The sequence below is a fragment of the Elephas maximus genome, chromosome 3 (genome assembly GCF_024166365.1).
Source record: "Elephas maximus indicus isolate mEleMax1 chromosome 3, mEleMax1 primary haplotype, whole genome shotgun sequence".
Classification (NCBI taxonomy): domain Eukaryota; kingdom Metazoa; phylum Chordata; class Mammalia; order Proboscidea; family Elephantidae; genus Elephas; species Elephas maximus.
In genome coordinates this window covers 127,304,289-127,376,377 of record NC_064821.1, presented here as the reverse complement: position 1 = coordinate 127,376,377, position 72,089 = coordinate 127,304,289, and the positions used below count along the sequence as shown (strand labels likewise).

Here is a 72,089-nt window from a genome sequence, read left to right as displayed (position 1 = left end):
AAAGATAGAAAGAAAATAGAAATAACGGAAAACAAAAGAGTTCAGTCAGAATAACAGCCAACAATCAGATTTGTTGTTTTAACTTGAAAACCTATCAGATCTCCCTAAGTCTTTTTGCTGAGGGTATATTATTCTATTTTCCGAACCTCTTTACTTTCCTGTGTATCTTTGCAGACAAAACTTTGTAGGTTAAATTGAATTTAGCATGGTTCTACCAACTCCTAAAGACTCTAGCATGGCATCCTAATTCCTAGGCAACACCCTAAACTCCAGCTCTTTTCTGACTTCTTAGGCTATGTCACAAATTACTTTTTTATGTCTTAATCCCTTAAGCCTTTATTCTTTAGAGTAAATATGTCATTAATTCTTTGAGTTGGAATTGACTCAACAGCAGTGGGTTTGGTTTTGGGTTTATATCATTAATTAGAAACCCTGGTGGTATAGTGGTTAAGTACTATGGCTGCTAACCAAAAGGACAGCAGTTTGAACCCACCGGAAGCTCCTTGAGGAACTCTATTGGGCAGTTTTACTCTGTCCTATAGGGTTGCTATGAGTGGGAATCAACTCGATGGCAATAGGTTTGGGTTTTTTTGGTTTTTTATATAGTTAATTAATATAGACACTTCTTAGGATCATACCATCCTTAGTTTAATCAGAACTTAAATAAAAGTAGTAAAGGTATTTGTTTTAGATCTCCACACTGCATTTTTTTAAGAGACGCCACGTTTCCAAACTCTTCTCTTTCCTATGTTCTTACTCTTTAGTTACTTAGTTTGCTATTGCTTCTCTCAGCTCAGCCATTACTGTAGTGGAAATGAATCATTGCTCTATATATGATCCTATTGTAGTTGGTCATTGACCAGTAGTTTTCCTGCAGCTGCTGCCGTTACCACTACCACCATAGGGGATCCCATTATAGAAGAGCTTCCTTTCCTAACTACAATTCTTTTGGTCAAATCAGTGAACTACATCTGTTTATTTAGTCTTTTTTAAAAAAAGTATAATAATTTTCACTTGCTGCATAACAAATTACCACAAACTTAGGCACTTAAAATACACAAAGTTATTATGTTGGAATTCTCATGGTTCAGGAGCCCAGACACAGCTTAGCTGGGTATTCTGCTCCAGATCTCACCAGGGTGTAATTAAGGCACTGGCCAGGTTTCAGGGGCAGGGGGTGGCGGGCATTTTATCTGAGGCTTGGTGTACTCTTCCAACTAATTAATTCTCTTGGCAGAATTAATTTCCTTTTGTCTATAGAAATCATGAAGGCTCTATCCTCAAGGCCAGCAGGAAAATTTCCCTGACTTCAGGAAGGGCCCAGTTCCTTTTAGGGATTCATATGATTGGTGAGTTTCACCCAGGATAAAGTCTGTTTTAACTAATTTAAAGACAAGTTCTTTTGGACCTGATTATGGGAGTGATATTCTTATGAGAGAAGATTATAAAATCTTTTTATGGGAGAAGATTATAATAGGTGTGTATACCAATGAGTGGAAATCTTAGAGGCCACCTTAGAAATTTGCCTACTAGAAAAGGCATCCTTCATTTTCACATCATACCCTCTATGTAAGCAGCTGAAATAAAAAGATAAATGAAATTTTATCTTTACCCTTAGAGAGTTTACTGTAATATTAAAGACATATATGTAAAGAGATTAAATAAAGGCACTCTAATGTTATGATAAAAATAATCATATAATGCAAAAAATCAGTAGAGGAGGTATGCTAAGCCAGTTTAGGGGAGGAGAAGAAAATAAGGGGCATGCCTTAAAGAGGTGACCATGTCTTTGAGATTTGAACCTCCCTGGGATGAGTAAAAGCGGGCTAGGTGAAAAAGCAGGGGAAGGATAAAAAAGCAGATGTAGAAAGGAAAAAAAAAAAAAAAAGAGAATGATCATAGGCATAGAGGAATGTATCAACATGTACTATCTAAGGAAATGCTGGCAATTTGGAATGTTGGTAGAGTTTAAAGTTAGAGGCAGATAACAGAAACAGTTAAAATATACAGGGGCCTTACACTGAGAATATTGACAGCCTTTATATAGTTATAAGAAATTAATCTATTGTTAATGGGAAGCTACTTGAGATTTGCAGCAGGAAATGACTATTATATTTGAGTTCTAAATGTATAATCTTGATGGCCACGTGAGAGATGGCTTGATGAAATAAAAGTGGAATACATGTTAATAAGCTATTGCTATTATTCAGGTCAGAGATTCTGGGGAAATGAGGTAGGACAAAAGTATTAGAGATAGGAAGAGGAGGAAGAGTTGTAATATATTGAGGAGGTAAAATTGGGTAAGACTTGGCAATAAATTAGATATTAATGCTATCACTGAGGAGTCAGTTCAGACAAATTCCTAGTTTCTCATCTTGGCAACAGGTATGCTAAAATTAGTAGGAAGTGAAGGAAAAGGATCTAGTGTCTGGGATTAAGAAAGAAGTGATTAGTACAGTATGAGAAAGTTAATTCTGAAGTTTACTGTGCAATGGCTAATTGAAAATCTCCAACCAACAGTTTTATATATAGGTCTGAAGAATCAGAAAGTTCAAGAATCTAGACTTTAATGTCAGTAGCATATAAATTGGAATACCTGAATGGTGCAAATGGCTAAGCATTCAACTACTAGCCAAAAGTTTCATGGTTCAAATATACCCAGAGGTACCTCAGAAGAAAATCCTGGCAATCTGCTTCCAAAAAGTCATAGTGTTGAAAACCCTGTGGAGTAGTGTACACGGGGTCACCATGAGTGAGAATCAACTTGATAGCAAGTAACAAAAACAACAGTGTAAAAATATCAGATAATCACATTAAAATGTCCATCAAGAATATATCAAACCAAACGCATTGCTATCGAGTAAATTCCGACTCATAATGACCCTACAGGACTGAGTAGAACTGCCCCATAGTGTTTCCAAGGAGAGGCTGGTTGATTCCAACTGCCAACCTCTTGATTAGCACTGAAGCATATATGAAGTAATGAAAACAATGAGCCAACAATTAAACCATGGTTAACCCGAGTGTCTGCAAACATGTGATAAATAAAATGTGGTATATCCATGCAGTGGAACACAAAAGGATACATATTATATTACTCCAGCAATAAAAAATTCAAAAAAAACAAAACAAATCTATAGTGATGGAAAGTAGATAAACACCTATCTGCGGAAGGGATTAGAGGGAATCATGGGCTGCAAAGGAGCACACAAAATTTACGGGAATAATGAGAAAATGCCCTATATCATGATTTTATACCTGAAATGGGGGCAATTTATCATGTAAATTAAACATCAATAAAATTGTTATAAAAAATTAAATGAAAAAGAAATAGCGATTCAAGTACATAATTTTACTAAGTTAACCAACAAAAGAGCTTTAAAACAATAATAAAGCTTTCAAAGCCAGGATCAGGAGAAAAGAATATGGAGAGTGGTGTAAGTGAGCAAATTCTCATTTTGCAAAGCACATATGAAAATTAACCAATTAAGCAATAAACATAAGTGTGTTCTTAGAAGGAAATACCAAAAAAAAATTAAAAGCAGAAATATTTGGAAAAATGTTGCTCTAAAGAGTAAGACTGGAGTATTTAATGCAATGGTATACTAAATGTGCACTATTACTTGCTTGTTTTTAGTGGACTCTTTATTATCATTTAGTTTTGTCTTCCAGAAAAATCTATTACATAGTTTTACAAAGGCATTCCTCCCCACTAATGAATAAGACTTCCAGTTCAAGTGCATGCCTTTCCTTGCTATCTTGCTTAAGAGTAGGCTCTGGGCATTTGCCCACACCTCTTGTGTCTTGTTTTTGATAAGGAGTGTTAATCCCGGATATTCAGGGAACTGAACAACAATCCCCAAATAACCTTCATCATTTTCCCAAGAGGCCTTATAGGGTGTTTTTATGCAAATAGAATTCCATGTAGCCTTTTCTGAGTAATCTTGTGTTTACTAATAAGAGTTGTATCCCTTTCCACTCTCAAGGTACAAAATTAGAGCCCCATTCAATAGAGTAAACCATGGAAATTCCCAGGTGACACAGCAAAAAAGCAAGAGTCACATGTCGGAAGCAAAAGCAATGGTTGAGCCTGTAGATAGAAGAGCAGAGTTGAAACGAGGATTTGATTTAACCAACAGTCAGGAAAATTTAGACTCGGAAAGGAACCTGTTGAATAATCTGATTAAACTGTGTTTATATGGCCCTAAACATAGTTTTTCAATTGTTAAACATCTGTAAAAAAAAAAAAAAAATCTGTAGATACTAGAAATTTGCTCTATGCTTCAATGTGTATCCTTGTCTGAATTTCACAATACGATTTAAATTTCCAAATACTAAGAAAGGAATGGTTTGGATTATTTTATTAAGATTAACAAATAGTTATTTTTCTTTACCACGTTGACATGTAATAACCCCTGAGATTATTCCAAAACACCTAGTACTATTGTCAGGCTTGCCAAAATACCAACAGTGAATCTGTCTGAAACTAAAAGTGGAGGAAAAAAAAAAAAAAAAACAACTTATCTTAGTTTCCTAGGGCTGCTGTAACAAAATATCACAATGTGGGTAGCTTTAAAGCACAGAAATTTATTTTCTTATAATTCTGGAGTCTGTAAGTCCAAATTTAAGGTATTGTCCATGTTGATTCCTTCTTAAAGCTTTGAGAGAGAAACAATTCCATGCTTCTCTCCTAGTTTCTGGTGGCTGCTGGCAATTCTTGGTGTTCATTTGCTGCTTGTACATATATCTTCCTCCTTTGTGTGAATTTGTTTCCAAGTCTGTTTTCTTTTATAAAACATCACTCAGAAGGAATTAGGATTTGAACCTACCTACAAGAAAGATGATCCAACCAAATGTGGAAATTATTGAACAATATCATTAATATCACATGAGAGCAAAATTTTGCTGAAGGTTATTCAAAAACAGCTGAAACAGTATATGGACAGGGAACTACCAAAAAGTCAAGCTGGATTTAGAACAGGACATGGAACCAGAGATATCACTGCTGATAGCAGATGGATCCTGGCTGAAAGCAGAGAATTTCAGAGAAGTGTTTTCCTGTGTTTTAGTGACTATGCTAAGGCATTCGACTGTGTGGATCATAACAAATTATAGATAACATTGTGGAGAATGGGAATTCTGGAACACTTAATTGTGCTCATGAGGAATCTGTACGTGGATCAAGAAGCAGTCATTTGAACAGAGCAAGGGGATACTGCGTGGTTTAAAGTCAAGAAAGATGTGTGTCAGTGTTGTGTCCTTTCACCGTACCTATTCAATCTGTATGCAGAGCAAATAATCTGAGAAGCTGGGCATCAGGACTGGAGGAAGACTCAATAACAGCCTGTGATATGCAGATGACGCAACCTTGCTTGCTGAAAGTGAAAAGGACTTGAAGCTCTTACTGATGAAGTACTTATTAATGAAGATCAAAGACCAAAGCCTTCAGTATGGATTACACCTCAACATAAAGAAAACAAAAATCCTCACAACTGGACAAATAAGCAACATTATGAAAAATGGAGAAAAGATTAAGGTTGTCAAAGATTTCTTTTTACTTGAATCCACAATCAACACCCACGGAAGCAGCAGTCAAGAAATCAAAAGACACATTGCATTGAACGAATCTGCTGCAAAAGACCTCCTTAAAGTGTTGAAAAGCAAAGATGTCACCTTGAGGACTAAGGTGTGCCTGGCCCAAGCCAAAGTGTTTTCAATAGACTCTTATGCATGAGGAAGAAGAATTGATGCCTTTGAATTGTGGCATTGGCGAAGAATGTTGACTATACTATGGACTGCCAAAAGAATGAAAAAAATCTGTCTTGGAAGAAGTACAACCAGAATGCTCCTGAGAAGCAAGGATGGCGGGACTACATCTCACATGCTTTGGACATGTTATCAGGAAGAATCAATTCCTGGAGAAGAACATCATGCTTGGTAGAGTAGAGGGTCAGCGAAAGAGAGGAAGACACTCAAGGAGATGGATTGACACAATGGCTGCAACAATGGGCTCAAGCATAGTAATAATCGTGAGGATAGCATAGGACTGGGCAGTGTTAAGTTCTGTTGTGCATAGGATTGCTATGAGTCAGAACCGACTTGACATCACCTAAGAACAACTCCAATATGGAAGCCCTGGTGGTGTTGTGGTTGTGTTACAGCTGCTAACCAAAAGGTTGCAGTTCAAGTCCATCAGGTACTCCTTGGAAACTCTATGGGGAAGTTTTATTCTGTCCTATAAGGTCGCTATGGGTCGGAATGGACTCCACGGCAACGGGTTTGATTTTTTTACTCCAGTGTGATCTCTTTTAATAGCTAACAAACAAAACAACTCTCTTTCTAAACAAGGTTACGTACACAGGAAATGGGTTAGGCTCTCATATCTTTTGGAGGAACACAATTCAATCCATAACAAAGCTCTAGGGATGTAAACACACAGTAATTAAAAAAAAAAAAAAAAACATTGATTTTAACCCTTAAAAGTTTTAAATATTTTATCCATTGAAAATAAACTATTTCTGGAATCATTCCTATAAGCTAATTAAAACAAATAGACAAACTGATCAGATTAGAAAACATAACCTCTAAATTCCAACAGAATGATTAATTATGTCTAAGAGTGAATTAATAAAGAGACATTTGATTTTCAATTTTTGTTGCTGATAGCCTCTAAAATGATATTAATTAAAAACCTCAGAGAAAGAGTCTTCTTTGTTCTGAGTGGTAGCTATGAAGAGTGCCCTTAGCTAATGTTTAGATTTACTGCTGAGAAAGATGAAAAGGTGTTGACCATTTTTTAAAACTCTCCTTTCAATTAGTCTTTTTAAAAATCTTTGCTCACCAAGGTCTAGTCAAGCACCTAACTCAAAGTAGGTCTAATGATACAATAAATGCCTGATGAATTATTGAATGTATAAATGGGATCAAGTACTTTCAATTTTCTACTTGAGAATCTCTCATACCTGAATTACCCCTTAAAATAATTTAAACATTATCAATATTCATACTAGTTTTTATAGAGCTTAGAACAACATGAAATATAAAGAACTTAAAAAAAAAAAAAAAAACTGTCCTTGCCTGAAAAAATCAATGGAGCAAAAGTTTCCAACTTCAAAATCCAAGGACATCAAGTCAACCTATTAATCTATACAAATAACCTTTTTATCCTTGCTATAAAATGAATGTAGTAATAATATTAATGCCCAAAATGCATTTTAAACAGTTATGCTCTGTGTTTTCACTAGAATCCCAAATATCCAGATAATCTCAATGCGAGGTGATGACTGATTATTTTACTTTGAACTTGCCGTGATAGGCTTTTTTATTAAAGCCGCTGAAACAGATTTAATATGTGGAGGTTAGGAAAGGGGGAATTGTGAAGTCTTCAGTTTATGAATTACTAATTCTTTTAATGGAAGAATCAGCAAATTTTTATCAGAAGTCTTATAAGAACTAAATCACAAGGGGCAAGGTTTTCATTATCTTCTTTTGGAATGCTACACAATTAAGAAATGATTTATAAATTTTACTGTATAAACTTTGAGTACATTTTTTAAAAATCTGGGTAAAAGGTGAATCAGTTCGCTGATAAAAACTTGAACTTTTGCATATGTGATATATTTTAAATTAAAGCTTAGATTTATCTACTGCATGGTTTCTGTATAGAAATATAAATTTATAGATTTCTTAAATCTTGTTAAATTAATATTGCTGTGAAAATATTTTTTCTCTGGTTGTATTTAAATATGTCAATTTCATATAAATACCCATCCTGTTTTCATTCTAAATAGCAAGACTGAGAAATACTACATTTAATGGATCAACAAATTTTTAAAATGGTCATTATTGTGAAGAAATCTGGCACAATATAAATAAAATAAGATACCTACATATTAGGTAAAATGATATGGACTATGATTAAATATCACCTTTAGTTTTATAGGCAAATAGCCTGCAAATGGGAGGTAGACATGTTCATAAATGCAACCACTAAATATACAAATATGGTTAGGAAAAACATATTGTGTAGTAAGGAATTCGGTTTCACCTAAAGAGATGTATGGTTTTTGCATCAGCTCCTGGGGAATAATCTCAAAACCCTTAGAATTTCCCAAGTTTTTCATGGTGAGCCACGCAGACCATGCATAGTAGTTTATGCTAGCAAAGTGGCTCATGGTGAACCCCTAGATAATTTATGCTAATGGGATGACTCAGTATGGGGGCTGACCACATCAGAAAGACTAGCTTTGTGATTAGAGATGTGGGACTTTTAGCCATTTGATATCAGCCTGACCCTGGGGAGGGGAAGAAGTCTGGAGAGTGTATTCAACCCCATGGGCAATGATTCAATCGATCATGCCTATGCAATGAAACCCCAATCAAAATGTTGGAAACCAAAGCTTGGCTGAGCTTCCTGGGTAGGCAATACTCTGTGTACGTATTTCCACTCTGACATGGGGAGGGAGAGGAGTGCATTCCTGAGGACACAGAAACTACATTTGGAATGTTCCCAGTCCCAGACTTCATCCTACGTGTCTCTCCCTGTGGCAGATTTTAATATATCCTTTCCTTATTATGAACATGACTGTGTGTATAATAGCTTCCAGTGAGTTGTGTTGATGTTTCTAGCAAATTATCAAGCCAAAGGATGGTTGTACGGACCCTAAAATTTGTAGCAGATGGTTTGAAGTGACAGTGGCTCTGTGACCCTTGGACTTCCTCTGGTGTCTGAAGTGAAGATAGTCTTAGGAGGAACTGTACCCTCAAACTTTGCAGTGTGGCAAACTGATTGTGTGTATTCAAGAACTTTCCATTAAAATTTTCTGAGTTTAAAGGCAATTATGAGCCCAATAGTCAGAATGGGCCACATAAATCAGAGACTACATCAGCCTGAGACCAGAAGCACTAGATGGTGTCTGGCTACAACCGATGACTGCCACAACAAGGAGCACAACAGAGAATCCCTGAGGGAGCAGGAGAGCTGTGGGATGCAGACCTCAAATTCTCTTAAAAAGACCAGACTTAATGGTCTGACTGAGACTAGAAGGACTCCGGAGGTCAGGGTCCCCAGACCTTCTGTTAGCCCAAGACAGGAACCATTCCCAAAGGTAATTCTTCAGACAGGGATTGGACTGGACTATAAGACAGAAAATGATACTCGAGAGGAGTGAACTCTTTGAATCTAGTAGACACATGAGACTATGTGTGCAGCTCCTGTCTGGAGGGGAGATGTGAAGGCCAGTGGGGACAGAAGCTAGCTGAATGGACATGGAGATAGAGGGTGGAGAGAAGGAGTATGATGTCTCATTAGGGGGAGAGCAACTAGGAGTATATAAGGTGTATATAAGATTTTGTATGAGAGACAGACTTGATTTTTAAACTTGCAATTAAAGCACAATAAAAATATTAAAAAAAAAAATTTTCTTAGTTTTAGCCATACATAGATAATGGAAACTGTGACAGAGTTTATAAATTGAGATTCTTATTTAATACGAAAAAATGTTATGATAAGCTTATACAATAAGTTCATTGTAATGAGACAGTTGTACAAAAAGATCATTGATTGAGGACCTAAGTGCTTAACAAAAGGATACTTCTCTGCAAGTTTCCTCAGTGGTATTTCTAGATGTATGCTATATGTTGAATATATTTCATGAATGATCACACCTAAGAATGATCCTTTTAAGACTCCCTATTCATAACTGTAGTGGAAGATATAGTCTTTAGGCAGCGATTTTTTAATACAATATTCTTTATTCTGGTTGGATCAGAGATGGGCAACTAATGTACAGCTAGCCAATTTATAAACTGGACAATGACTTGAAGTTAGTTTAAGTTGAAAAGATGAGCAAGGTCTATTATCTAAGCCAGTGAAAATAAGATATTCATAAAGCAGTTGTTAGGGTGAGCTGAAGTTGAAAGCCTGTAACATAGAGATAAACTTAGCAGCCATAATAGATCATGTGAAAGTTTCATGTATAAGAAATTTTAAAATTAAGAAGGTTGGAATAGATTGAAAAGAGAAATATACCATAAAAAGTAATGGATTCACTGGGAATGTAAAATGGTACAACCACTTTGGAAATCGATTTGGTACTTCCTTAAAAAGCTAGAAATAGAACTACCATACAATCCAGCAATCCCTATCCAGCAATTCCACTCTTTGGAATATATCCTAGAGAAATAAGAGCCTTTACATGAACAGGTATATGCACACCCATGTTTATTACAACACTGTTTACAATAACAAAAAGATGGAAGAAACCAAGGTGCCCATCAACGGATGAATGGATAAATAAATTATGGTATATTCACACAATGGAATACTATGCATCGGTAAAGAACAGTGAGGAATCTGTGAGACATTTCATAACATGGAGGAACCTAGAAGGCATTATGCTGAGTGAAAGTAATCAGTTGCAAAAGGACAAATATTGTATAAGACCACTATTATAAGAACTTGAGAAACAGTTTAAACTGAGAAGATTTGTGGTTACGAGCGGGGGGAGGGAGGGAGAGTGGGAGAGGTGCATTCACTAATTAGATAGTAGATAAGAACTACTTTAGGTGAAGGGAAAGACAGCACACAATTGGACTAAACCAAAAGCAAAGAAGTTTCCTGAATAAACTGAATGCTTTGAAGGCCAGTGTAGCAGGGGCATGGGTCTGGGGACCATGGTTTCAGGGTTTTTGTGTGAGAGGCTGACTTGATTTGTAAACTTTCACTTAAAACATAATAAAAATTATTAAAAAAAAAAATAATGGATTCAAATTGACTAAACTTTTTTTCTTTTTTTTTTTTCTTTAACCAGCTTAGTATCTCTTCCCCATTCTTATGGAAAGGTGTACTGGTGTCACAGTGGTTAAGCACTCAGCTGCTAACTGAAAGGTTGGTGGTTCAAACCAACCAGCCTATCTATAGATGTGGCTGTCTGCTTCCAGAAAGATTACAGCCTTTGAAACCCTATAGGGCAGTTCTTCTCTGTCTTACAGGATCACTGTAAGACAGAATCAAATTGATGGCAATGGGTTTTTATTCTTATGGAAAAAGCATAAGAATTTGGAAATTGCTCCTCTCATATTACAGGTAATTCAAGTAGGAATTTCCATCTTATTACCTTGACCACTCACAAACCCAAAATGAATGTATGACCTAAGCTATGTGCTTGTTGTTGGATTGAGTTGATCCACTGAGTGAAGAGCAGAACTGTTCCACAGAGCTTTCAAGGGTGTGACCTTTTGGGAGCAGATTGCCAGGACTGTTTTCCAAGGCATCTCTGGGAAGGTTTGAACTATCAACCTTTCAGCTAGTAGTCGAGCACTTACCATTTGCATCACCCAGGGACTTCTACCCAAGCCATATCAATAGATAAAATTCTAGTAACTAAACTCTCAGACAAGACACCCAGGGACAGAACCCAACTGAAGCTGAGTCTTTCAAATGGCATAATTCTACTGAGCTAGTTCAAGAGAACGCATAATATATGTACACTATTCCTTTATATATTCTGATGCCTATGTGTTTTTTTTTTTCAGTTCCTCCTTCAATTCTGTGAGTTATGCAATTTATTTCCAATAAACTGCTCCTATTGCATAAGTTTTCACAAATTTTATTTAAATTAGCTGGAGTTTGTTTCTGGTTGTTACCAAATAACCGTAATGGACGTAAAAATCAGTAGTAAGAATAAGTTCTGAGCAACATAATCTTAGAAATGGAGGGTATTTGGAATTACTTATTTGGTTGAGATGAACCAGAAGGCTGAAATTTTGGTTGCTATCTTCTTGCTTCCTATGTTCACCTGAAACCATATGTCTGCTAAAAATTAAGCTTCTGATACCAATTTCTATATTAGTGTCATGGATTGAATTATGTCCCCCAAAAATGTGTGTATCAACTTGGTTAGGCCATGATTCCCAGTATTCTGTGGTTGTCCTCCATTTTGTGACTGTAATTTTATCTTAAAGAGGATTACGGTGGGATTGTAACTCCTTTAGCAGGTCACATCCCTGATCCAATGTAAAGGGAGTTTCCCTGGAGTGTGACCTGTACTGTCTTTTATCTTACAAGAGATAAAAGGAAAGGTAAGCCAGCAGAGAGTTGGGGACGTCATAGCACCAAGAAAGAAGCACCAGGAGCAGAGTGTATCCTTTGGACCAGGGGTTCCTGTGCAGAGAGGCTCCTAGTCCAGGGGAACATTGATGAGAAAGGCAACAGGAGGAGAAAGCCTTTCTCTGGAGTTCACACCCTGAATTTGGACTTTTAGCCTACTTTACAGTGAGAAAATAAACTTCTCTTTGTTAAAGCCATCCAACCACTTGTGGTATTTCTGTTATAACAGCACTATAAAACTAAGACAATTAGTATCTTTTATTTATTATTATTAGAATTAAGTTATCTTATATAAAATTAGAATTAATTGGGAGGATACTGTGTGGTTCATAGAATTAAGGAAAAAATAATTATAAAATGGCTGACCAACTAGACCAGAGAAGGGAGAGGAGCTAGCATGCTTTCTTCATCAGGTAATCATTCCTTTTTGATATGCTTTTCTTGCCTTGTTAGTGGAAACTTTTGGAGACTGAATGATAATAGTATACCAGGAAATGCTCATTATAAATTAGGTGCGATCAGGCAAACTCAACAGTGCTACAATATTAAATAGGTTAGACCGAAATATCCCTAAAGATAGAAGTAATTTGAATGTGAAAGTTGCTTACTTTAAATATGTGTTACTTTTTTCTCATCGCCACCCTTCCATAGTTCACAACTACGGCCCCATGGAGAGTTTCCCATGACTGCATGATTGAGAATGAAAAAAGTGTAGCCTCATTTAAAGAAAGCCATTTAAGCTGTACCATCCCTAGTTAGAGATATACTGTTTAGATATTACAGTTTCACCAAGGAATGGCCTCTAAGGGCTATGGAAAATTATATTCCTTCAGTGGGTAGAAATATACATATTCAATTGTTTTATACTTTGCCTGAAAAGCTAGATGATCGAATGTTAAGATTTATACCAAACTTGATTACATGGTGAGGGTCTTGGAATGAGCAAGATTGGAGGTTAGTAAGGTTTAAAAAAAAGACATCTTAGAATATGTCTGGGGCTTAAAAATATCTTTGTTCAGTTTTATCACTAATTAGATATTCCCTGACCCCATTAAAGAAGAAGCTCTTAGTAATCAGGTGACTAGATTAGCCTTCTCTGGATATTGTCATCTTCTTCACTCGAGCAGATGATCGTGTGCATGTCACAAATCAACCATGCAAAAAAGGCAACGCACAGACTAAACACAGTGTTTCCTTCAAGACTGAGCTGATTATTGTCATTGTCAAGCTTCTGATTTCCAAGGAATAGAAAACAGTGTTAAGCCCCTTCATATGTCAAAAAAATCTTTAGAATTTTTAGTTGAGCCATTGAAAAAGGCAGAAATTTGCTCTCACTGAACAGTCCCTTAGAGTCACTTAGGTTGCTCTGAATTTGGATTTGGTTCTTTTACCTGTCAGCTCTTGCTATCTACGAATCAACCAAACCATAGTACTTCTTGCAACATTTTCTTTGAGCAAAGCATTATGTTCACAGGAAAAGATGCATAAAAAAGCAGCTTGGTTCTCAGAGGATATATTATGTAGCTGAGTTGTCTTCTATTGGACAGGGATCAAATGCATTTTCAGTTGTCAAGGGTTAGAGTAATAGATTAAAGATGGCTGCCTTGTGATGCACTACCTTTTCTGTGAAATAAGCATGAAAAGAAGGGTCTCCAATGTATATTATACTATGATGTGTATAAAATGAGAAGGTAATTGGTTTATTTGCTTTACAGAGATAATTTGAGGAGCCAGGATTTTAAACTACATTGTCTCCTCTGAGAAGAGCTAGATCCCTAAGTCTGCAACTGTATTCGATTGGAATTGCCAAGTTTTATATAGAAAAAGGGCTTATAAGGAAGTAATAAAATAGATGACAAAGAAGTATACAAAACTACAAGAAAGTAGGTTTTAGAAAAACTAAAAATAACGTCTGGGAAGTTGCTGGAAAATACTGTATTCAAAGCAAAATAGAAGCTGTATTTTATCCAACACAATATAAGCATTTAATAAACGTGAATATACTTCCATTATTACTTTTCTCTTGCTGTCATTAATGTTATTAATTTATGAGTTGCTACAAACTTAGAAAATAGATGGTAACTGCAATGCTTAATTAAACTAAGCAAAGTGCTACCAGAGTAAATGAATAAGTAAAACTTCCAAGTTTATTTTATGAAAACCTCAGTAGTTTCATGTTATTAAAATCACTAGTAGAAGGTTCTTTTCTTATAGATAAATTTTCTGGTGTTTTCCTATATCAAATATGATATTAGTCTCATAATTCATAGAACTAAACCCTAGGTAGCTAAAATATGTATTTTGACACATTTTTATATATTTGCCCTAGTTTCTCCAGAAATTGAATAACACCAAAGATTACTTGATTTAAAAAAAAAAATTATAAGAAGAAAAGATTGGAATTTAAATTGCATTCAAGGTTTTCTACATTTCATCACTAAGCCATGCTTTTTAGAAAACACATTTCAAGGAAAACTAGATTACAGGTTTATTCATAATTCACGATAGCATGCCCCAAAAGATACAATTATACTGTAGCAGATTACTTATCATAAAAATACGTCATATCTAATGAGCACTTCTTACATGCAGGGCACCATTCTATGCTCTGTTCATATGTGTGTGAGCTCACTTATATTCACAGTTCAATGAAAGAATTATTGATATTATCCTCATTTTACCAAAGAGGAAACTGTGGCAGAGATTAAAATAACTTCCCAAGGTCGTAGGAAATTAAAGTAACATTTTTTATGTTAACTGGTTTAAACTATACAGAAAATGCAATTTTTCACAAACTTCATACTCTAACATGGCATATATCCAAGTATGTTGTACTTTCCCATTCTCTGAGAGAAAGAACTCCATGAACACAAAACACCAAGAGATATTGGTTTAAACAAAGATAGTCATATGAGTGTACATGTGGGTTTATGTGTGTGTGTGAGTGTAGGTGTATATTCTTAAAAAAAAAAAAAATTTTTTTTTTTTTTTTACCTGTCTATATTTATCTATCTATATCTATAGGGTTGCTATGAGTCAGAATCAACTCAACGGCAGTGGGTTTGGTTTGGTTTTATATTTATACAGAGATATTAATATATATAAATATATTTATACAAGCATAGGTGTGTATAGGTGTGTTTTGTTGAGGGTATAGAAGTATGTGTGAGTATATAGGTAGATAGAGATAGAGATATATAGACTTTTGTCTTTACTAGACTAATGTATATTGTGATTCCTCAAGAGAAAGATATAGGCAGATATTTAGTCAAAATATTTGCTGAATAGTTACTATAGTCTAGGCACTTGGCTAAGAATAAGGGATGCAAAAATGATAGAGACATACATAGTATTGATAACTATGTATGATGAGGGCTATGAACAAATGCAGGATGTAGTTTGAACACATGGAAGGCAATCACAGGGAAGTCTTGGAGGAAGTGGCATTTAAGATGATGGGAATATGATGAGTAGAAGAATGAGTTACTTAACTGAAGAAAAGAAAAAATGTTCCAGGCATAAGTATACCATGTGCAAAGATGCTGGGGCAAATTCAAGCCACTGTACAATGTCCAACACAGATATCATAGTAAGAATAAGAAGATACTTCCAGAATATGGGCTCATTAAATTTGGCAGATTCAGAGACCTTGTGACGCCTGAAAAGGATTTTGGATTTTACCCTACAAGTTATCAGCCATAAACAGTTTTTTAGCAAATGTATGGAGCCCTGGTAGTTCAGTGGTTAAGAGCTGGGCTGCTAACCAAAAGGTCAGCAGTTTGAGCCCACCAGCTGCTATGTGGAAACCCTGTGGGGCCGTTCTACTCAGTTCTGTAAGGTCACCATCAGCTTGACCACAAAGGATTAGCAAATGTATGACAATATCAGTTATCCATGATACAAAGAGGAGTTACCACTTACCTCATGGTCTGCTTTCTTTAAAACATCAAGTCCAGTTCACTCTGCCTCCAAAACATATCTTGAATCTGTTTTTGTCTCTCCATCTCTATTGCTACCACCCTAGTCCAAACCACCATCCTTCCTCAACTTTATGGTAACAATTACCTGCTAGCTGCTCTGCTACCAACTTTTACTCCTTTCCCTCTACAACTACTAGCTTAACTAAGAACCCATCATTTCAACATATAAACCAGATAATATCGATCCCTTGCCTAAATACCTCCAATGAACTGCCTATTGCAAATAAAGTGCCAATGCCTCACCATGCTTCAGGCTTGCCTACTCCCAACCTAACATCTTCCTACTTACTGTTCCTTCTGTTTGCTTTCTCTTTAGATACCCTGTAGTACAGACATTAGACATTAGTACAGATATGTGTGCTCCATACAAAGGGAGGAACTCATCAGAATACATTTTCCATCAAGCAATACAGAATTTATAAAATTGTTGCTTTCTCTAGGCTTAGCAGCTCTTAGATTTCCAGCATTATGCCAAGAGGCACCTGGATATCTCAAAATTCAGAATATTTCAGACAATCTGAAAAGAAACCTCAAAAACTGTTACCTGATCTTTCTTAGAGGGTAAAACCAAAATCTGGGATTGGAGTTTACCTAAGTTTATGATTATCTCAAGTATTAATTTTCCATTTTCATATGTAGACATATGTGTGGAGGGGGATCTAGCTCTTTCTTTTTAAATGAGCATTAAGAATATTAATTCAGTAGTGAATGACATTAATACCGAGACATAGTTTCCCACTGCCCTTGTTAATTATGATCCTTTACTCTTAGGACTTTATAAATGTTTCTGCCAAATAATAGATGGACTGCTAATGCCCTTGATTATCTGTCTCTACAGTGGATGCTATGACCTGGGTGTGGTTCCTGAGTTGATGACTCAGACTCAGCAGCAGATTCTGTAAATAACAAGCTAACACTGTCTGTACAGGCTGTGCTTTTTGACTGCTCATAGGCTACAGGAAATCAACTCTACCCTAATTTCCTACATTATTCAATAGGGTGGGAGCCAAGGGAATACAGACTAATGTGACCTTTAAATATATTCCTATGATATGAAGCTTCAGATAAAATATTTTTGCAAGAGATGTACTGCCCTTTAATACTAAGAGTTTGCATCTTTGCTGATATTATTAAATAAAACTTAAAAATTAGGGAATTATTAGCAATAAGAATCACCTCGAATGCAAAGGATATATTTATGCAAATCTTGTAGAGCTCAGAATTAGGAAAACTTTTCAAAAATAATTACAACCTAGTTTAGTCATCTATATTGGTGTCTCAATTTAATATATTTATAATGTGACTCTTAAAAATATTATCTCTAATTATTCTTAAGTTTTACTTGGTTCCTGGATTTTTGGCTTCTCAAAAGATTCCTTAAAAAAAAAAAAAACCAAACCCGTTGCTGTCGAGTCAATTCCAACTCATAGCAACCCTATAGAACAGGGTAGAACTGCCCCATAGAGTTTCCAAGAAGCACCTGGTAGATTCAAACTGCCGATCTTTTGGTTAGCAGCTATAACACTTAACCACTATGCCACCAGGGTTTCCACAGATTCCTTAGAAACTCTTATATTATTACATCTTACCATTACAGTCTCAATCTGTGGATTTGATATGTACACACATTGGTTGCAAGGACTGCTTACTGTGCATGAGAAAATTTCTAAACGAGAGGGTGAAGTTTCTAAGGAAATGTTGGTAATATTGATGGGTCAATGCCACTGGGCACAAAGTTGTTTCTTATGAAAAAACAAAGAAACAAACAAATCACCCAAACCGCTCAAATAACAGTGGCGGACCTCGTAGGTGTAGCTGGGAATTCAAGGTGGGAAACGGCACTGAGTAACACAGTGCAAAAGAGGCTGCAGGTCTGAGAGGAAACATTCCATCTATTTAGAAAGAGATAACAAAGCATTTATCCCAATCCTAAAATAGATATATACAACAACCATGTATTTTTCCTCCACTAAAAATACTATTTTTTAATGTGGCTCTGAAGAAATTTTCAAATACTAGTATTTCAGTAAAAATTCATCACTGCACTAGCAAGCTAATTGCCCTTTCCAGTAATGGCAAAAAAACGAAAGTCAAGAAAAAGCTCTAATTTAGTACTGTGAATATTAGTGAATGAAACAGAATGATTTTTTTTGTGCCTCTTCATTCATTCAAAAACTTTTTTTTTTTTAATGGTACATGCCAAGGCTGAGCCAGCTGGAGGTTCAGAATTTATCCCTAGACTCTACCAAAAGTCTTGAAGACTCTGCCCAGCTTCCATCTGTAAGGGTGGTCTTTCAGCAGTCATGGTTTGTGTTTTGACTCCGCTCCCTTACTTTGGCTGATTGGAGGAGCGGTGAGTTGGAATAATCAAATTCTCTCTCCAGAAAATTTGGGAAGGGAGTTCAGAAGAAACAAATTAGTCTGCAAGTAGCTGGAAATAAGATGTAAACTATTGAGCTCCAAACCAACCAAAAAAAAAAAAAACAAACCCACTGCCATCAAGTCAGTTTCGACTCACAGCGACCCCCATAGGGTTTCCAGGCCTGTAAACCTCTACAGGAGCAGACCGCCACATCTTTCTCCCTCAGAGCTGCTGGTGTTTCCCAAATGCAGACATTTTGCTTAGCAGTCCATCACTTACTTTAACCCCTGCACCACCAGGGCTCTTTACTGAGCCCCAGGGTGACAGTAATCTATTTTGTCATGTGGAGAGAATCATAGCCAGCTGGCCCACAAAGAGGGAGAATACTGAAGTAGAGGAAGAGAGAGAAACAAAGACGATGAAGACAGAAACTTCCTTTGGCATCTGTTGGATTTTCAGGTCCTTGTTCCTGTTTTTCCTGATGACTGGCTGTGCTCCAGCCCCTGGATTCCAATGTCGTTGCTGTTAGCCGCCGTAAAGTTGGCTCAGACTCACAGTGGCTCTTACATAACAGAATAAAATATCGCCCAGTTCTGTGCCATCTCCACAATCTTTGATTTATTTGAGCCCATTGTTGTTACTATTGTGTCAATCCAGCTCACTGCAGGTTTTCTTCATTTTTGCTGACTCTCTACATTACCAAACATGAAGTTTTTTTCTAACGATTGGTCTTTTCTGATGACATACCCAAGTAAGTAATCCTAAATCCTTTTATTAGAATCCTTCTTTTTCATTATTCTATATTGTATTAGTTTCTGTTTATTGTAGTGAAAGGAGTCCTAGTTAGTTAATACAAAAACATTTTACTCTACTGTAAAGCCAGAAAACTAAATCCGTAATCACAGTACAGGTGCTAAGTGGTGAAGAAAGCGCATAGAGGGATATATACTCCAAACTAGGCTAAAAGGGGTGAGGGGTGTTAGATGCAGGGCAATAGCCATTGCCATCTAGGCAATTCTGACTCAGAGTGACCCCATAGGACAGAGTAGAACTTCGCCATAGGCTCTAGGACTTTAATCTTTACAGAAGCAGACTGCCACACCTTTCTTCCAGGGAGCAGCTGGTGGGTTTCAACTGCCAGCCTTTCAGTCAGTAGATGAGCACTTAACCACTGCGCCACCAGGGCTCCTTAGAGGCAGTGCAGAAGGGGGGAAAAAAAGACGAGAACATATCCCTGGAGTGGAGGGTGTAATGAATTTGACCCTTGACTTCCTTGACTCCCATGCTTAAAAAGAAACATAGTGTAAAACAACAAATCAGGCACAAAAAACTATAAGTAGGGTCTGAGAGTCCATATGGTCCATATACACAAGATTTTTTTCTTTTTGTGTCTTTATAAGACATATCTGGAGAATGACTTCTAGCTTGCAGTTACACTTGCCAGAATGGTGATTGTTAATTCAGGAATCTGTTTCTGCAAGATGCTGCAGATACATAAAACTGTTAGGTCAGCAGAGTTGCTATCGATGGGAAATTAAATGCTTACTCACTTAATTAAGATAAACTTTGTCACTGATGCTGAAGCACTAAAATCTCTTGTTTTAAATACGTTTGCCAGCCTCTGTAAGGAATGTAATTTGTTACATTTCTATAGCTAAAAACTCATCTACCTCTATTGCCTGTGGATTTCCTGTGCCTTTGATTTCCTAATAAGTTGACCGTTGTGACCAAAAGTCTTACTGCCATTTTCCCTCCAGCACCTGTAATAGATATCCAAGTTAGGTCTGCTATTATTCAAAGTTATCTACTATAAATGCTTGGGTGTCGCATCATCAAATCTGCTACTGCCTCCATGTTTTCATTTATAAAACTGTAATACCTCAGAACCGACAACAGGAAAGTGAGCAGGTGTTTGCAATTTTGTTAAACTTTGCCCTGTTTTTGTCCTTTCTGATATGAAAATACTAAATTTGAGAACCAAAAGCTTTATTCTCAAAAGGAATGTGGGTAGTAAAACAAATAATCAATCAAACAAACAAAAACACCAAGCAAACAAGCAAAAACAGAGAAAAGAATAAGTCTACTAAAAAGAAGTGAGGGAGTCCATGTCTTCCCCATGGTCAATGGAGCCACTAAGTTGTTGGACTTCTAAAATATTGAAACCATCTCCAACATGCTTTTGTTCTCTTGTATTTTGTGTAACAAGCAGATTAATGTGGAGAAGTATATGCAGATCTTTTCTTTGTATGGCTATTAACTCATGTATCATAATATTTTAGATCTAAAAAGATTCTTAGAAATTGTTTTTCAGTCTCTTGATTTTACCGAAAAATATAACAGAGGACTAGAGAGGTTAAGAGATTCATACAACGATCTATATGTATCCTGGTTTGCCATAAGTAAAAACGTAAGCTCGAACTATATTATCTCTGGATTTCTATAATAATCTACTTAAAGTCTGCATTCTTCAAGGATATCTCTCTCCAGTAGAAAGCATGGCTATAAAGTAATCAGCATAAATTAAAATTAGTATGTCTTACAATTCTGTAGACCCTTTTTTAAAAAAATGCTGTTGTTGTTAGGTGCCATTGAGTCAGCTCTGACTCATAGCGACCCTATGCACAACAGAACGAAACACTGCCCGATCCTGCGCCACCCTTAAAATCGTTATGCTTGAGCCCATTGTTGCAGCCACTGCGTCAATCCACCTACCTCATTGAGGGTCTTCCTCTTTTCCGCTGACCCTGTACTTTACCAATCTTGATGTCCTTCTCCAGGGACTGATCCCTCCTGACAACATGTCCAAAGTATGTAAGACGCAGTCTCGCCACCCTTGCTTATAATGAGGATTCTGGCTGTACTTCTTCCAAGGCAGATTTGTTTGCTCTTCTGGCAGGCCATGGTATATTCAATTTTCTTCACCAACACCACAATTCGAATGCGTCAATTCTTCTTCGGTCTTCCCTACTCATTGTCCAGCTTTCGCATGCATATGATGCCATTGAAAATACCACGGCCTGCGTCAGGTGCACCTTAGTCTTCAAGGTGACATCTTTGCTCTTCATCACTTTAAAGAGGTCCTTTGCAGCAGATTTACCCAATGCAATGCGTCTTTTGATTTCTTGACTGCTGCTTCCATGGTTGTTGATTGTGATCCAAGTAAAATGAAATGCTTGACAACTTCAATCTTTTCTCCATTTCTCATGATGTTGCTCTTGGTCCAGTTGCGAGGATTTTTGTTTTCTTTATGTGCAATCCAAACTGAAGGCTGTGGTCTTTGATCTTAATCAGTAGGTGCTTCAAGTCCCCTTCACTTTCAGCAAGCAAGGTTGTGTCATCTGCATAACGCAGGTTGTTAATGAGTCTTCCTCCAGTCCTGATGCCCTGTTCTTCTTCATATAGTACAGCTTCTCGGATTATTTGCTCAGCATACAGATTGAATAGGTATGGTGAAAGAATACAACCCTGGCACACATCTTTCCTGACTTTAATCCAATCACTATCCCCTTGTTCTGTCCGAACAACTGCCTCTCGATCTATGTAAAGGTTCCTCATGAGCACAATTAAGTGTTCTGGAATTCCCGTTCTTCACAATGTTATCCATAATTTGTTATGATCCACACAGTCAAATGCCTTTGCATAGTCAGTAAAACACAGGTAAACATTCTTCTCATATTCTCTGTTTTCAGCCAGGATCCGTTTGACATCAGCAATGATATCCCTGGTTCCATTTCCTCTTTTGAAACCATCCTGAATTTCTGGTAGTTCCCCGTCAATATACTGCTGCAGCTGTTTTTGAATGATCTTCAGCAAAATTTTGCTTTCGTATGATATTAATGATATTGTTCTGTAATTTCCACATTGGGTTGGATCACCTTTCTTGGGAATCAGCATAAATATCAATCTTTTCCAGTCAGTTGGCCAGGAAGCTGTCTTCCATATTTTTGGCATAGACAAGTGAGCACCTCCAGCGCCGCATCTGTTTGTTGAAACATCTCAATTGATATTCCATCAACTCCTGGAGCCTTGTTTTTCACCAATGCCTTCAGAGCAGCTTGGACTTCTTCCTTCAGTACCATCGGTTCCTGATCATATGCTGCTTCCTGAAATGGTTGAACATCAAGTAATTCTTTTTGGTATAATGACTCTGTGTATTCCTTCCATCTACTTTTGATGCTTCCTGTGTGGTTTAATATTTTCCCCATAGGATTCTTCATTATTGCAACTCAAGGCTTGAATTTTTTCTTCAGTTCTTTCAGCTTGAGAAACACCAAGCGTGTTCTTCCCTTTTGGTTTTCCATTTCCACCTCTTTGCACGTGTCATTATATTACTTTGTCTTCTCGAGCCGCCCTTTGAAATTTTCTGTTCAGTTCTTTTACTTCAACAATTTTTCCTTTTGCTTTACCTGCTCAGCATTCGAAAGCAAGTTTCAGAGTCTCCTCTGACATCCGTCTTGGTCTTTTCTTTCTTTCCTGTCTTTTCAATGACCTCTTGCTTTCTTCACGGATGATGTCCTTGATGTCATTCCACAACTTGTCTGGTCTTCAGTCACCAGTGTTCAATGCATCAAATCTATTCTTCAGATGGTCTCTAAATTCAGGTGGGATGTACTCAAGGTCATATTTTGGCTCTTGTGGACTTGCTCTGATTTTCTTCAATTTCAGCTTGAACTTGCGTATGAGCAATTGATGGTCTGTTCCACCGTGGGCCCCTGGCCTTGTTCTGACTGATGATATTGAGCTTTTCCATCATCTCTTTCCACAGATGTAGTCTGTTTGAATTCTGTGTGTTTCATCTGTCGAGGTCCATGTGCATAGTCGCTGTTTATGTTGGTGAAAGAAGGTATTTGCAATGAAGAAGTTGCTGGTCTTGGAAAATTCTATCATTCTATCTCCATCATTGTTTTTATCACCAAGGCCATATTTTCCAACTACTGATCCTTCTTCTTTGTTTCCAAGTTTTGCATTCCAATCATCAGTAATTATCAATGCATCTTGATTGCATGTTCGATCAATTTCAGACTGCAAAAGCTGATAAAAATCTTCTATTTCTTCATCTTTGGCCTTAGTGGTTGGTGCATATATTTGAATAATAGTATTAACTGGTTCCATGTAGGTGTATGGATATTATCTTATCACCGACAGCATTGTATTTCAAGATAGATCTTGAAATGTTGTTTCTGATGATGAATGACAACACCATTCATCTTCAAGTTGTCATTCCCAGCATAGTAGACTACATGATTGTCCAATTCAAAATGGCCAATACCAGTCCATTTCAGTTCACAAATGCCTAGGATATCAATGTTTATGTGTTCCATTTCATTTTTGATGATTTCTAATTTTCCTAGATTCGTACTTCATACATTCCAGGTTCTGATTATTAATGGATGTTTGCAGCTGTTTTTTCTCATTGTGAGTCCTGCCACATCAGCAAATGAAGGCCCAGAAAGCTTTACTCCATCCACATCATTAAGGTCGACTCTACTTTGAGGAGGCAGCTCTTCCCCAGTTGTCTTTTGAGTGCCTTCCAACCTGGGAAGCTCATCTTCCAGCACTATATCAATGTTCCACTGCTATTCATAAGGTTTTCAGTGGCTAATGTTTTTCAGAAGTAGACTGCTAGGTCCTTCTTCCTAGGCTATCTTAGTCTGGAAGCTCAGCTGAAACCTGTCCGCCATGGGTTACCCTGCTGATATCTGAATACCGGTGGCATAGCTTCCAGCATCACAACAACATGCAAGCCCCCACAGTATGACAAACTTACAGATACATGGGGGCTTTAAAAATATATCTCCCCTATTATACATTTTCAAAAAAAGTAAGGTTAAATCATTTTATTTTTGCTTTAATATTACTTCTTCAAAAATGTGCAGAAGTCCCAACCACCTCCAAAATGAAACTGAGTATCATTTTTTAAAGCAGGAATTAAATTTCACCCTAATTAACTATTTATTTGTACCCATCTTCAATAGAGCATCTAGTCTTATCAATTTCCCACCACAACTTACTATATCTCCAAACAGAACAATATTCTTCTGAACCATTTAACTGAACATTGTCTTGAAATCTCTGTTTTATAAGATCCCACTAAAATCTGTCTTTTCTCTTTCCCAATTTATATTTAATTTATTTGCTCTGGAAAGACAGCTCCTAAAGATTCTTTCTGGGTACCATCATTCCATTAGCCCCATTTCTCTGATTAGCGTATTATGTTTTTGAACAGGACTGTTCACATATCTTTAGGAGTCCCTGGATGGCACAGTAGCCCTGGTAGTAAAGTGGTTAAAAGCCTGGCTGCTAACCAAAAGGTCAGTTTGAATCTACCAGCTACTCCTTGGAAACCCTATGGGGTAGTTATACTCTGTCCTGTAGGGTTGCTGTGAGTTGGAATTGATTCAGTGGCAACAAGTTTTTTTTGTATGACACAAACAGTTAAGCGCTGGGCAACTTACTGAAAAGGTTGGCAGTACAAATTCACCCAGAGGCACCTCAGAAGAAAGTCCTGGGAATCTACTTCCAAAAGATCACAGCCATTGAAAATTCTACAGAAAACAGTTCTACTCTGACACATGTAGGGTCGCCATGAGTTGAAATTGATTCTATGGAAACTGGTTTGGTTTTGGTTCACATATATTTATTTAGTTATAGACATATCTTCATTTTTTTTTTTTTGACTCCTCCAGCAATGGTGGTACTACTCCAACCATTTATGACTGAAACTACTCATAAGACTTCGTAGCTTGTGAAACATAGTTTTTCTTCCTTCTGAGCAAAAGGGCCAAAATAATAATAGACATGACTTTAATGCCATTAGCACTGTAGCTCAAACTCTAATTAGGTAAAAAATATGTTGACCCATTATGACTAACTTGAGTGTATATTTGCTATGTTTTTGTTGTTTGGTTACATTTTTTAATTTAAGGGGGTTGTGCATTTAGTGTGTTTGTGTCTGCACTAGTAGTAAATATATGGAAGCCCCAAAAAGGAAATGGCTGTGTATGTTTGCCTCACAAAAATTCAGACAGCCATGCTGGTTGTCATTACGCCTTTAATTATGCCCCAGCTCCCTTGGCAATTTTAGAACTGGCAATTGTTCTGGCCATGAAACGAGTTAAGAAACAATGAAGAACCCCACTCTCAGAGATACCCCCATGATCACACACAAATGTCTGTGTAATCTTCCACAGTAGTCTATCGCAAAATGTAAAAATTCTACCCATAAGATGAAGGGCTCAGGAAAGAAGTAAACTTCATAATCTTGCCCAGGAATAACACATAGATCTGAAGATAATGCACCCAGGGATCCATGATACTACAGGTCTACTTTTTTTATTTCTCTTCCCTCAATAACTCAGTGTTTTTCAAACCCATTTTCTGCTTTTACAGGGAGAACTCTGATTGCAAAATGCCCTCTTCCTCCCTTACGTGGATCATCTTTTAGGTTTTATATTAATAACTGATCTCCCATACTTTTCTCCTCAAAAACTTTTGAAATTTGATACGTTTCAGTCTCAGTGAATTGCAAACAGTTCCATTTTCCTCCAGCATTTGAATTTTATTAGTTTTTCAAAAAACACTGAGTTAACATAGTGAATAATAAGAGCCAATAAGAAGATTTTTTTTACAAGCTTTGCATATAAATTTAAGGAGAAGATTGTTGAAGAGCTGACAGATTGAAGACAGTGATAGTTAATGGACATATAGTGCAAGATAAATTAAATTCTTTATGGAAACTTGTAGCAAATAATCTTTGAAGATTATTTCACTATTTCTGTTCATCAGGGCAAACCGTGAGAAAATATTATAAAAACAATAGAAACTTCTATGCTCCACTTAAGGGAAGTGTCCAGACAGAATGTTTTAAAAGAAATCTATAGCAAAGTGAAATAATTGAAATATATAGTTTATTAATCTGTGGTTCGAAAGAACCATATGCACTTTGCTTGCCCTTGAATTCCAGCACCTCATTTTTAACTGTACTTAGTTTACATTTTACTTATAGAGATTAATCTTCTCTTTTGCTGAGTGCACTGGAAATCATGAACACTAACTATGTAAATGATGCTAGGAAATGTATCCTCCAAGTATGAAATAAAGCTCTAACTAGATAATGCTAATAAATATTAATATGTGAAGGTAGCAATGGAATATGAAATGATTAAACTGCCCCAAAATAAGAATAGTAATATACCTAAAGTCCTCAAGGCTGTCATTGAGTATTTTAGGGCTCTACAAATATTTTTTTTTACAAATATTAACAAAAGCAGAGGCTGCAAAGAATTGGACCTCCTAAAACTTCATGACTTAAATCACCACAAGAAGGGGAATGAGCAGTGGCTAAAAGCAAACAGGTGAAGTTCTGATTCGGTTGGGTAGAACTGGTAATTAATTCCAATAGACAGAGTCTGGTTTTTCATCTTTCAATTTTCAGATTTTCTTTCATAGAAATTATCATTACCCCACAGATTTTTCCTGGGGGGGAAAAAAAGGTAAGTTTTAAGAATCTCTGGTAAATTTTCTTCTGTCCTAACCACATTACCCATTTGTGTGTATTTGTGTGTATGTGTGCATGCGTGTGTGTGCATGCGTGTGTGTGTGTGTGTTCAGATAATTGGATTATAAATTCTGGAGTAGAGGAAAGGGAAAGATCTTAAACAGAACATAGAAGGGTCTGTCACCCAAAGCAGAAGTGAAGTCCATCAAGAAACATTCCATGGGTGCCTTATATCTTTGCAGGTTCAAAGAGCAAAGATAAAATGAGTGGCAAGTTCTCTAATTCTCTAGTGCAAGACAGCATCATAGAGCCAGCCTTATATTTATTTTTTATTGGTTCCAGTATTTGAAGAATATCATGCCCAAGTCATAACAAATAACATCAATTCAAGAGCGAGTTCTCTCTACTGCCTTGTACTGGAATTGTTTCCAATATACTCCAATATTGCTATAAACTCACCCGGCTGATGACTGGGTCAGTGGGGTTTTCTAAAAAGGAATTTGTATCGGGGCCATAAATGCTTGGTTTCCATATTAAAGAAGGTGGAGATAGTATATGATAGTAACTTTGCTTGGATGTCAGGCGATTGTTTAGGTTCCTCATGACATTCCTTCTTTGATTCCTAACCTTAGTCCCATCAAGGAAAAGATACTAAATTATACTATGGGTAGAATATCGGCTATGTCTGAACATCATCATGAGAATAATTCACATCTCTGTAAGATCTGAGAGTGTCGCTTGTCCACCTATCACATTGACAGTTACCCTATGGTCTGTACTATAAATCAGAAAACTGAGTTGGGATATGAAAAGTCAGTATTTTTAATCACACCTACTGTTGCAGTTTAAGTTTCACTTCTTGCCTTTGGGGATTATGAAAAACTAATAACAAGAAAGTGGCCTAGAAACAATTAACAGCCGTTGCATGATTGTTACCCTGCTTGCAAAAATCAGAGGAACACAAAAAAAGAGAAAAGCGAATTGTTAAAGGAAGCAATACAAAGCAAACAGCACAAAGCAAAGAGTCTATAGATGTGATTTCAAGTAATTCAGTGAGTTTCTATACGGCGTATAGCTTTCAGCCTCAATAAAAAGCCAATTATTAATCCTGCAATTATCCGGCCTTATCACCACTCCCCACACATGCTGACTATGGCTCGAGTTCTAGATGATATTCTTTTCATTAGTGTGGCCAAAGGGAAATTTAATTAGATACATCTCTCGAATGGACAAGGGAAAATATAAGGATTAACAAATTAATCCTAACACTTAATTACACGAAAATGTTTAACCATTCTGTATAGGAAATATTGACACTCTCGCTCAGCGCCTTTTTGTTTGTTCTCTCTTATATAGCAGTTCAAAACACTGTTTTTGAAGGAGATAAAAGGTAGAATATCCTTCCTGCTAGCTTGCATATTGAGCAGGAAGAAATAATCATCCTAGTTTATTCTGGAGCCTATCAGTTCCTGACCACATTCCATATATGCAGGCATTTGGAAGAAAATAAACTGATCTACAGGTAACAGAAACCAAAATATGCACTGATGGAGAGATAGGAAACTATGACTAAATAAATCCAGGTAAGTCTAAAATAGAGCAATGGAAAAAGACCCTCGTGAAATATTTAAAGAGATAGTCATGCATGCATCACAAACCTTTGTTATCCAAGCCAACAACTAAATTCCCATAAACAGTGTGATCTCTGCCTGTCTGACTCCTTTTCAGTTTCTTTTTTCCTCTGCTTCTCCCTGGACTGCATGTGTGAGCAGGTAAGATAATGTGTGTGCTTTCATGGTGGATTTCTCATCTGTCTGCAACTAAGACCCAGAAATACAGCTTTAGAACACCCACTCAAGCCTTTACATGTGTGTGCTGTAACTCTACTGTTATTGTTTTGACATTTAAGAAGCAGATTCATGTTTTTCATTTTGGAAGGCGTACATCTGTTCTTCCGAATTCTCTACAGAAGCTGGAGTTTTCTAGCAGGAGCATATTAAATTAAAGAAGCTCTTTACCACCTCGCCCCCTACTCATGTCCTTCAACCCAAAGTGCTTTAAGAAACACAAAAGAGAAATTCATGAATAAGCTTACAAGCATGAAGACTGCTGACATTGATTAAATAAGCCCAAGCAATGTGCACTGCAAAGTAATCTATGCTAATGCAATTTACTAGTAAGAAAGAAGGAAGTTGAGCTCCACTCTGAGCTGTGATGTGGAGAGTTGCCTGAGGAGCCGAGGTAGCCAAGTACTTCAGAAAGAAATCACATAATTCCCATGAAAAATAAATTCTGCCTGTTTTTATTAAGAAAATTGAACCTAAAATTCTTATAATCATTTGCATCTGGTTATGGCATGTTGAACAGCATGGTTAAATGGAAAAAAAAAAATCGGGAAATGTGGATAGAAGGAATTCTTTTTTGTTGTTGTTATTTTATTTTGGCTTTGTTTTGGGAAGGGGTTCTATTTTGATTTTACTCTGAAATAGGAGAGAATGCCAGCTCCACTGAAGTATAGTTTGCAAAATACGAAATTGCCAAAGCCCTCCATATCTATCTAGTTCATCTGGAATTTGTAAATACATTAACTTGTTATTCTCCAGGGGAAAAAATGGTATGTTTTAGATGGATTTTGGATGTAAATTCTAAACAGGTGGACAGAGCAGCAGGAGGGTGATATCGGGCTTTCCACAGGGGGCCCACACCGTATAGTTGTGGAAAATAAATCACAGGGATTCATGGTAAAGAAAATCAGATTTGCCAAGCTGAATATTTATATATGAAAGGAGCACGAATGCTCAGTAAATTATAGATCAGGGATTCAAAGCCATGTGTCCACATCTTACAATCATGCAGACTCTCCACAGGCCACTAACAGCCCTTCACAACAAAGATGCACATATTTTTTAACTTAATTTTTTAATCTTCCGCTATAGTCTAAGGGTTCACATGGTGAAAAACATTTCTTCCCTATACATACCACACATGTGCCTGGAAATGAAGTTGCTTTTTAATTAAAAACAACATTTGTGAGCTTCCTGCTGGTGACACCATTTGTGACACTGGCAGGAAAAGAGTTCAAATGGAGAGGTGATGAACTTTATATTCCTCCTAGTTAAATAATAGAAAAGGCAAGAGCAAGAAAGCCTCTGTGTCATTTTCTAGTAAGGTATAAATTGTCCTGAGAATAAATAATGGATGTTGTTTTTGGTGGCATATTCCCAATGGGGACATAGATATTTCTATGTTCACGGAGTTTCCATTTATTGCTGGCATCTCAAGAAATGGCTGTTTTTTGTTTGTTTGTTTCTAGTTATTAATTTGAAAAAAGCCTGAAAGTTTTCATTAAAAAATACATTTTGACATTTTCAGAAGCATTAGTAATACAGTCTTAAAATTGGTCTTGCCTTACAAGAACACTTTAATCCTGATGAGTTCATCTGTGTCTCCTGGACATAAATGTGGGAAGTTCCTTGGCAACACTCACTCAGCTTTCTCACTGCCACACTTGATTGTCCTGGGGGTTTTGCTCTGCATGACAAGAAATATAATGATGAAAATGTAATTAAGATTTACTGAGCATTTACTCCTTACAAGACACTGGATTAAATGTTTTACATTCATTATCTCATTTAATCCTGACTCTAACTCTGGGAGTTAGGTAGCATTACCCTCATCTTGTCGACAACATAAGAACAAATCAGTCAAACTTGCCTCATCAAACTCAAGGCTTATAAATCTTCCAAATGGAACATCATTTGACCACATCAGCTACTAATGCAGGAAGTCAACCTTCCTTTTTTCTAGATGTGCTAGATTGGAATTAGACTAGAGTTCATCATGCCTCCTAATTGTAAAGGTTCATGCATAAGCTCTCTGTAAACTTCTGTAGAAGCCCCCACCAATAGGTTTGGTGCAGGAAGGCAAGAAATCCTCTCACCACGAGGAGGCAGGAGAGTAAGGCAATCACAATCTTCAAATATTGTATCTTCATAAAAATTCTCCCTTATCCACTCTCTTGAATCATTCATAGCTTCAAAGTGGGTGAAGAAATTTGAAATTCTTAGACCAGGCTGTACAGAATTTACATTGTAAACATGTGTATGGTAACTGGCAAACACTTTACCATATTGTATATTAGGGTCAGGTAGAAATTTCTATTATTAACATCCTGTTGTTATCAAGGAGCCCTGGTGGTGAAATAGTTAAAGCGCTCAGCTCCTAACCAAAACTTTGACGGTTCAAACCAACTGTGGCTCTTTGGGAGAGAAGGCCTGGCAACATTCTCCGGTAAAGATCATAGCCTAGCAAACACTATGGGACAGTTCTACTCCGACCTATAGGGTCACTGTGAAACAGAATCAATTCAACTTCACACAACTTATCTACATCATTATCTGTATCTATGATATAAAATATCTAAGTTGTTCACTTAACTTTCTACTAGTTTCCTCAGTTTATTATCATTGAAGAAACGTTCCTTAAGTTTACTCAATATTACATTTGCTTTAGCACCATAATTAATTTAACATCTCCTTTATTATTGTTCATATAAGTTGCCTCCAATACTTAAACGATAAGTTCTACCTTAGTTTATAAATATTTAACCAAATCACTAACTAAAAACTTAAAATAGATTCTTGAATGTGTAATGATTGAGTCTGCATATATGAATTTTAGGGTTTTGAATATATATAGCCAAAATTGCCTTCAAGTACGTGATGTGAAAGAACATATATATATATACACACACATATATACATTCCTGTATATATACATACATATATACATATATATATATGTATGTATATATATAGGAAACTCTGGTGGCGTAGAGGTTAAGAGCTACAGCTGTTAACGAAAAGGTTGGCAGTTCAAATCCACCAGGTGCTCCTTGGAAACTCTGTGGGGCAGTTCTGCTCGGCCTATACGGTAGCTATGAGTCGAAATCGACTCGACGGCAGTGGGTATATATATATATTTTCCTGTACTGGTAGAGACATTGGATATCTATCATTTTAAATGTACTTAATATTTTATTAACTATTACTTGGAGATATTTTATGTTTTGTGTGAAAAAATTTGTAATTTGGATCATATGAACCTTAAACCATGCCCCTGTCTGTCTGTTTGTTGTCTTGTGGAGGCTTGCGTGTTGCTGTGATGCTGGAAGCTATGCCACCGGTATTCAGATACCAGCAGGGTTACCCATGGAGGACAGGTTTCAGCTGAGCTTCCAGACTAAGACAGACTAGGAAGAAGGACCCCGCAGTCTACTTCTGAAAAGCATTAGCCAGTGAAAACCTTATGAATAGCAGCGGAACATTGTCTGATATAGCGCTGGAAGATGAGCTTCCCAGGTTGGAAGGCACTCAAAAAATAACTGGGGAAGAGCTCCCTCCTCAAAGCAGAGGTGTCTTTAATGACATGGATGGAGTAAAGCTTTTGGGACCTTCGTTTGCTGATGTGGAAAGACTGAAAATGAGAAGAAACATCTACGAATGTCCATTAATAATTGAAATGTGGAAGGTACAAAGTATGAATCTAGGAAAATTGGAAATCATCAAAAATGAAACGGAGTGCAAAAACCTCAATATCCTAAACATTAGTAAGCTGAAATGGACGGCTATTAGCCATTTTGAATCAGACTGTCATATAGTCTACTATGCTGGGAAAGACAACCTGAAGACAAACGGTGTTCCATTCATCGTCAAAAAGAACACTTCAACATCTATCTTGAAGTACAATGCTGTCAGTGATAGGATAATTTTCCAAATGTCTACAAAAAGACCAGTTGACATGATCGTTATTCAAATTTACCCACCACCCACTAAGGCCAAAGATGAAGAAATAGAAGATTTCTACCAGCTTCTGCAGTCTGAAATTGATCGAACATGTAATCAGCATGCATTGATAATTACTGGCGAATGGAATGTGAAAGTTGGAAACAAAGTAGAAGGATTGGTAGTCAGAAAATGTGGCCTTGATGATAGAAACGATGCCAGAGATCAAATGATAGACGTTTGCAAGACCAGCGACTTCTTCACTGCAAATACTTTCTTTCACCAACATAAACAGTGACTAAACACATGGACCTTGCCAGCTGAACCACACAGGAATCAAATTGACTGCATCTGTGGAAAGAGACAATGGAAAAGCTCTATATCATCAGTCAGAACAGGCCAGAAACAAAAAGAAAACAAAAATCCTCACAACTGGACCAATGAGCAACATCATGATAAATAGAGAAAAGACTGAAGTTGTCAAAGATTTGATTTTACTTGGAGTCACAGTCAACAGCCATGGAAGCAGCAGTCAAGAAATCGAAGGATGCATTGCTTTGGGTAAATCTGCTGCAAAGGACTTTTTAAAGTGTTGAAAAGCAAAGATTTCATCTTGAAGACTAAGGTGTGCCTGACCCAAGCCATGGTATTTTCAATTGCATCATATGCATCTGAAAGCTGGACAATGAATAAGGGAGACCAAAGAATTGATGCCTTTGAATTGTGGTGTCAGTGAAGAATATTTAATATACCATGGACTGCCAAAAGAACAAACAAATCTGTCTTAGAAGAAGTACAACAAGAATGCTCCTTAGAAGCAAGGTTGGTGAGACTATGTCTTACGTACTTTGGACAGGTTTTCAAGAGAGATCAGTCCCTGAAGAAGGACATCATGCTTGGCAAAGCACAGGGTCAGCAGAAAAGAGGAAGACCCTCAACAAGGTGGATTGACACAGTGGCTGAGACAATGAGCTCAAATATAACAACTATTGTAAGAATGGCACAGGACCGGGCAGTGTTCATTTCTGTTGTGTGTAGGGTCGCTATGAGTTGGAACCGGCTAGAGGGCACCTAACAAAAACAAACCTTAAATTGTGAAGAAGGGTGGCTTCCTCTTCAAAAAAAGAAATTTGATTACAATAAAATGATCACCTATTTATTTCAATATCATTATAAACATTGGATTATTTTGAATGAAAAAGGTAAAATAAAATGATAGAAAATATTGTTAAAATAAAATAATCTATGGTTACTTTTTTCTCACTACAAATAAACTCTTTATGCAAAACATAAAATATCTGTTTTATTAAGGGACATTGCTTTCTTTAGACTGTCATTGTCCATTTTATTTCTTTTCTGTATTTTTTTTCTTGAAGTATGCAGAACTCATCCTGCTAGACTTACTAATGTGTCAGCATTTCTATCCTTTCTGAGAGGTTTATAAATCAGCCATGAAAAATGTGATGCTGGCATAAACCTGGCACTTATTCTTAGCCCAGAAGAATTTTTTTTTTCACATTTTTTAAATGAAATAGTTTGGCTGCTATGAATCTACATAGGGCAAAATCTAAATGCTTTCTGACTTTATATGCATTGTGCCCTAGTCCCAGAAAGGTCTGTTTAACAAAAAGGAAAGAGAAAAATTCAGAGACAGTTCAAGATAACAGCTTCAGGGAAGTCATTACAAGTTTGCCGTGTCAAAGATTCCTGTGTTAATAGCTTCATGTACACATCAATGCATACATAATAATAACTTTAGAATTTGCTTGACTTCTACTTAGGCAGCAATCTCAAAAAGAGCATGGGACAACGTACTCAAGACAGAACAAGCAGCATACAAGCTAAAATACTTAAGTATTGTAAATACCCAAATTCTTTATTTCCTACATATTTGTATCCAAAGATCACTAAATATAGCTAACAAACAAGTGGAAAACATAGCACAAGTGGCAAAATATTACTCAGAAATGAACAATATGTGTAACTCAGTCACATATCAACACAACACCTGCAGAGAAGTGTCCACATGGTGACCTCGTTCCTTTGCTGGGGGCAAACAGGGAATAAGGGTTTCATTGCTACTGTTTTAAACCTTTTAAACCTGATAAAAACATTTGAGGCATGTTGCATTTCATCATCCTAAAGCACAAAGATAGTATCTAAATAAAGACTAAGAAAAATTCACTTATATCTAATTTTTCTAAAATTTTCTAATTAAAATATCTTCCATTGATGTAGTAAATATTGAAAATAATTATGAAGTATTAAAACATAAATTGTCAATTCCCTTCTTTTCTCTACTCATAGGACAAAAAAAAAAAAATTATCCAGTTAGTAATAACTAGGAGTTTTATAGGGTTATCACATTGCTGATAAGCAAAAGGTTAATAATAATAAAGTAAATCTGCAATATTTGTTGAAAGAAATTCAAGTTAATATCCACTATACCTTACATTTTAAAGGTGAAATTGAGGTGAGAATAATTAGTAATTATTCCCTAAGAGAACTCACTTTTTCAGTGAAATATTCTGTGTCCTACAAGAAAATCACCAAAAAGCTCCTAGAAACTGTTCATTGACCTCACAGAGATTATATTTCCCTGCCAAGGACTGTCAGTTTACTTTACCAAGAGTATGCTACAAGAAATGCCTGATTTTATATTACTGATCTAGAAAATATCTTTCTTATTGAAAGTTTAGGAAATGAAAAAGAAATTCTTGATTAACGCTAATATCACCTAAGCAGAAAAGGAAAAACATTTTCTAGTTTAATAAAGTATTGCCCAGTTGTATCTCAGAGGGCAGATAAGATGTTTCACATCCTTATCCAGATGGTTTTTAACTTGTTCTCATTCTACAGTGAATCAACCATTTCAGAATCACAGGATTCTATTCCCTGACCAAAAATTATTCATCACCAAAAACCCACAGTCAACTCTATAATATATAATGCAGTGCACATAAATAATTTTTTAGGGTCATATGAAAACAAATCTGATTTAAGATTTATTTCATTGCTATTATGACCTATAAAATTTCTGACAAATAAAGGGATGTCAGTAGCGCATTTCACCTACCTAATTCCCCCCCCCCTTCCTTATTTCTTCATAACAGGAACACTCAAGTTTACAACAAAAACAAAAACCTCATGTTTCATTCAACTTCATTATGGAGAGTCTGATAACAATGTTCTTTCCAGTCTACAGAGTCCACTTCAACTTTACAGGCCTCAAATGAGATTATATTCAATAACTTCTAAAGTCAGCTTTATCAACTACACTTGCCTCATGTCATTGGAACTCCTATCTCTCTAAGATTACAAAAGGATAGAAAACTGATATCTATGCCTGTAATACACTAGGCCTTATACATAAAATGTGTGTATGTCAGTTTGTCATATTGTGGTGGCTTGTGTGCTGCTGTTATGCTGGAAGAAATGCCACCAGTATTTAAAATACCAGCAGGGTCACCCGTGGTGGACAGGTTTCAGTGGAGTTTCCAGACTAAGACAGACAAAGAAGAAGATTCTGGAGATCTACTTCTATTAGAAAAAAGAAAAAAAAAAAAAGGCTAGTCAAAATCTTATGAATAACAACAGAACATTTTCTGATATAACATCTGAAGGTAAGCCCTTCAGGGTGGAAGACATTCACAATATGACTGGGGACAAACAACCTCTTCAAAGTAGTTGACCTTAGTGATGAGAATGGCATAAAGCTTTCACAATCTTCATTTGCTGATGCAGTATAACTTAAAATGAGAAGAAACAGTTGCAAACATCTGTTAATAATCAGACATGGAATATATGAAGTATAAAACCAAAACAAGCCCATTGCTGTTGAGTCAATTCTGACTCATAGTGACCCTATAGTGTTGCCGCAGAAGCCAATACTGAGACAGGGTGAGGTGAGCAGCAAGAGGATCTTTATTGTACACTGGTATACAAGAGACAGGGGTGAATGGGCTCCTCCAAAATCTATCTATCTCCTGGAGGCTGACCAGAGGGTTTTATAAGGATGGATTTTGGGTCGGAAGAGCTTAAGAAATTTGTTAGTTCCCCCCTGAGGTAGGCATGATGACGGGGTTCTGGACGTGCTGAACTTCCGCGAGTATTCTCAAAGATCCTCTGAGGCCATCCTCGTTCCAGTCACCAGACTGGCCTTTTGTTTAGGACCTCTCTCCTCCAGATTTATCACTTATTTCTCAAAGAGGAATATAGGTTAATTTCAAACTTTACAGGATCAGGGAAAAGACAACTGCGGGGGTAGAAGGAAATAATAAAATCACAAAATCACTGGGGTATACAAAACTTAACTATGCAAGCTAGGTAAAAACAATACCATAATGCCCAGGATGTTAGGCCTATACACTATATATACCCTCTTTCCCACAGTGCCTCTTTCAATAAGACAGCGTAGAACTGCCCCATAGGGTTTACAAGGAGCAGCTGGTGGATTCAAACTGCTGACCTTTTGGTTAGTAGCCAGGATCTTAAGCACTACACCACTGGGGCTCCATAAATCTAGGAAAACTGGAAATCATCAAAAATGAAATGGAACACATAAAGATCGACATCCTAGGCATTAGTGAGCAGAAATAGATGGGTATGGGCCACTTGGAATAGGACAACCATTTGGTCTACTATGCTGGGAATGGAAAATTGAAACGGAATGGCATCGATTTCATCATCAAAAAGAACATTTCAAGATCTATGCTGAAGTACAATACTGTCAATAGTAGAATGATATCCACACGACTACAAAGAAGATCAGTTAATAGTATTTTTCAAATTTATCCATCAACCACTAGCACCAAAGATGAAGAAATTGAAGATTTTTACCAACTTCAGCCTTCTGAAATTGATCAAAACATGCAACCAAGATGCATCTGGTGATTAGAATGTGAAAGTTGGATACAAAGATGAAGAAACAGTAGTTGGAAAATATGGCCTTGTTGATAGAAACGATGCTGGAGATCGCATGACAGAATTTTGCAAGAACAACGATTTCTTCATTGAAAATACCTTTTTTCAACAATATAAACAGATATTATACACTTGAACCTCACTGGATTGAATACACAGGAATCAAATAGACTACATCTGTAGAACAAGACAATGGAGAAGCTCAATACCATCAGTCAGAACAAGGCCAGAGGAAGGTCTGAAAAACAGACCATCAATTGCTCATACACAAGTTCAAGTTAAAGGTGAAGAAAATTGAAACAAGTCCACGAGACCAAAAATACAACTTTGTGTATACACCACCTGAATTTAGAGACCATCTCAAAAGTTGATTTGACATTTGGAACACTGATGACGGAAGACCAGACAAATTGTGGGAGGACATCATACATGAATAAAGTAAAAAGTCATTAAAAAGGCAGGAAAGACTGGAGGCATCTAGGCCAATTGGCATAACATAATTAATAAAGAAAATGTTCTACATCCTACTTTGATGAGTAGCATCTGGCTCTTAAAATCTTTCCAGCAGCCATCTAGGGTACATCTACTGGTCCCATTCCATCCTGAGCAAAACATAAGAAGAAAATCAAAGACACAAGGAAAATATTAGTCCAAAGAACTAACGGACCCCATGAACCACAACCTCCACAAGCCTGAGCACAGAACTAGATGGTGCCTGGCTACAACCACAAACCCTGCTGATAGGAATTACAATAGGGGGTCCCATACAGAACAGAAGAAAAATGTAGAAAAAATTCCGATTTACAAAAATAAGTCTGGCCTAACAAAGATTGGAGGAGCCCCTGAAACTATGACCCCTGGACACCTTGCTAAATCAGAACTGAAGCCACTCCTGAAGCCCACCTTTTGACAAAGATAAGATAGGCCTATTAAAGAAACAATAACACACATGAGGAACATGATTTTCAGGTCGATCAAGTATATGGGACCAAATGGGTGACAACTGCCCAAAAGCTAAGCTGAGAAAGCAGGAAGGGACGAAAAGTAGACAAATAGACACAGGGAGGCTGGAGTAGAAAGGGAAAGGGCAGCGTGCTGACACAACCGGTGGATTGCAACCAATGTCACAAAAAAAAATTGTGCATAAATTTCTGAATGAATAATTTCAGCTGTAAACTTTCACCTAAAGCACAATAAAATATTTAACAAGTCAGGAAAAAAAGAAAATATCAAAATGGATGTCAGAGACATTCTGAAACTCACTCTTGAAGGAACATAGAGTAGTAAAGTGAATGGAAGAAATAATGAAGTAATCTAAATATAAAATCTAAAACTTTAAAGACCATTGAAGGAAAAATAGGGACAACTCTAGGAAGCCTAATACATGGTATAAACAGTATACGAAACAGTACTAACAATGCACAAACACCAGAAGAGAAACTAGATAACTGGGAGCTCCTAAAAATCAAACACTTATGCTCATCCAAAGACTTCACCAAAAGAGTAAAAAGACAACCTACAGACGGGGAAAAAATTGTTGGCTTTTTTATGACATATCCGATCAGGGTCTAATCTCTAAAATATCCAAGATCCTGCAAAACCTCAACAAAAAAACAAATAATGCAATTAAAAATGGGCAAAGAATATGAACAGACACTTCACCAAAGAAGACATTCGCATGGCTAACAGATACATGAGGAAATGCTCCCGATCTTTAGCCTTTAGAGAAATGCAAATCAAAACAACAATGAGATATCATCTCACCCCAACTAGGTTAGCATTGATCCAAAAAACACAAAATCATAAATGTCGGAGAGGTTGTAGAGAGACTGGAACACTTATACACTGCTGGTGGGAAAGTAAGGTGGTACAACCACTTTGGAAATCAATTTGTCACTTCCTTGAAAAGTTAGAAACAGAACTACCATACAATCCAGCAATTCCACTCCTTGGAATATATCCTAGGAAAATAAAAGCCCTCACACAAATAGATATATGCACATTCATGCTCACTCCAGCACTGTTTGCAATAGCAAAGAAATGGAAACCTAGGTGCCCATCAACGGATGAATGGATAAACAAATTATGGTATGTTCACGCAATGGAATACTAGGCAACAATAAAGAACAACAATGAATCCGTGAAACATCTCATAACATAGATGAATCTGGAAGGCATTATGCTGAGCGAAATTAGTTGCAAAAGGACAAATATTGTATGAGACCACTATTATAAGAACTCAAGAAAAGGTTTAAACACAGAAGAAAACACTCTTTGATGGTTACAAGGGAGAGGAGGGAAGAAGAGGGGTATTTACTAACTAGATAGTAGACAAGAATTATTTTAGGTGAAGAAAAGGACAGCACAATACAGGGGAAGTCAGCACAACAGGACTAAACCAAAAGCAAAGAAGTTTCCTGAATACAACCAAACACTTCAAGGGACAGAGTAGCAAGGATAGGGGTCCAGGGACATCTAGGTCAATTGGCATAACAAAGTTTATTAAGAGAACGTTCTTCATCCCACTTTGGTGAGTAGCGTCTGGGGTCTTAAAAGCTAGTAAGTGGCCATCTAAGATGCATCACTTGGTCCCAACACACCTGGAGCAAAGGAGAATGAAGAACACCAAAGACAAAAAGAAAATATGAGCCAAAGATGCAGAAAGGACCACATAATTCAGAGACTCCATCAGCCTGAGACGGGAAGAGCTATGTGGTGCCTGGCTACCACCAATGACCACCCTGACGGGGAACACAACAGAAAGTGCCTGATGGAGCAGGAGAAAATTGGGGTGCAGAACTCAAATTCCAGTAAAAAAAAAAAAAACAGAGTGAATGTTCTGACTGAGACTGGAGGGACCGCAGAGGACATGGCCCCAGATTCTCCATTAGGCCAAAACTAAAACCATTCCTGAAGCCAACTGTTCAGACAAAGATTAGACTGGATTATAAGACATAAAGTGATACTGGTAAGGAGTGTGCTTCTTACCCAAGTAGACACATGAGACTAAGCAGGCAGCTCCTGCCCGGAAGCAAGATAAGAAGACAGACAGGAACAGGAGCTGGTTGAATGGATATAGGAAGTACAGGGTGGAGAGGAGGAATGTGCTGTCACATTATAGGGAGAGCAACTAGGGTCAAATAACAATGTGTGTTTAAGTTTTTGTATGAGAAGCTGATGTGAATTGTAAGCTTTCACTTAAAGCACAATAAAAAATAAATTTGTTTTTGTAGTTGAAAATAAAAAACAAAATGTTGAAGTAAAATCTGAACAGAAGATTTCAAAGGGTAGTTGGAGAAGACAAAGTAAAATAATGACATGTACAGATGAAGAGTTAGAAAACAAAAAGGGAAGAACACACTTGGCATTTCTCAAGCTGAAAGAACTGAAGAAAAAATTCAAGCCTCAAGTTTCAATATTGAAAGATTCTATGGGCAAAATATTCAACAATGTAGGAAGCATCAAAACATAGAAGGAATATACTGAGTCATTGTACCAAAAAGAATGTGTTGACATTCAACAATTTCAGGAGGCAGCATATGATCAAGGACAATGATACTGAAGGAAGAAGTCCAAGCTGCATTGAAGGCATTGGCAAAAAGCAAGGCTCCAGGAATCCACAGAATACCAGTTGAAAATTTTAAACAAGCAGATGCAATTCTAGAAGGGCTAACTCATCGATGCCAGGAAATTTTGAAGACAGCTAAATGGCCAACTGATTGGAAGACATCCATATTTGTGTTGTTGTTAGGTCAGTTCAGACTCATAGTGACCCTATGTACAACAGAACGAAACACTGTCCGGGTCCTTCGCCATCCTCACAGTCCTTGTGCTTGAGCCCATTGTTGCAGCCACTGTGTTAATTCATCTCATTGAGGGTCTTCCTCTTTTCTACTGACCCTCTACTTTACCAAGCATAATGTCCTTCTTCAAGGACTGATCCGTCCTGATTTACATGTCTAACGTACAGTTGAATATGTATTATATATAGTGTGCAAAACACTGGAGTTGTAGTGAAGACAACAGTGATAAGTATGTTCATTCACTCATTCCACATATTTTTTAAATACAAGTCCATGTGTTAGGCCTATGTTTTATATTGTGGATATAAAGATCATAATACATCATATTTTCTATTCTCAAAAAGCTAAATCTAGGGCAGAGATGAATTGTCAAACTAAAATTGCATCTTAGTTATTGAACTGGTATAACAAATAGATGTACGGTCCCAGATTAAGTAGTGTGAGAAAAAGGGGAAGAGTGTAGTGTGTGTATGTGTGTGTTTATTAGAAACAAATGTTAGTCTGTATTAAAAGAGAGAAAAGTGTGCAAAACTTGCTGACATCAGATAGTAATTATAAGTGGTTCAGTATTGTAGGTACAGGTAGGGAGGGTAGTTACATAGAGAAAAGGGACAAAATGAGCTAGACTGATAGGCAGGGGCCAGATCATAAAGGGCTATATATGCAATATTGATTAGGAGATTTGGAATATATTGAGTATATGAATGGGAAAAGAATGATAGGATTTTGATACTAAAAATATTATCATAAGGCAATGTGGATGTTGGCTTTGTAGAAGTACGATCTACTCTAGATAGACTGCCTGCTTTATGGCAGTTAAAAAGGCATGACTGCAGAATTCTTTGACATTCGTCTTGTAAGGAGGTAAGGTCTATGTATCCTCCTTTGAATCCGAAAATAGGAAATAAAGGTAATCATCCAGTCAAGATTACCATATAAGCCTTGCAAAGAACAGTCGTCTTGGAGATGGAAAAGACGTATTAGATGTGATAAATGTTTAAGATATAAAAATCTCAAGAAGCATACAATTTTGTGGTAAAAGATTTGTAGAAAAAATCTATAACAAAACACAAAGTGTTACAGAGTTATAATACAAACAATGTGTCTTGGAGCATATAGCAGGCACTATTTGTGCCCCACCCATATTCCTTAGGGGCTCCTTCCAGTCCTTGCAAATGATGTCCTACTGCAATTTCCTCAAAACCATCCCTGAGGACTTTCTCATAGACTTTTGTCAGAGAAAGTTGGAACTATACAGATGTTAATGCCTGTAAGAGCAGCCATCTGCCATGACAAGTGAGAGTTCCAGGATAAATACAGCAGCATTCTTGTGCCTTGCTGAGATAATATTGGAGAATTTTCTATTCTGTCTCCCAAAATTCCCTACAGGAACCGAATCCCAGTAGCCTACAGTGGTAACCAACTCTTTAACACAACTTCTTGTTCCTTCTTCACCCCCTATTGGATGATTTCTGGGTTCACTTTCCAATGAACTACTTTTACTCAGGTCCTTGCCTCAGGATCTGCTTCTGGAAGAACTCAACCTAAAACAGAGCATAGAGAACAATTAATCTTAATTGATAAAATGGAACATCTTCATAGAGAATAAGCTATTTGGCATAAATCTTGAATTATATTTATACCTGTTATATTGTCGGGCACTGGTGGCATAGTGGTTAAGAGTTTGGCTGCTAATCAAAAACGTTGGCAGTTCAAATCTACCAGCCATTCCTTGGAAATCCTATGGGGCAATTCTATTCTGTCCTGTAGGGTCATTATGAATCCAAATCAACTCGTCAGCAACAGGCTTGGTTTTTTGGTTTTATATTGTTGTGATGAAAGAAAGGAAAGAAGGAGATTTTTAAGACAATGGTATATTTGACAAAACGTAGAATTCCAACTCCTTTTTCCTATTGGCAAAAGAGTGGGCTCCGCTTGAAGGAACCTGAAAAAAAGTAGTTTATCAACTTTGCAGTTTATTTCTCTCTAGTCACAGATAACAAAGAAGATAGCCAAAGAGTTTAAAGAAATTGAATGAAGTAAATCTAGTTTTTTTTTTTTTTTTAACGTAATAGTAGATTACATTCGTGGAGAGATTACTATGTGCTTCCAATTGTGCAAAATGCCTTTCTTTCTTTCAACAAAATTGATATATAAAAACCCAGAGAAACAATAAAATAGAATTGAAAGTACAGAAATAAATCCATACGTCTATAGTCAACTGATTTCCAACAAGGGAGCTAAGTTCATTCAATGGGAAAGGAAGAGTATCTTCAGTACACAGTGAGGGGAAAATTGGGTTTTCACATGCAGAACAAATCAGGATCCACGCCTTACATCAGCCACAAAAAACTGATTCAAAATAGATTGAGGACCTAAATGTGAAAATTAAAACTGTAAAATTCTTAGAAGAAAATGTAGGGGCAAGGCTGTGACACCTAGTTTTTTAACAATGCAGTATCGTGTGTGTGTGTGTATATATATATATTTATATATATATGTATAAACATGAGAAAATGTTGCATGTCACTAGCCATTAGGGAGATGCAAATGAAGACCAAAATTAGATATTGCCTCACCCCTAACAGAATGTCAATGATCACAATAATGGAAAACAACAGGTGTCGGTGAAGTTGTGGAAAAACTGGAACACTTATTGCTGTTGGGTATGTAAAACAGTACCAAAACCGAAAACCAAACCCCTTGCCATCAAGTCGATTCCAACTCATAGCGACCCTATAGGACAGACTAGAACTGCCCCATAGGGTTTCCAAGGAATGCCTGGTGGTTTCTAACCGCCAACCTTTTAGTTATCAGCCGTAGCTCTTAACCACTACGCCACCAGGTTTTCCATAAAACGGTACAGCCAGTGGAAAACAATTTGACGGTTCCTTGAAAAGTTGAACATAGAACTACCATATAACCCAGCAATCTCCATCCTAAATATATAGTGAAAAGAAGTGAAAGAAGGATTGCTAAAAGAAATCTGAACAGTGTTCACTGCAGCACATTTCCTAATAAGCCATAAGGTGGAAACAACCTAAATTTTCACCAACATATGAATGGATTAACAAAATGTGGTGTATATACAAAAAGGAATATTACTCAGGCATAAAGATAAACAAAGTCCTGATACATACTACAATATGCATGAACCTTGAAAACATTATGCTGAATGAAGTAAGTCAATCATAAAAGGACAAATATTGCATGATCCCACTTGTATGAAATATATACAATAAGCAAATATATAGAGACTAAAGTTTATTAGTGGTTACCAGGGACTGGAGAGAGGGGGAAAGGGAAAGTCATTGTTCAGAAAGCACTCAGTATCTGTTATAGTGATAGTAAACTTGGCGAAAGATGCTGGTGATGGCTGTATAACATAATTAATGTAATTGATGTCACTTTTGTATATTTAAAAAATGTTAAATTTGCAAATGTGTTATAAATATGTATTTTTACAACAATAAAAAAGAAGAAAATTTAGAACTGAATTAAAAAAGTTTTATGGGCTCATCACAATCTTTATCAATTCTGAAACTGATGCAAGTTTTTTTTTAGTATTTGCATAATTTCCAGGGTTTCTATTTCTGTCAGTGCCAACACCGGTACTCCAGTCTCCTGAATTAAAGCTTTGACATAAATAAATGAATGGATGGATGGATGGATGGATGGATGGATGGATGGATGGATGGATGGATGGATGGATGGATGGATGGATGGATGGATGGATGGATGGATGGATGGTTAAAAGAATGAATAAATAAATAAGATTGAAACCATACAAAGATTATTCTCCCCAATTTGATCCACCTATTTACTGCTATCCCTATCAAAATCCCCACTGTCTTTTTGCAGAAATTGATCCTAAAATTCTTATGGAATTTCAAGATGCCTAGAATAGGCAAACTGTCTTTAAAAAAATAAAAAGAACAAATTTGGAAGACTTGTGTTTTCTGAGTTCATAACCTACTTTCACAACAGTAATCAAAATAATGTGGAACTGGTATAAGGATAGGCATAAAGTTCAATGGGATACAACTGTAAGTACAGAAATAAACACATGTTGGAATGGACTTGACAGCAGTGGGTTTGATTTTTGGTTATCTATGACAATTGATTTTTGATAAGAGTGCCAAGGTAATTCAACAGAGATATAATAGTCTTTTCAACAAATTGTGCTAAGAAAACCGGATATGGACATGAAAAAAGTTGGAACCTTACACCATTTGCAAAAATAACTCCAAATGGATTATGGACCTAAACGTAAGAACTAGCTCTATAAATCTTTAGAAAATAACATTGGAGTAAATCTTTATGACTTTGGGTTATGCAAGTGTTTCTTAGATATGAAACCAAAGCATACCAACAAATGAAAAATAAGTAAGTTGGATTTCATTCAAATTAAAAATTTCCATGCTTCAAAACACATCATCAGGAAACTGAAAAGACAAGGAGCAGAATGGGTTAAAATATTTGGAACTCATATATATGATAAAAGACTTGTATTTAGAATATATAAACAGCTCTTACAATTCAATAATAAGAAGACAATTTACTTAGTTACCAAAATAAGCAAAGAATTTGAACAGAGATTTTTCCAAACAAAATATACACATTTTCGGCAAACACACAAAAAGATTCTCAACATAGTTAGCCATTAGGGAAAAGGAAATTGAATGCCCCATTTTATACCACTTCACATCCACTAGTATGGCTTTAATAAAAAAAAAAAAAAAAAAAGACAGTGACATGTAAAGATAAATTGGAATACTCAGGGATGACATCTGTACTGAAAATTACAAAATGTTACTGAGAGAAATTAAACACCTAAATAAATGGAGAGATATATCTTGCTCGCAAATTAGAAGATATAATATGATTAAGATGTTAATTTTCTCCTATTTAATTCATCCTTTTAGTGCAATCTCATTAAATATCCAAGCAAGCTTTTTTTACAGAAAATGAAAAGTTGAGTTTAAAATTTATATGGAATTGCAAATGACCTAGATTAGTCAAAATATCTTTAAAAAGACAAATGGGAAAACAACCACTGCTGACTTCAAGACTTACTACAAAGCAGCAGTAATAAATCACTGTGGTATAGACTTAAGGATAGTCAATGGGTCAAAAGGAGAGTACACAGAGTTGAGAAACAGGAAAAATACAGTTGAGTTTTGAGAAAGGTACTAAGGCAAATCATTAGAGGAAAAAAAAAAAACTCTCCAGTGAGTGTTTCTGTAACAACTGGATACTGTATGGAAAAATATACCAAAATGCTCTTTTACCTCACAAGGAAAAATCAGTTTCAGATGGACCATAAACTTAAAGGTAGAGCCAAAACTATAAAACCTCTTTTAGAAGATAACGTAGGAGAATATCTTTGCACAAAATCCTTAAATGGGATACCAAAAGTAATAATCATAAGAGAAAACAATAAAATCCTATCATAAAAATTTTAATAAATCTCATCAAAAGACACCATTAAGACAAAAAAAAAATAGTAAGCAAGCTACATGCTGGATAACAATGGCAAAATAAATACATCTTCAAAGACTTATATCTAGTATACATAAGAACATTTATAGCCAATGATATAATAAAAGTCAACAGTAAAGTCAAATAACCAATAGAGAATAGGAGCGAAATATTTGAGCAGAAATTTCACTAAAAGAATATAATGTTCAATAATCATATGAAAAATTTGGCAATGTCAGGGAAATGCAAACCAAAACCACAAACTACCACTTTACATCTACTAAAACAAACAAAAAAACCAAAAAGCAAACCCTTTGCCATTGAATTGATTCCAACTCATAGCTGCCATATTGGACAGAGTAGAACTGCCCCATAGGGTTTCCAAGGAGACCTTGGTGGATTCAAACTGCAGACCTTTTGATTAGCAGCTATAGCTCTTAATCCTCAAACCACCAGGGTTTTTACACTTACTACAAGAGCAAAATTGAGAGACTCTCAACAACAAATGTTGGCCAGGACGAAGTACAACTTGGGCTTTCAAAAATTGATAGTAAGAATGTAAAGTGATAATGGTACTTTAGAAAATTGACAGTTTATTTTGAAGTTCATTATATGCTTATTCTATGATCCAGAACTCCCACTTCTGTCAATTTGTTGTACTGTGGGTGCTTGTGTGTTACTGTGATGCTAGAAGCTATGCCCCCAGTATTCAGATACCAGCAGAGTCACCCATGGTGGACAGGTTTCAATTGAGCTTCCAGACAAAGACAGACTAGGAAGAAGGACTTGGCAGTCTACTTCTGAAAAGAATTAGCCAGTAAAAACTTTATGAATAGTAAAGGAACATTGGCTGATATAGTGCCAAAAGATGAGCCCCCCAGGTTGGAAGGAACTCAAAAGATGACTGGGGAGGAGCTGCCTCCTCAAAGTGAGTTGACCTTAATGATGTGGATGGAGTAAAGCTTTTGGAACATTCGTTTGCTGATGTGGCATGACTCAAAATGAGAAGAAACAGCTGCAAACATCCATTAATAATTGGAATGTGGAATGTACAAAGTATGAATCTGGGAAAATTGGAAATCATCAAAAATGAAATGGAACACAATAAACATCAATATCCTAGGCATTAGTGAGCTGAAATGGACTGGTATTGACCATTTTGAATCAGACAATCATATGGTCTACTATGCTGGGAATAACAACTTAAAGAGGAATGGCATTGCATTCACCATCAAAAAGAACACTTCAAGATATGACCTGAAGTACAAAGCTGTCAGTGATAAGATAATAACCACATGCCTACAAGGAAGACCAGTAAATATGACTATTATTCAAATTTACGCACAAACCACTAAGGCCAAAGATGAAGAAATTGAAGATTTTTACCAGCTTCTACAGTCTGAAATTGATTGAACATGTAATCAAGATGCATTGATAACTACTGGAGATTGGAATTTGAAAGTTGGAAATGAAAAAGAATCGATAGTTGGAAAATACGGCCTTGGTGATAGAAACAAAGCCAGAGCCCTCATGACATAATTTTGGAAGATCAAGGAAGTTTTCATTGCAAATACCTTTTTTCATCAACAGAATGACAACTATATACATGGGCCTCACCACATGGAATACACAGGAATCAAATCGACTACATCTGTGGAAAGAGATGATGGGAAAGCTCAATATCATCAGTCAGAGCAAGGCCAGGGGCCGACTGTGGAACAGACCATCAATTACTCATATGGAAGTTCAAGTTAAAGGTGGAGAAAATTGAAACAAGTCCACCAGAACCAAAATACAACCTTGAGTAGTATTGCACCTGAATTTAGAGACCATCTCAAAAATAGATTTGACACGCTGAACACTAATGACCAAAGAGCAAATGAGTTGTGAAATGACATGAAGGACATCATACATGAAGAAAGCAAGAGGTCATTGAAAAGACAAGGAAAGAAAAGACCAAAATGGATGTCATAAGAGACTCTGCAACTTGCTTTTGAAAGTTCAACAGCTAAAACAAAAGGAAGAAATGATGAAGCAAAAAGAACTGAACAGAAGATTACAAATGGCGGCTTGAGAAGACAAAGTATTATAATGACATGTTCAAAGAGCTGGAGATAGAAAACCAAAAGGGAAGAACATGCTTGGCATTTCTCAAGCTGAAAGAACTGAAGAAAAAATTCAAGCCTATAGTTGCAATAGTGAAGGATTCTATGGGGAAAATATTAAATGATGCAAGAATCATCAAAACAAAATGAAGGGAATACACAGAGTCATTATACCAAAAAGAATTGGTCCACATTCAGCCATTTCAAGAGGTAGCATGTGATCAGGAACTGATAGGACTGAAGGAAGAAGTCCAAGCTGCACTAGAAGTCATTGGTGAAAAACAAGGCTCCAGGAATTGACTGAATATCAACTGAAGCGTTTCAACAAATGGATGCAGCACTGGAAATGCTCACTCATCTATGCTAAGAAATTTGGAATACAGCTACTTGGCCAACCTACTGGAAGAAAAGATCTATATTTATGCCTATTCCTAAAAAAGGTGATCCAACTGAATGCAGAAACTATTGAGCAATACCATTAACATTACACGCAAGCAAAATTTTGCTGAAGGTCATTCCAAAGCAGCTGCAGCAGTGTATCGACAATGGACTCCCAGCAATTCAGGCCAGATTCGGAAGAGGACGTGGAACCAGGGATATATCATTGCTGATGTCAAGTGGGGACGTCAAATAGATCCTGGCTGAAACCAGAGAATACCAGAAGGATGTTTACCTGTGTTTTATTGACTATTCAAAGGCATTCGACTGTGCGGATCATAACAAATTATGGATAACATTGGGAAGAATGGGAATTCCAGAACACGTAATTGTTCTCATGAGGGAGCCTGTAAATAGATCAAGAGGCAGTTGTTCAACAGAACATGGGGATACTGCATGTTTTAAAGTCAGGAAAGGTGTGTGCCTGGGTTGTATTTTTCACCGTACCTATTCAATCTGTATGCTGAGCAAATAATACAAGAAGCTGGACTACATAAAGAAGAATGGGGCATCAAGGTTGGAGGAAGACTCATTAATAACCTGCATTATGCAGATAACACAGACTTGCTTGCTGAAAGTGAAAAGGACTTGAAGCACTTACTGATGAAGATTAAAGACCACAGCCTTCAGTGTGGATTACACCTCAACATAAAGAAAACAAAAATGCTCACAACTGGACCAATAAGCAACCTTGTGATAAACGGAGAAAAGATTGAGGTTGTCAAGGATTTCATTTTACTTGGATTCACAATCAACACCCATGGAAGCAGCAGTCAATAAAACAAAAGATGCATTGCATTTGGCAAATCTGCTGCAAAGGACCTCTTTATATTGTTGAAAAGCAAAGATGTCACTTTGAAGACTAAGGTGTGCCTAACTCAAGTCATGGTATTTTCAATTGCCTCACATGCATGTGAAACTGGGACAACAAATAAGGAAGACCAAAGAAGAATTGACACCTTTGCATTGTGATGTTGGAGAAGAATATTGAATATACCACGGACTGCCAAAAGAACAAACAAACCTGTCTTGGAAGAAATACAACCAGAATGCTCCTTGGAAGCAAGAATGCAGAGACTGCATCTTACATACTTTGGATATGTTGTCAGGAAGGATCAGCCTCTGGAGAAGGATATCATGTTTGGTAAAGTACAGAGTCATTGGAAAAGAGGAAGACCCTCAACGAGATGAATTGACACAGTAGCTGCACAATGGGTTCAAGCATAACAACAATTGTGAGCATGACGAGTGACCAGGACTGTGTTTCATTCTCTTGGTAGTTGGGGTCACTATGAGTCAGAACCGACACAATGCCACCTAACAACAACAACATGACTGAGAAATTCCACTCCTCAAGGAAATGAAAACATAAATACCTAAAAAAAGACATGAACTAGGATATTTAGACCTGCTTTGTTGATAATAGTCAACACTTGAAACAACCATAAGTTACAAGAGAAGTTATAAACAAATTGTGGTATCATCTTACAATGGACTATCAGTCATCAATTAAGAAAAAAAAAAAAAGAACCACTAGTGCACCAAATATCACAGGTTGAGTCCACTGGGAAGAAAAGATTGAGAAGGAGTTAGGACAGCAAAAATATACTAGAGAGTGACAAATGAAAAAAGAGAGGAAAGAGAGCATGATTGGTCAGGAATCTCAAGGCAGTTATGCATTCCTGATTGTCTCTGCCAGCCTAACAGGACGTTCCATATGCCTTGGGCACAAATATCTAGTCCCTTGTAAAATCACCTCTCTCAGTCATTGATTGAGAGCCTTTTGAAACACAGCACAACCCCAGCTAACTCTGTCTTGATTTGCCATTAGTTACGTAAGGGCTTCCTTCAAGGAAAGTGTAACTTAGGCTTGGGCAGATCCTGAAGGAGCTAACCACAAGTCTTGCAACTTAGCAGTGAGTTCTTTCTTGAAGGAAATCTGAATAGCACATTTCTGTGTCTGCCATAACCAGGAATATGGATGAATCTCCAACATGTTTGCTGAGTGAGAAAAATCAGAAGTAAAAGTGTGTATACTCTATGATTCTGCTCTTTTTGTTGCTGTTGTTAGGTGCTGTAGAATCAGTTCTGATTCATACCAACCCTATGCACAACAGAATGAAACACTGCCTGGTCCTGTGCCATCCTTACAATCGTTGTTCTGCTTGAGCTCATTGTTGCAGCCACTGTGTAAATCCACCTCATTGAGGGTCTTCCTCTTTTCTGCTGACCCTATACTCTGCCAAGCATGATGTCCTTCTCCAGGGACTCATCCCTCCTGACAACATGTCCAAAGTATGTAAGACGCAGTCTTGCCATTCTTGCCCCGAAGGAGCACTCTGGCTGTACGCCTTGTCTTCTAAGGCAGATTTGTTCGTTCTTTTGGCAGTCCATGGTATATCCAATATTCTTCGCTAACACCACAATTCAAAAGCATCAATTCGTATTTGGTCTTCCTTATTCATTGTCCAGTTTTCACATGCATATGATACGATTGAAAATACCATGGCTTGGGTCAGGCGCACCTTATTCCTCAAGGTGACATCTTTCTCTTCAACACTTTAAAGAGGTCCTTTGCAGCAGATTTACCCAATGCAATGTGTCTTTTCATTTCTTGACTGCTGCTTCCATGGCTGTTGATTGTGGATCCAAGTAAAACGAAATCCTTGACAACTTCAATCTTTTCTCTGTTTATCATGATGTTGCTCATTGGTCCAGTTGTAAGGATTTTTGTTTTATGTTGAAGTGCAATCCATGTTGAAGGCTGTGGTCTTTGATCTTCATCAGTAAGTGCTTCAAGTCCTCTTCACTTTCAGCAAGCAAGGTTGTGTCATCTGCATAACTCAGATTGCTAGTGACTCTTCCTCCAATCCTGACGCCCTGTTCTTCTTCATATAGTCCAGCTTCTCAGATTATTTGCTCAGCATACAGATTTAATAGCTATGGTGAAAGAATACAACCCTGATGCACACCTTTCCTGATTTTGAACCAATCAGTATCCCCTTGTTCTGTCCAAAAAACTGCCTCTTGATCTATATACAGTTTCCTCATGAGCACAATCAAGTGCTCTGCAATGCCCATTCTTCTCAATGCTATCCATAATTTGTTATGATTCACACAGTCGGATGCCTTTGCATGGTCAATAAAACACAGGTAAACATCCCTCTGGTATTCTCTGCTTTCAGCCAGGATCCATCTGACATCAGCAATGATATCCCTGGTTCCATGTCCTCTTCTGAAACCCGCCTGAATTTCTGGCAGTTCTCTGTCGATATACTGCTGCAGCTGTTTTTGAATGATCTTCAGCAAAATTTTGCTTGTGTGTGATATTAATGATATTGTTCTGTAATTTCCACATTCAGTTGGATCACCTTTCTTGGGAATAGGCATAAATATGGATCTCTCCCAGTCAGTTGGCCAGGAAGCTGTCTGCCATATTTCTTGGCATAGCACCTCCAGCACTACATCTGTTTGTTGAAATACCTCAATTGATATTCCATCAATTCCTGGAGCCTTGTTTTTCGCCAATGCTTTCAGAGCAGCTTGGACTTCTTCCTTCAGTACCACCAGTTCCTGATCATATGCCACCTCTTGAAATGGTTGAACATCGACTAATTCTTTTTGGTATAATGACTCTGTGTATTCCTTCCATCTCCTTTTGATGCTTCCTGCTTCGTTTAATATTTTTTCCATAGAATCCTTCACTATTGTATCTCGAGGCTTGAATTTTTTCCCCAGTTCTTTCAGCTTGAGAAACGCCAAGCGTGTTCTTCCCTTTTGGTTTTCCATCTCCAGATCTTTGCACATGTCATTATAATACTTTACTTTGTCTTCTCGAGACACCCTTTGAAATCTTCTGTTCAGTTCTTTTACTTCATCAATTTTTCCTTTTGCTTTAGCTGCTCAATGTTCGAAAGCAAATTTCAGAGTCTTCTCTGACATCCATCTTGGTCTTTTCTTTCTTTCCTGTCTTTTCAGTGACCTCTTGCTTTCTTCATGGATGATGTCCTTTATGTCACTCCACAACTCGTCTGGTCTTGGGTCACTAGTGTTCAAGGTGTCAAATCTTTTTTCAGATGGTCTCTAAATCCAGGTGGGATACACTCAAGGTCATATTTTAGCTCTCGTGGACTTGCTCTGATTTTCTCCAGTTTCAGCTTGAGCTTGCATGTGAGCAATTGATGGTCTGTTCCACAGTCGGCCCCTGGCCTTGTTCTGACTGATGATATTGAGCTTTTCCATTGTCTCTTTCCACGGATATAGTCAATTTTATTTTTGTGTCATCCATCTGGTGAGGTCCATGTGTATAGTCACCATTTATGTTGGTGAAAGAAGGTATTTGCAATGAAGAAGCCGTTAGTCTTGCAAAATTCTATCATTCGATCCCCGGCATTGTTTCTGTCACCAAGGCCATATTTTCCATCAAGTGATCCTTCTTCTTTGTTTCCAATTTTCACATCTCAATTGCCAGTAATTATCAATGCATCTTGATTCCATGTTCGATCAGTTTCAGACTGCAGAAGCTGATAAAAATCTTCTATTTCTTCATCTTTGGCCTTAGTGGGTGAGGGGTAATTTTGAATAGTAGTGATATTAATTGGTCTTTGTTGTGGGCATATGGATATTATCCTATCACTGACAGCATTGTACTTCAGGATAGATCTTGAAATTTTCTTTTTGACGATGAATGCAACACCATTCCTCTTTGAGCTGTCATTCCCAGCATAGTAGACTATATGATTGTCCAATTCAAAATAGCCAATACCAGTCCATTTCAGCTCACTAATGCCTAAGATATTGATGTTTATGCATTCTATTTCATTTTTGACAATTTCTAATTTTCCTAGATTCATACTCGTACATTCCAGATTCTGATTATTAATGGATGTTTCCAGCTGTTTCTTTTCATTTTGAGTCGTACCACATCAGCATATGAAGGCCCCGAAAGCTCTACCTCATCCACATCATTAAGGTCAACTCTACTTTGAGGAGGGAGCTCTTCCCCAGTCATCTTTTGAGTGCCTTCCAACCTGGGGGGCTCATCTTCCAGCACTATATCAGACAATGTTCCACTGCTATTCATAAGGTTTTCAGTGGCTAATGCTTTTCAGAAGTAGACTGCCGGGCCCTTCTTCCTAGTCTGTCTTAGCCTGGAAGCTCAGCTGAAACCCTTTCTCCATGGATGACCCTGATGATATCTGAATACTGGCGGCATAGCTTCTAACATCACAGCAACACACAAGCCCCCACAGTATGACAAACTGACAGACACGTGGGGGATTCTGTTCTTATGAAGTTCAAAATCAGGCATATTTCTGTACATAGAAATCAGAAGAATGTATGGTTTAGGGAGAGTGCTAATTGCCTGGGCATGACAGAACTTTCTAGGGTGATGAAAATTTTCACTTTCTTGATTGGAGTGTTAGAGGCATGAGTATATTTGTCAAAAGCCATCAAATTGTTACACTTAAGAGCTGTAAAATTACTCAATATAAAATCAGTATATTTGACCACTGTTCCTCCTTCTTATTATAAATTAAGAAGTTACAAGGACCTGAAATTTAAAATAGTTGTCAAAGAATTATCTATAATTCTCCTACTCACCGTTGCCTGATAATTAACCTTTAGTATAACATGACTTGAAGACAGACAGCTAAATCTGGTCTGACATTTAATTGAGCATGATGTGCATGTGCCTTCTAGGTGTGTCGCTATGAGTCAGAATTGACTCGACGGCAGTGGGTTTTTTTACTCTGGTATAGTTGTAAGTATTTCTATCCATTTTTTCTTGTATTTGCCTTAATTTTTTTAATAACGTGCCTATATTTATATTGCTCGATTTAACATTTTAAATATTATCTAAACACTTGTGATTATGGTAGAAAAAACTTAGCCTGTCACACCTGCACCCCATCTTGGATTTTTTTCCACCTCTCATCCTAATTCCATTAAATAAAATAGTTATTTACTGTTCATAGTATATTCAATATAAAAAAAAATACACTACTAAGTCAAATAGCTTTTTATGATTATTTTTTCTTTTTTATGTTATCCAACAATATCATTAATATCACTTACAAGGAAAATTTTGCTAAAGATAATTAAAAGCAGTTACAGAAGTACTTTGACATGGAGCTGCCAGAAATTCAAGGTGGATTCAGAAGAGGACTTGGAACAATGGATATCATTGCTGATGTCAGATGGATCTTGGCTGAAAGTAGAGAATACCAGAAAGATGTTTACCTGTTTTTTCTTAGCTCTGCAAAGGCATTTGATTGTGTGGGTCATAAAAAAATTATGAATAACATTGTGAAGAATGGGAATTCCAGAACACTAAATTGTGCTCATGAGGAACTTGTACATAGACCAAGAGGCAGTTGTTAGAATGGAACAAGGGGATACTATGTGGTTTAAATCAGGAGAGGTATGTGTCAGGGTTGTATCCTTTCACCATATTTATTCAGTTGGAATGCTGAGCAAAAAATCTGAGAAGCTGGACTATCTGAAGAAAGTGGCATAGGGATTGAAAGGGGACTAATTAACAGCCCTTGATATGCAGATGACACAACGTTGCTTGCTGAAAGCAAAGAGGACTTGAAGCACTCGCTGATGAAGATCAAATCTACAGCCTTAAGAATGGATTACATTTCAACATAAAGAAAACAAAATCCTCAGAGTTGGACCAATAAACAACATCGTGATAAATGATGATAAGATTTAAATTATCAAGGATTTAATTTTACTTGGATCCACAATCAAAATCCATGGAAGCAGCAGTCAAGAAATCAAAAAATGCATCGCGTTGCCAAATCTGCTGCAAAAGACCTCTTTAAAGTGTTGAAAAGGATGATGCCACTTTGAGGGCTTAGGTGTGACTACCCAAGCCTTGGTATTTTCAATTTCCTCATATGCATTCAAAAGCTGCATAATGAATAAGGAAGATGAAAATAGAATTGATACCTTTCAATTATGGTTTTGGAGAAGAATTGAATGTACCATGGATTGCCAGAAGAACAAACAATTCTGTCTTGGAAGAAGTATAGCCAGAATGCTCCTTAGAAATGAGGATGGTGAGACTTAGTCTCAAGTACACTGAACACGTTATCAAGGAGACAAGGACCAGAACTGAGAGGGAAAGAAAGCCTTCCTCTAGAGATGTCACCCTGAATTTAGACTTCTATCCTCCTAAACAGTGAGAAAATAAATTTATGTTTGTTAAAGCCACCCACTTGCGGTATTTCTGGTATAGCACCACCAGATAACTAAGACAGAATTTGGTACCAGAAGAGTGGGATGCTGTTCTAACAGATACCTAAAATGTGAAAGCAATTTTGGAACTGGGTAATGGGTGTGTGTATATATATATTTTTTTAGTGGGTAGAAGCTTGGAAGAATTTTAAGGTACCTAATAGCAAAAGCCTAGATTTTCTTGAAGAGACTGTTGGTAGAATTATGGATGTCAAAGGCAATTCTAGTGAGGTCTCAGAAAGAAGGAAAGAGGGCTATAGAGAAAGTCTCCATCATCTTAGAGAATACATATGTCATGAGCAACAGAATGTTGCTAGAAACATGGACATTAAATGTGCTTCTGATGAGGCTTTAAAGGAAAATCATGAATTCATGATTGGACACTGGAGGAAGGGTGATACTTTTATGCAGTGGCAAAGAACTTGTCTAAATTATGTTCAAATGTTTGTTTTGTAGGTGATGTACCTGGATATTTGACTGATGAGATTTCTAAGCAAGATCTTAAAGGGGCTGCATAATTTCTCCTTGCCACTTGTAGGAAAATGTGGGAGGAAGGAGATGGACTTAAAAATGAACTGTTCAAAATGAAAATAGAACTTAAAGATTTGGAAAATTCGGTTGTACAAACTAAGGACACTGTCCTGGAATGTTCGCCAAGGACATGACTACACAATCTTTTGTTAAGGAGAGTAAGCCTCTGACTGGTGGATCTACCCAACTACCACAGCAGAAAGCTCATCAGTTTATACTGAAGGGGACAGAGAAAGATTGAAAGGAAAGATTTCTGGCTGCCTCCCGGAATACTACAAGCAGGAAACAGGCCTAAGTAGCTACATCTGTTGTCCTCCAAGAAAAAAAAAAGGCCCATCCCTGGAGCAGCTTGGAGATCAACAGGGCTATTAGAAGCAGAGTATTCTTGGTTTCAAAGGTTATGGCCATGGTCTCCCAGATCTCAAAGGGTGGGGCCACAGCCTCTTAGGTTTCAAAGAGTTTTGTATCTTCATCAACTTGGTTCCAGATTGTGGGGATGCTGTTAAGGTCTGCCAGGGTAATGGGGTCGCCACTCAGATGTACTAGAAGAATGGGGCTGCTAAAGCTGAGGGAGCCAAATTGGCATCCCAAAAAGCCTGGAAGATGGGTTGAAGCCCAGGGCCAAGGGACCACTATTCAGAATCCAGAAGGCATGGTGAACACCCAGTGTCTGGAGGGCGGAACCATTGCCCAGATGGCCTAAGAGAAGACAGGATTATTTTCAAGTCTTGAGAGCTAATGTAATTTGTTCTGCTGCGTTTTGGACTTGCTTGGTGCAGGCTATCCCTTCTTTCCCTCCAATTTCTTCCATTTGTAATGCAAATATCTATCTTGTGCCTGTTCCACCACTGTACTTTGGGAACAGATAACTTGCATTCTAGATTTCATAGGTTCACAGATGAAGAGGAATTTTGCAGCAGGAAGGATAGTCTTAAAATCTCACCCATATTTGAATAGATGATTCAGAAGATGAGATTTTGGACTTGGAGTTAATTTAAGACTTTTCGGGTGATTTGATGGGGTGAGTGTGTTTTGCGTGTGGCAAGGATATGAATTTTCGGGGTCCAAAAAGTAGAATGTTATAGATTGTATTATGCCCCTCAAAAATATGTGTTGTAAATCCTAATCTCTACACATGTGAAAACTGGACAATGGATAAGGAAGACTGAAGAATTGATGCATTTGAATTATGGTGTTAGCAAGGAATATTAAATACACCATGGACTGCCAGGAAAACAAATCTGTCTTGGAAGAAGTACAGCTGGAGTGCTCCTTAGAAGCAAGGATGCCAAGACTTCAACTCATATGTTTTTTACATGTTATCAGGAGGAACCGGTCCCTGGAGAATGGCATCATGCTTGGAAAAGTAGAGGGTCAGTGCAAAAGAGGAAGACCCTCACCAAGATGGGTTGACACAGGGCCTGCAACAATGGGCTCAAACATAGCATTGAATGTTAGGATAACGTAGGACCAGCACTGTTTCATTCTATTGTTAGTAGGGTCACTACAAGTCTGAACTAACTCAAGGGTATCTAACAATAGCAACAACAACTTGTCTGTGATTACAATCCCATTTGTGAGACAGGAGAAGTGTAGAGAGTGTCTTGAGTTAATCTTTTTTGAGATAATATAAAAGAGATAAACAATTAAGGGAGAGAAGCAGAGGTGGGGAAAAGAGATGCCAAGCCACATGAAGATTATCCAGGAGCAGAAGCTCAGAGACTAGGACCTACCTCCAGTGCCAACAGAGACAGACAGCCTTCCTCTAGAGCCAGAGCTCTGAATTTGGACTTCTAACTACCTAAACTGTGAGAAAAAAAATTTCCATTTGTTAAAGCATTCTATTTGTAGTATTTCTGTTATAGCAGCACTAGATAATTAAGACAGCCTCACTTTATCTATTGCTACATTTTTTGTTCCCTTTCGATCAACACTTCTAGAATTTGTTCTCTATTCACTGCCATCTCTCTCCCACTTCTTTTCTCACTTCTTCACTCCGTCACATTACTAAGCTACACTCATGAAGCCACAATATTGCCAAATTGTTGGACAATTCTCAATGCTATCCTAATTTAACTTATCCATAGTATTAGAAATAGTTGATCACACCTTCCTTTTTGAAATGCGTTCTTGAGTTTTGGATTACTAATCTTGTTTCCTCAATCTCATTAGCAGTTCTTTCTTAGTCTCTCACTTGCTGACTAAACCTCTAAATACCAGTATGACCAGCGGCTGAGCCTTTAGTCTGTTCTCTTTCCTAGATGAACTCATCAAGCTCTATTAAATGCCATCTGTATGCTGATGAACTTCAAACCCATATAACCAGCTGCCTATAACCTTTGCTAGGTTAATAATAACTGCTAACAGTAACTGAGCACTTCTTATAAGGCAGATACTGTTTTTAACATAATACGTGCTATTTCCAAATAATTCATTTTACAAATGACAAAATTGAAGCACAGTAAGCTTAATTCAGTTCTCAATATTACGTGGTAATAAGTTCTTTAGCCAAATTTAAACCTAAGCTGCCTAGCTTCACCTGCCTGTGCCCTTACTGACTAGATTATATTGCTTCTGGCTGATTAATAGCTAACGTTCCAAACTAAATACAAGAAGACATTTAATTTAAATCAGATTTGTTCTTAGTAGGAACCGATAGAATGGAGATGTGTGTTTATATGTAAATATACGTCATCACGTTTGAATGTTTCATAGATATATGCTCAGGACAAAAACAGGGTAGTGGTTGATTTTCAAGATAAACAACATATACCCTCCAAAAATAATATTCTGCCTGTTCCCCACCCCCCCCCAACTTTGGGCAAAAAAGTGATCAAAATCAGTATTAAAGGAATTGTGAAGAAAAATAAAATAAAATAAAAAACCTAGAGCTAAGTGGTAGAGGTGGAAAAAACATTTATAAATATGAAGATAAAAACCTGTTATACATGTAAATGAAATGACTATCAACACAGATTAAATATTTGCATCAGCTTGTTCATGAATGAAATAGAAGACCTCAAAAGTAGGCTGAAAGTATTTCTTCAGAAGAAATGTACATGTTTCCTGCTTCACCTGACATTTGTTATTGAATTCATATAATGTGGAATGCTATCATAACCGAAATAGTAATAGACTTTATCAATAACTGAAAGCAGCACAAATTGAGGGCAAACTACATGAAAAGAGAAAGTCACCAATCCACTTAGTCAATTAAGATCACAGCTTTCCAGACCATGCTTGAATTGCTGTTATTAATCACACTACGATTTACAGCAGACAGCATTATATGGCTGATGCTAGATAATCATCTCGTGCATAATGCCTGGTCTTCTATGAACCAGCAAGACTTAGGCAACGTACTTGAGATCTCACAGATTGTCAAAATCCACAACTCGATAGCTGTTCAAATCACTTTTTGTTTTGTTTTTAATGAATACATTGGGAGAAAAGAACTAAAGAACAATTCTTTAGATTTCTCAGGTCAGTTTTAAAATTCAGGTGAATTATGACACATTGATCATGAACATAACACTTACTAGAAGCAATGCTCTATGATAAAAATTCTGTACGCATGAGGTGGTTATAGCACAAACATCTGCCACTCATGCAGGTATCCTTCTGTAAACTCATCTAACTCTATTTTCCTTTCTGATTGTATCAGGGTAGCTTGTGGCATGACAGTGATTTGAGTGACAGGCATCCAGCCTGGCACAGGGTGATGCATACTTATGTTTTTGTTTGTGGGAATCATCCCTCCTTGAAAAATGTAAATTTTTAAATTGGTTTTGATTGAAAAGACGTATGTAAGGAAGCAATGTTGTTGTTGCCTTGCACGCCTTAAAAAGTCAAAGTCATTACAGTCTCCAGCTTTCATAAAAATTTTACTAACTTTTTAACTGGACTTCTTGGTTTTGTAATGAAAGAGAACATGAATTATTGAAAACTCCAGACAGGTTTTCTTTAAAAAAATATGTTAGAACCGAAACAACTAGTATAATAGCAAAGACAATGTTCAAGAAAAAGTGCAGCACTCACTACATTTAAAAGATTAACATCCGCACACCTCCCTATAGAAATAACCAAAATCATTTTTTTTTTTATTTTAAAGCTATATTGGCAGCAGGTATATATATGTCATGTAGACCTGTGTAAATGTATGCTGTGGAATTCTTATGGAGAATGTTAGCATGTTAGATTTGGAAGGGACTGTTGAGGACATCTAGTCTGATTCTTGACGCAGCAGAGAAATTGCCTTAACAGTACTGCTGTCAGGAAGTCCTCCAACATTTGGTCCAACCCATGCCTTGATATGAAATTTATGACTTCACAGAGCCACATTCTGTATTAGAAAATCTCCTGTTCTAGAAAGATTTTCTCATCTTAAGCCAACATCGATCATGTCTTTATTTTCACATAAAGATCTTCCAAAGCTACATAGCAAAACAAACTTCCTTACAACAGAGACCCTTAAAATTGGTGTGATTATGTAAAAGTTTATTTTGATGTTGAAATGTAACCAATTATTTCAATTGCTCATATGACCATCATAATGAAAAATGTTAACAAATGTGAATCTTAATAGCATTTTTTGATAAAACAGATGCAACATTTTTATAACTTTTATCAGAACAAATCATTTCCCAACCTTGAAAAAACTGTGAAAAAATTCAAAGGCAAATGGAGAAAAGGCACATAAGGATTTGGATTCCTTCACTTTCATTTTGGTCCCATTTGACCATATCTTAATTCCCTTGCGATGTAGCAGATGTAGCGGGTCATATATCAAACACTGTAAACAACTTTCCACCACCAGAGCTGCAGTGTAGGCGGAATGTGTTCCTTTGCCAATAAACTCATGCTCTCTCTTCAATTATACCAATCTGTAAGTTGGCTTTCTGCATTATGGCTCATTTGTCAAGCAGTAAATTGATATGTGAGGAGGAGAGATATAAAAAAAGAGAAACTATACAAAAAAAAAGAAAAGCTCCGGTAGGCTTATCCACTGCACTGTGCTAAAGAATGGACAAAGGGTTTTTTGCTTCTTATTTTATTTTTTAATCAAATAACCTCAAGGACAGCTTGTCCTTCTTGACTGTATTTTTGCCTTTGAATATCTAGCATTCTCCGAGGCTAGTTATTAATTAAGAAAACCTTCCAATGTATCACTTAAAATTTTAAATCGGAGAATCTGGGAATTCAGAATTTAATCTAATCATATCATTTTAACGTTGATGAAACTGAGAATGCGTGGATAAACCTCATTTCTTCTGCCTCAAAATTCCAATTGTTTAAACAATGTAGGCAAAACAACCTGGGGGTTCACTAAAAATTCTGAGTCGTGTATTCCATAGTTTTTTATAGGCACACTAATATTTAAAAAATAAAAAGCAAATTCTCACACATTTCCCAACTAAAAGGTTCTCTCCACTTTGATTTCGAAGAAGGGCATTGTAACAGGGCACAGGTTAAGATCTACCTTTCCTTCTGTTGGGCTTAGACAAAAAATAGATACATTACATATTTTTAAGAGGAGAGGATTTACGTTTTCATGACTTTTATTGATAGCAGAAAGAGGTTCATCCTCTCTAACTTCTGGTTTCCACTCACAATCTTAAAACAGGTGTAATCGGATAATTAAATTAATCTGGGGTGGGGGAGTATAAGCAAAAAAGATATAGCTTAATAGAGGTAAGCAAAATAAAGGCTTTTCTTTTTTATAAGAGTGTGATGCAATTTCAAACACGGAAACAATTCATTTTGATGGAGTCAGAGAAAAAAAAAAATAGGGCAAAAAATAAAATGCACAGGATGCCAACGACATGAGGTATGTGCCCAAGGTGGGAGGTGCAGAGTCCGGAACTGAAAATGAGTAAAGATAGCATCGACATAGGATATAAGAAGGGTTAGTATCTTTTTAGGTTTTGTTTTTGTTTTAATTTTCTCATCATGTTGGTGTTTGTCACATAAAAATTCTGAGAGGATAAGCCATATAATAGCTTATTTATTTTTGTTTTTGTTATAAACCCCAAATATTATAAAATATAGAGACAAATGAGTCATCTGCCTTAGGCCATAAGCAGAAATACATTACACACATCTTTCCATATCAGAATGTAAATGTGAGAAAAGGATACCTTTCATTTTATCACTAATAAAAGACATTTATTTTCTAAAATCTATGCCTCGTAAATGTGAGACAGATTAACTTTGTACCTGATTGCTACTTTAAAGCCATTCCAACTCACTAAAAATAAGCTCGACCCCTCTGCACTAGATCCGTGTGCCTTCAAATGATTCGGAAAAGTCTGGCCAGCTGTAGGGTGACTAACCTCCCAGTTTCATGACTTTCACTGGACGAACGAATTTCAGTGTTAAAACTAGGAGTCTCAGGTAAACTAGGACAATTTATAACTCTAATAGATCAATAATTACCTGGGAATCTCTAAATATAAGCCATATATATCAGTGGGAGAAAAGAATTAAAGACATTATTCTATTACCTGAAACACCAGGAATTGAGGGCCCCTTTAAAAAAAAAATTTTTTTTTTTTTCTCTTATCAGGAAACCCTGGTGGCATAGCAGCTGCTAACCAAGAGGTCGGCAGTTCAAATCTTCCAGCCGCTCCTTGGAAACTCTATGGGGCAGCTCGACGGCAGTGGGTTTGGTTTTGGTTTTTTCTCTAATCACATAGACGAAGAGGAATTATTAACTATTAAAAAAATGGGAGCTACCTTTGAGAAAGTTAGCTTTTGTGTGTGCACATGTGTGTGTTGATGGTCTTTCTGGTACTGTGCTGTTAAAATATATATATGTATATATATAGATATATATATTATCCTTCCATAATGATGGGCTTTTTTGGAAGGGAAATAAATGCTACTTCCCTCCATGTAGAGAGTTAATCAAAGAAGTTCTAGAGCCCAGCTATCTATTATAATGCGGTCTGTTGGTTCAGAAACAAAAGCAGCAATAAGGGGATAAAATATAAAAATGGAAGGGACGAAAAAAGGAGTGCCAAGATTGAGTTCAGTGAGAGATGGCAGCCGCCAAGCAGCAACACTGCTGTGTGCAGAGCACTAAGGATATTTGCCTGTTGAGAAAAGTCTTTTAACAGTAAAAGAGAAAGAGATGGAAAGAAAGTATAGAATACAAGAAAAAAATATATATATGAGGGAATGTAGTAACACCAGTAAAATTAGAAAGCTCAGGTAAGCAAGAATATAGGAAGAAAGGCTGTTATAATGGTTTCAGGGAAAGTAGCAAAGAATTAATAAAAATAGAAATAATCTGTTACTTAGTTGTGACTAGAGGTCTGTAGTTCTGAAGCCTCAGCAATGTATAAAATAGATGATAGAAGAGGGGTGGGGGGAAGATGGCAGTGGACCAAGAAAACAGATGTGTTTGTCAGGAACTTGCAGGATTTAAGAAGTAGACACATGCTGCCTTCGCAGGTGATCGTACCCAGACATATAGCTTTAAATACTCTATATGCTGATGACCCTCAAATACACATCTCCAGTCCAAACCTCTCCTCGGAGATCCTTCCTTGGCTCAAAGCTGAAAACTGACCTTAACAACAATGTCCAGCCTTGTGTCTATGCCCATAAGCCTGGCCTTTTCCCACCACTTTCCATTTTATATAAACATTCACATTCTGGAGGGAGAAGAGAAAGACACTCAAATGTAACATGTTTGAAATAAGTCCTGCTTTCCATCCTCCCCTTCTCCAACTCTCTACTTGCTTTCTCCATTGTTCCCAGCCTCTTGGAATGGTACCACCATCCACTAAGTTAATGACAACAATCCTAGGGGTCTCCCTTTCTCCTTTTTTTTCCCTCCGTTCCCACATTGTTGGCTTAGTGGTTAAGTGTTTCGGCTGCTAACCAAGAGGTCGGCAGTTCAAATCCACCAGACGGTCCTTGGAAACTCTATGGGGCAGTTCTACTCTGTCCTATAGGATCACTATGAGTCAGAATCGACTCGATGGCAGTGGGTTTGGTTTGGTTTTTGGCTCCCACATTCAATTTATCATAAAGTCTGTATTTACAAAATATATCCATGATATAACATTTTCTCACCATCTCTACCTCTACCCACCTCCTTTTTTTGTTTCTCATGTAGTCCACTACACAGCCTAGGCATCAGTCAGGACCTCAGCAGGAAATAAATGGCATCCCCAACCTTAGCAATTGAAGAGACTGTTTGCAAAAGTGTGGGAACAGTTTAGGAAAGCAACATGGACTGGTGCAGCACTCCAAGGATAGTGACGGGGGGAGATTTTACTACCCCAAGCCTGAAAGGCAAGAAAAGAAAGAGAGCTACATGGTGAAGGCCAACTGTTTGAACATTCACTTTCGTCGTAGGGCAAAGCCAGCCTGTGGAGACTCATCAGGGAGAAAATGTCCTAACTCACTCTCCTGCCTCCCTCTGATCTCCCACTAGCACTCCATATTGGCTAAACTCAACCGGAAGTCTAAGAGCAAGGGGATCTCGTGATACGGTTTATACAAATCAGTCTCCCCAAACACATAGCAGGTAAAGGATGGACACAGGGTAAAGAAAGGTGACACATTTTCTATACTGGTTTTCTGGTTCCATCTTGTCTCTCTGCAGTCAGTTTATCATCCTCCAGGTTACCTCTTCAGAAAAGCCTTCCTTAAGTACCCTGTTGACAATAGCCTACATTTGACCCACTATTATACTTTTATTATTTTATTCTTTTAATATTTAATTTTACTTTTTATTATCCAGTGTTATCTTCCTTCCTGGTCACATATAACTATCCAAAATCATCTGATAGATGGATAAATTGATGGATGCATGAACAGATGGATTGAAGAATGGTTGAAACAATGACGGATGTGTTAATGTTCTGTATCCCTCCAAAAGAATGACTCCAAACTCCATAGAGACAGGGAAATTGTATGGCTCGTTCGCAGTACATGAAACAATGGCCCACTTAATAAATGCTTGTTGAATAAATTAATGAAGGAATATTTGGATTATTTTGTAAGGAGACTTGGGATATTAAGGGAGTAAGTTAAAAGCAAATCCTGGGAATTAGTCTTACAATAAACGCAATTTAAAAAAAAAAAAATTCCATTGCCATTGAGTTGATTCTGACTCATAGCAAACCCTAAAGGACGGATGAGAACTGCCCCATAGGGTTTCCAAGGAGCGGCTGGTGGAATTGAGCTGCCAACACTTTGATTAGCAGCGGAGCTCTTGACCACTGTGACAATAGGGCTTCAACTTAGATTCACAGAAATCTGTGATCTGTTGTTCAGGAGACAATGAAAACTCTGTATGAACATAATAGTAATTTTAAAAATCTTTGCAATCTGGCCATCTCATTTGTTCAAAACCAACCATACTTTGCTCTGGAATCATGGCAGCTCATCCACCTTCCATGTCTCTATTGTTTAATGAACTCAATTGATGTACTGATATATAATTAAGATTTTTCCTTCATGCTTACAGAATTTATCCAAAGACTTCATGTTGTTTATTAGACATTTTACTTGAGGTATTTTTTTTTTTTACCTTGGTAAACAGTTACTTTATAGACAACTAACCTTCAAACTCAGAAAAGAATGGAAACTAGCCCAAAGCCACAGAGCCTGCAAGTAATAAAACTAAGATTAGTCCAAGTAATTTTTAAAAATATTTTATTGTAAAATGCAGCTTACATCCTGAAAAAAATAAAAAACAGAAAGAATAAAAATCAACCAAACAAAAAAAATCGAAATTACCTGCATATGAGGACCCACAATCAGTTTAATAATTCCCTTGTTATTTATAACTTATTAACAAATTATGTATCCATAAAGGATGTGTATATATGTGTATGTGTATATGTATATACACACATTCAATTATATATTATGTATATTCATATGTATACATTAAAAAAAAAAATGTTACCTTCGAGTCAATTCCAACTCATAGAGACTCTATAGAACAGAGTAGAAATGTTCCATAGGGTTTCCAAGAAGCGCCTGGTGGATTCAAACTGCTGACCTTTTGGTTAGCAGCCATAGCCCTTAATCACTATGCCACTAGGGTTTCCTAAGTATACATAATATATACATATAATTGAATGTTTTTGAATTTTATACAATCATGCTGTGTATATTTTCCTATGACTTGTTTCTCCACTTTAATATTGTATTAATGAGATTGATCAATGTCGATGAGTACATTTTTTTAATTATTAATTTTCACTGGTCTATTTATAAGATTTTTTTTTCTTATTGTACTTGAAATGAAGGTTTACAGAACAAAGTAGCTTCTCATTAAACAATTAGTGCATGAATTGTTTTGTGACATTGGTTACGAACCCCATGACATGTCAATACTCTCCCTTCTCGACCCTGGGTTCCCTATTACCAGCTTTCCTGTTGCCTCCTGCCTTCTATTCCTTGCCCCTGGGCTGATATGCCCATTTAGTCTTGTTTTGTTTTATGGGTCTGTCTAATCTTTGGCTGAAGGGTGAACTTCAGGAATGACTTCATTACTGAGCTAAAAGAATCTTCAGAGGCCATACTCTTGGGGTTTCGCCAGACTCTGTCAGGACAGTAAACCTGGTCATTTTTCGTGAGTTAAAATTTTGTTCTATATTTTTCTCCAGCTCTGTCCAGAACCCTCTGTTGTGATCCCTTCAGAGCAGTCAGTGGTGGTAGCCAGGCACCATCCAGTTGTGCTAGATTCAGTCTGGTGACGAATGTGGTAGTTGTGGTCCATTAGTCCTTTGGACTAATCTTTCTCTTGTATCTTTGGTTTTCTTCTTTCTCCCTTGCTTTCAACATGGCGAGACCAGTGAAGTATCTTAGATGGCCACTCTGATGTTTTAAGACCCCAGGCATCACTCACCAAAGTAGAACGTAGAACATTTTCTTTATAAATTACGTTATGCCAATTGAGCAAGATGTTTTCCGAGACCATGGTCCCGACAGCTCTCAGCCCAGTAATTTGGTCCCTCAGAGAGTTTAGATATGTCTATAGAACTTCCATGACCTTGCCTTGGACAAGTTGTGCTGGCTTTCCCAGTATTGTGTACTGACTAAATAGACAATAAATAAGTGGTAACTTTGTGAAGAGTGTAAGATTCTATTTTGTATTTCACAATATATTCATCCGTTTTACTGTTGATTGGCATTTAGCTTATTTCCTCTTTGGGGTTAGTTAAAACAACACTACTGTAAACACTCAGTACACATCTCTTTGTGAAAAAAATTTCTCAGGGTATGCACCTAAGATTAAAACGTCTAAGTCTCAGAGTATGTGCGTATTGAACTCTCCTATGTATGTTGTATGTTAGGTATCGTGGAGTTGGTTCCAGCTCATAGCAATTCTATGTACAACAGACTATGTACAACACTGCCCAGACCTATGCCATCCTCACAATCATTGTTAAGTTTGAGCCCATCGTTGCAGCCACTGTGTCAGTCTATCTCATTGAGGGTATTTCTCTTTCGTGCTGTCCCTCCACTTTACCAAGCATGATGTCCTTCTTCAAGGACTGGTCACTCCTCATAATATGTCCAAAGTCTCATCATCCTTGCTTCTAAGGAGAATTTTGGCTGTACTTTTTCCAAGACAGATTTGTTCCTTCTGGCAGTCCATGCTATATTCAGAATTTCTCACCAACACCATGACTCAAATCCACCAATTCTTATTCGGTCTTCTTTATTCATTGCTCAGCTTTCACATGTGTATGAGGAGATTGACCATGGCTTGGGTCAGGTGCACGTCAGTCCTCAAAGTGACATCTTTGCTTTTTAACACTTTAGAAGTCTTTTGCAGTAGATTTGCCCAATGCAATAAATACTTCCGCTTCCATGATTGATGACTGTGGACCCAAGTAAAATGAAATCTTTGACAACTTCAATCTTTTCTTCATTTACCATGATGTTGTTTATTGGTCCAGTTGTGAGGATTTTTCTTTTCTTTATGGTGAGGTGTAATCCATAGTGAAGACTTTATGTCTTTGATCTTCATCAGTAAGTACTACAAGTCCTCTTCGCTTTCAACAAATGAGGTTGTGTCATTGCATAATACAGGTTCTTAATGAGTCTTCTTCCAATCCTGATGCTTCTCAGATTATTTGTCCAGTATACAGATTGAATAAGTGTGGTGAAAGGATACAACTCTGACACACATCTTTCCTGATTGTAAATCACGCAGTATCCCCTTGATCTGTTCGAACGACTGCCTCTCGGTCTATGTATACATTCCTCATGAGCACAATTAAGTGTTCTGGAATTCCCATTCTTTGAAATGTCTTCCATAATTTTTTATGATCCACAGAGTTGCATGCTTTTGCATAGTTAATAAAACACAGGCAAACATCTTTCTGGTATTCTCTGCTTTCAGGCAAGATCTATCTGACATCAGCAAGATATCCCTCCTTCAGTGTCCTCTTCTGAATCTGGCTTGAATTCCTGGCAGTTCCCTGTTGACGTACTGCTGCAACCATTTTTTAATTATCTTTAGCAAAAATTTTACTCGTGTCTGTTATTAATGATATTGTTTGATAATTTCCACATTCTATTGGATCACCTTTCTTTGAAAGGGACACAAATATGGATCTCTTCCAGTTGGCTGGCCAGATAGAAGTCTTCCAGATTTCTTGGCATAGAAAAGTGAGCACTTCCAGCATTGCATCCATTTGCTGAAACATCTCAATTAGCATTTAGTCAGTTTCTGGAGGCTTGTATTTGCCAATGCCTTCAGTGAAGCTTGGACTTCTTCCTTCAATACCATCTATTTTTAATCATATGCTACCTCCTGAAATAGTTGAACGTCTACTAATTTTTTTTTTGGTGGTATGACTCTGTGTGTTTCTTCCATGTTCTTTTGATGCTTCCTATGCCCTTCAATATTTTGTCCCTAAAATCCTTCAATATTGCAACATGAGGCTTGAAATTTTTCTCCAGTTTTTTCAGGTTGAGAAATACTAAGTATATTCTTTCCTTTCGGTTTTCTAACTCCAGGTCTTTACACATTTCATTATGATACTTTGTCTTCTTGAGCGACCCTTTAAAATCTTTAGTTCTTTTACTTCATCATTTCTTCCTTTTGCTTTAGCCACTCTACATTTAAGTTTCAGAGCCTCTTCTGACATCCATTTTGGTCTTTTCTTTTTGTCCTGTCTTTTTAATGACATTTTGCATTCTTCATGCATTATATCCTTGATGTCATCCCACAGTTGACATGGTCTTTGGTCATTAGTGTTCAATGCATCAACTCTACTCCTGAGATTATCTCTAAATTCAGGTGGAATAGACTCAAAGTCATACTTTGGGTCTTGTGGGTTTGTTTTAATTTTCTTCAGCTTCAACTTGGACTTGTATATGAGCAGCTGATGTTCTGTTCTGTAGTCGGCCCCTGGCCTTGTTCTATCTAATGATATTGAGCTGTTCTATCATCTCCTTCCACAGATTTAGTTGATTTGATTCCTATGTGTTCCATCCAGTTAGGTCCACGTGAATAGTTTTTTTTTTTATATTGTTGAAAAAATGTATTTGTACTGAATAAGTCCTTGGTCTTGCAAAATTCTATCATGAGATCTCTAGTGTTGTTTCTATCGCTGAGGCCATATTTTCAAACTACTGGTACTTTTTATTTCTTACTTTCACATTCAAATTATCAGTAATTATCGATGCACATTTCACTAATTTTGGACTGCAGAAATTGGTAAAAATCTTCGACTTCTTCATCTTTAGCATTAGTGGTTGGTGTGTAAAATTGAATAATAGTAGTATTAACTGGTCTTCTTTGCAGGCGGGTGGATATTATCCTATAATTGACAGCACTGTACTTTAGGATAGATTTTGAATTGTTCTTTTTGAGGATGAACGCAACACTATTCCTTTTCAATTTGTCTTCCTGGCATAGTAGAGCAAATGATTGTCTCATTCAAAATGACAAATACCAGTCTACTTCAGCTCATTAATGCCTAAAATTTCAATCTTTATGTGTTCCATTTCATTTTCAAGGACTTCTGATTTTCCTAGTTTCATACTTTGTACATTTCAATTTCTGATTATTAATGGATGTTTGCAGCTGTTTCTTCTCATTTTGAGTCATGAAACATCAGCAAATGAAGGTCCCAAAAGCTTAACTCCACCCACATCATTAAGGTTGTTTCTACTTTGAGGAGGCTGTTCTTCCCCAGTCATAGTTTGAGTGCCTTCCAACCTAAGGGGCTCATCTTCCAGTATTATATATCAGACAATGTTCTACTGCTATCCATAGGATTTTCACTGGCCAATTTCTTTTCTTTTCTTTTTTTTTTAGAAGTAGATTATTAGGTCCTTCTTTTTAGTCTGTCTTATTCTAGAAGCTTTGCTGAACCCTGTCCACCATGCGTGACCTTGTTGGTATTTAAAATAATGGTAACATACCTTGCAGCATCACAGAAGCACACAAGCCACCACAGTACCACAAACTGACAAGATAGCGGTGGTGAACTCATCTAGATAATTCCAAACTCTTTTCACCGTTGTTTTTCTAATTTGTCTTCTCAGCAGTAGTAGATGAGTGTGGTAGGCAGAATACTGGTCCCCAAAGAAGTCTATGTCCTAATCCTGGAACTTGTTACTTCATGGGGAAAAAGAAATTTTTCAAATGTGATTAAATAAAGAACCTTGAGATGGGAAAATTATCCTAATCATCCGTGTGGGCGCAATAAACAAGGACCCCTAAAACAAAGACAGAGGAAGAAGAGTCAGAGTTATTTGGTGTAAGAAGGGTTATACCCACTTTTTCTAGCTTTGAATATGAAGGAAGGAGCCACAAGCCAAGAAACTGGAAAAATCAAA

General features: G+C 37.0%; 1 protein-coding gene across 1 annotated transcript; it reads left to right on the top strand.

Annotated features, from left to right (window-relative positions):
- Positions 1 to 19,123: 19,123 nt before the first annotated feature.
- Positions 19,124 to 33,908, top strand: LOC126073212 (craniofacial development protein 2-like). The gene is made up of 2 exons (XM_049879596.1): positions 19,124 to 19,202; positions 32,095 to 33,908. Exon 2 carries the CDS (start codon positions 32,256 to 32,258, stop codon positions 33,027 to 33,029), a length of 774 nt encoding a protein of 257 aa, XP_049735553.1. The 5' UTR covers positions 19,124 to 19,202; positions 32,095 to 32,255; the 3' UTR covers positions 33,030 to 33,908.
- Positions 33,909 to 72,089: the final 38,181 nt, after the last annotated feature.

Coding starts and splice junctions, on each gene's coding strand:
- LOC126073212 (XM_049879596.1), top strand. CDS start 32,256: ATGAATAGCAGCGGAACATTGTCTGATATAGCGCTGGAAGATGAGCTT.